At 57.4% G+C, this 70,325-nt stretch overlaps 1 protein-coding gene across 12 annotated transcripts; it reads right to left on the bottom strand.

Annotated features, from left to right (window-relative positions):
• Positions 1–11,921: 11,921 nt before the first annotated feature.
• On the bottom strand, positions 11,922–68,403 carry ELFN2 (extracellular leucine rich repeat and fibronectin type III domain containing 2). 12 transcript variants are annotated; one of them, XM_043882011.1, is made up of 3 exons: positions 68,041–68,403; positions 59,204–59,351; positions 11,922–19,929 (listed from the first exon to the last, which is right to left on the bottom strand). In XM_043882011.1, exon 3 carries the CDS (start codon positions 19,467–19,469, stop codon positions 16,995–16,997), a length of 2,475 nt encoding a protein of 824 aa, XP_043737946.1. In that variant the 5' UTR covers positions 19,470–19,929; positions 59,204–59,351; positions 68,041–68,403; the 3' UTR covers positions 11,922–16,994. The 12 variants fall into 12 exon arrangements, 11 of the variants coding, with proteins under 11 accessions (XP_043737946.1, XP_043737948.1, XP_043737949.1 ...); XM_043882013.1 differs by lacking the exon at positions 68,041–68,403 and adding an exon at positions 67,614–67,746; XM_043882014.1 differs by lacking the exon at positions 68,041–68,403 and adding an exon at positions 61,180–61,390.
• Between the last annotated feature and the right edge of the window lie 1,922 nt (positions 68,404–70,325).

Raw genomic sequence — 70,325 nt, 5'->3', positions numbered from 1 at the left:
ACATGCCTCCCGCCCTGGGGTCTGTTTCTTTTGGACAAAGCATGTGCTTGCGCTGCTGTGTTGGCCACTCTGTCACACACTCTTCCATTCAGCTAACATTCTTGGCAGCCTCCCTGGGCCAGGCCCTGGTAAGAGTGCTCCTCAGCTATCAGGTCTTCAACACCTCCCTACAGCTTGGGAGGTGGATGCAGCTATAGCTTTATTTCACAGAGGTGGAAACTGAGGTTCTGCAGCTGGGGAAGCACTCTAAGGTTCACCATCCAGCCACCATACTCCTCTTATCAGAGTCACCCCTGGCAGTCAGTCCAGCGATTGGCTCTAGACTGGCCTGGGACATATCATCTATTGATGGCTGTTGAGAGGCAGCCAGGTCTGGGGCAGGGGCATGATCTGGGGGAATCTGGTCTTGCCTGTGTTAATCAACATCTGCTGAGCCTCACTCCCCTGGCCTGTACACTGGGGCTAAGAAGCACATTTAATCTCATGGACATACTGCAAAGATTTAACAACCTAATGCCTACCTGATGGTGCTATTGTGAGGTTTAAGTAGCTGAGCACAATGCCGATACAGTGAGGTCCTCCAGGGCAGGAGCCATGGCCCACTCTCCTTCCCACCCCTGAAAGCAGCTCGTGGCAGGCCTGGCCCAGTGACAGCTCAGGGACTGACTATCAGGAATGGATTGCATTGGTAGTGAGGTTTCTACCCTCAGGTCCTAAAGCCAGAACAGTCCTTAGGCTAGAAGTGGCTGGGCAAGGGGGACGCATGGCCCGAACCTGGGGTTGCTGGGATCAGAGTCGACAGCAGCAACACCAGAGAAGTGGAAGGATGGGGGGCTGTAACAAGCTTCTGGGCAGGAGACAAATGAGCAGAATAAAGAAGGAGCTTCTGAGTAGAATTGCCATGAATCCTAAATGCAATCTAGAGGTACTTCAAGAGAGCAAAGAGTAACATTCCTCTTTTATTGTTGTTTGATGGGGAGGCTAGGCTGTTTGGAATAGTGTTCACTTCAGAGACTGAGCCACAGACGCCCCCCTTGTCTACTAGGGTTACAGCCCAGTCATGCCTCACCTGAAGAACTTTACAAGTAGTTAAGGGATGGTAACATCCAGCGACTCCCATGCCTGGCCCTTGCCCCGACTCTCACCCCCATGCCTCCACCCCCCACCCCCGGAGGCCCTTGTTCTGCCTCAGCATCTCTCGGCTCCCAGGAGTCAGAGGCTGTGTCTCCTTGAGCTTTCTCCACTGCATATACCAGCCAGGGCCAGGGCTCCACATAGTACATAGGCTCATGGGTTGACCCTCAGAGTAAGAAACTAGGAAAACCATCTGGGCTGGGGATTCCGCTGAGCAGCAGGAGAGGGAAGAAAAAATTGGCGATTTACTCAGCAAGGCAAAGGAAGGACATACCCCAAATGCAAACGGCCTTTCTGACTTCATCTCTGATCCCTGCCACCTCTCTTCCCGCAGAAACTGGTTCCTTCGTCCTCTCACTCCTCCAGGAGACAAGAGTCCAGCCCCCCCAGCCAAGCCATCTCCACTCCTACTTCCTCCCCTCTTTTCAGTGTCACGCCCTCTCCTGCAACTGGCTCCCAAGCCCATTCTGCTCCTGCCCAGACGTAAAAAGGCAAAACCAACACCATTTATTGAGCCACTTTCTCCAAATGGTGGGCCCCTCCTCCCATCCTTCACTGAGGGCACCCTAAGCTCCCCCCAACTGAACCCCTCGAACCCCTCCAAGTGCTAGTAAGGCCTGGGCAAGAATACAAAGGGAAGCTCAAATACTGTAGGTCTAAATATTTAAGTTATAAATCAAGCTTAGAAATCATTAGCACATCCTCCTGCTTTGACAAATATACCTTCATAATGACCTAGGAAGATGTGAATTTCAAATCCTTGGATGCCTTGAGCGTGGCGGCTCTGGGAAGCCGAGCCCCCATTTTCTGCCCCCCCCCCCACAACCCTTCTCTGCTCTTCCCAGTACTTTGTCACAACTTAAGGGGTCTCACATGCAAATAGCAGCCCCCCCAACCCACACATCTAAGCTGTGTCCGCACTTCCCACTCACAGCTACCCCTTGGTCATCTCCTGTGCCCACGTGGGGTGGCCCAGCTCACCCTGAGCAGACAGACCGTGGAAGCAGGCCTAAGACCAACTGGACAGATGATCCCAGGATCCCAGGTTATTTCAAGCAGGATCTAGAAGGGGGAGACCCTGGGCATGCACATGTTGGCCCTGTAGACTCACTGCCCAGCAGGAAGGAACAAGATGCTGGAGGTAGGTCAAAGCAGGCCCTCTGATGTGTGCGGCCCAAGGCAGGTCCCTTCTTTATGCTAGTCACATCTGCCTCCCCTTCCCTTGTCTGGGGCCTAGTTGAAATAGTGCAAGACCTGACCTCCATCCTCCCAGGTCATACCATGCTCCCTATGACTGGGAAGGCTTTCTCCCCCAACCCCTATTTTCTGGACTTCATTCATTTCATCTTGAAATGAGGAATTTGTATAGATATATCAGAAGTAACCAGAATTCTAATAGCAAGAATCAGAATGCAGGGTCTGACAGTGCTTAGGACATCTTACCTCAGTCCAAGGCTCAGGATGGCCACAGGTCCTGGGCCTGAAGCTGGCCTTCCTCCGCTCTCTGTTGGCCTACAGGTTGCGATGTATCCTAACTGGGCCTCGGGCCTTTGGGCGCTGTCCTGAGGGGATGTCTGGATGAAGCTATCTAAAGGAATGAGCAAAACTTGGGAGTCAAGTGGGGTGGAGTTCCCTCCCAGGCTGCCCCTGATAAGCCATGCCAGCTCAGGGGAATCCCTGTTTCTGACCCTGTTCCATTTCCCAAATGTAAAGCAGAGCCAAAACATCTACTTCACAGAGTTCCTATGGGAATTCGATTTAACTTGGTCTGTACAGTGGACAGGTGGGATTGGCCCATTGCCCTACAGTGTACCTCCTGGCACTAGGGGGGCCAGAAAGCTAAAAAATGGCCCAAGTAAGACCTTCTTGAAGCTGAGGGTCAGGCGGATTCGGTTCTGCAGATCAGGGGCTCTTTGGAGAGAGGTGGAAGGAGGCAATGAGCCAGAGGGTATACTTCGGTGACCATCCCCTGCCTTAGCAGAGGAACCTTCAGCCCACCATCAGCTTCCATGGGCATCCACTGGGCCGCTGTTGTCCTGGCACCAGCAGCCTGGATCCTGCTAATGGACCAAGGGGCAGCTGCCTCCTAGGTGACCCAGGTCTGCACTGTTACTTAGAAAGTCGATCCAGAAAGCAAAAGCTCGAGTCTGGGTCTTCAGCTAGCCTGATAATTCTGTGCAACTCTTGGTCCCCCTCTCTTTAACCCTTCTCTGTTTCAACTGGTTACAGAAAATTCTGTTGTCTTCAACAGAGTCCAAACCAAATTCATAGCTCTTGTGTCTCGCTAATAGGGACAGGGACCAGAAATGGTTTTTGTATTGACTAGAAGAAGGAATGGATGAGTGGGTTTTACCTCCCGGGCCATTATAGATTCTGATGCAGAGGGGTGGCTGCTGGAGGAGGAGGTCAGGAAAAAGGCAGGCAAGAATATTGAGGACAAGGACTTTCAGAGGCTACAACCTCCAGGTCTTCACCTCTGTCACTGTGACTCCCTCATGTGTGATCTTGCTTAGTTTGGCAAGAACCACGACGACCCAAGACAGGCTGTCAGGGATGTCATGGAGGGAAGTATTTCAGTCCAAGAAAGGAGATTTGGGGTGGGGCTTCCAATTCCCATGGGAGCTGGGCAGGAATGGATGTGACAGACTTAGCACTGAGGAGAGAGGACAGATTGGCTGGCAACCCAGGCCTACGGGAGAAAAATGGGGATCTAGGCCAGGCAGAGAGGCAGCCTTGGGCCTCATGTGGAAGGTGGACTGTGGAGCCCCGTCACATACCCCTTCGGGCACCAGTGAGAGAGCGGGGAAGGAGTAAGCCCGGAGTTAACTGCTGATGAGGGTGGCAGCATCAGAGACCCTGCCACCCTGACTCACACATCAGGATGTCTTAGGGCCAAAGACAAGTGTGAAGGGGGAAGACACTCTGAGAGCTAAGGGCCCATGGAAGGAGACAGTACCTGAGTTCCCAAGATGGCAAAGATGAGAGCAGGGCTAGGAACAGAGAGTGGGTGATCCACAGGAGGGGGAAGGACCGACAATGAGTGTGCCCAGAACTGTCACATCTGACCTGTATCTTTCTTGCAGGTAAAGAGCCCTGCGAAGGTGACTCCTGGGGGCTGAGTCCTCACCCTGAGTGAGACTACAAACGCAGAGGCTGAGAAGTGACAAATTGGGACCTGAAATCAGGCAAGCCTTTCATACAGTTCATGGGGTTCTCAAGGCAGGAATGGTGAAGTGGTTTGCCATTCCCTTCTCGGTGGACCATATTTTGTCAGAACTCTCCCCCATGACCCGTCCGTCTTGGGTGGCCCTGCATAGCATGGCTCATAGTTTCATTGAGTCAGACAAGGCTGTGATCCATGTGATCAGTTTGGCTAGTTTTCTGTGACTGTGGTTTTCATTCTGTGGTCCTCTGAGGGATAAGGATAAGAGGCTTGTGGAAGCTTCCTGATGGGAGGGACTGGCTGTTCAGGTGTCTGGGTCCTGCTCTGATGGGCGGGGCTCAGTTAATCTTTAATCCAATTTTCTGTTGTTGGGTGGGGTTGTGTTCCCTCCCATAGGGGTAATGGTGATAATGGCCACTTCCTTCAAAAGGATTTATGCTAGCATGCCAGGGCTCCCAGGACTGTTGTATTCAGTGTCCCTGACCCCGTGGCAGGCCACTGTCGACCCACACCTCCACTGGAGTCTCCTGGATACTCACAGGCAAGTCTGACTCAGTCTCTTGTGGGGTCACTACAAGATAAGGAAATGAGTCCTGAATATTCATTGGAAGGACTATACCGAAGCTGAAGCTCCAATACTTTGGCCACCTGATGCAAAGACTTGACTCATGGGAAAAGACTCTGATGCTGGGAAAGATTGAAGGCAGGAGGAGAATGGGATGACAGAGGATGAGATGGTTGGATGGCATCACCAACTCAATGGATATGAGTTTGAGCAAGTTCCAGGAGTTGGTGATGGACAGGGAAGCCTGGCATGCACCAGTCCATGGGGTCTCAAAGAGTAAGACACGATTGAGTGACTGAACTGAACTGAATCAGGGAAGTGGGATGAGCTGGGGCCAAGAGAGAGTCCAGACCCAGAACTGGATTCTCCAACCTCACAGTCTAGAAAGCAATGAGGAAAATACCTCAGCTGCTGTGAGACCATCTTAAATAGCCTACTGTTGGGGAGCAGAATTTGAGGGCTTTCTTGGAAGAAGGGGTTAGCAGACCCCCATCCTCACAGCTATGGCATAGGGAGACCTCATGAATGGCAAGGGGAAGGCAACTGGAACAGGTGGCCCTGAGCCAGAGCTGGGCTGAGGGACCCTAGGCCAGTCCTGAAATGACAGAGCCTGTGAGATTCCAGCACCTGTTCTCTGAACCCTCCCCCACACACCTGCTCCCTCCCCCTCCACCCAGGGGGCAAGTTACCAGGGAAGCAGGACACAGTTGCTTGAGAAGAGCTGAGGAGCAGAGGGAGACCATGGCCTGGGCTGTGACCACTTAACGACAGCGGCACAGAGGGTGTTTGAGGGCAGCTTGGAGGGGACAGGATACAAGCTGGGGCTCCAGCCTGGGCCTTTCCGGGGAGCCCTCCCCCCAATCCATACCAACTCCCAGGGAAGCAAAAGGCTTCAGGAAAGGCCCACGGGCCAGGAGCCAGGGGGCCCACAGGGAACACGGATCCTAGGTGGGACTGCCGAATGCCTGAGTGTGGCCTCACTCATGGGGAAGAGCTCAGAGTCAGGGAGGCCAAGCTCCCTTAGAGCAACCCAGGCTGAATCCAGGGGCTGCCCAGAGGCGGTGGGGGGGGTTGCAGCAGTTGGAGAGCAGAGGTCTGGGAAGAGAGGGGGAGGGGCTCTGAAACCATTTACCACAGATTGAGACTCAAACCCAGTCAAAACCCTGCCTGGGACTTGAACCCACACGGCTGGGACATGAACCCAGCCAAAACCCTGCCTGGGACTTGAACCCACGTGGCTGGGATGCAAACCCAGCCAAAACCCTGCCTGGGACTTGAACCCACGCAGCTGGGACACAAACCCAGACAGAACCCACAATACCTGAGGACCTAATGAAGCTCGGGTTCTTGATGTCTCATCACAGAGAATTCAGTGAGAGACAAAGTGATAGGTAAGAAGTGGATTTATTCAGATTCAGAGAGAAGCACTCTCCACCTACAGAGTGTGGGCCATCGCAGAGGGTGAATGCAGAGGCTGTGAACTGTGGCATGGTTAGTTTTTATAGGCTAGGTGTTTTCATATGCTAATGAGTTTGGAGGACTGTTCCAACTATTCTGGGGAAGGGGCAGAGATTTCCTGGATTTGGGCCACCTCCCATCCTTGATCTTTTAATAGTGCCTTGCAACTGTCATGGCACCTCTGGGTGTGTCATTTCACTTGCTGACTCAGGATCAAGGTCTAATCTTGTCTGCCATCTTGGTCCCATTTGATTCTAATCAGTTTATGTTGTGTCCTTGGGCTATGTCATTCTTTCAAAAGTTGTGCCCTGCCCCTTTCCCTCCTGTTACAGCTCTGCCTACAGGGGAGACAGAGAGACTGGGGCTTGGAGCTGGGCTTCAGGCTCCTCCACTTCCCCTTCCCAATCCAAGCTTGGCAACTCAGCCTGAGGTCACAGGATGAAGCCTGAGCTCCATGCCTGTCCAGAGAGACAAGTTGCATCTCTTGATTCCTGAGAAAGAGCGGGGATGGTTTCAGAACCATGGAGAAAGGGCCCACAGACTGGTGTGGTCAGGCAACAGGAGACAGTGCAAGTAAGAGGGTTCATGTGCAAGCAGAGGTCCAGTGAAGCCTGGAGGCTGACCTTGCCTTGGCCTGAAGGAAGCAGCCTGTGGGTGCCCCAGATACTCCAAGCACTCAAGGCAGAGATAGAAGGAGACGCCTGGAACCTGTCACAGGACATTGGTGCCTCACCCCTGGGAATAAGCTGAAAGCCGGCTATACCCTCCAATGTCACTATTACTGCTGATGGGCAAATTCTAGGCACCTTCCTGCAAGAAGGCATTTCTAATCCCAACAGGATGGCAAGGGTCTGGAAGAAGGGCTGATGGCCTAGCAGCAAACAATAGTGCAAAGGAGCCTGAGGTCACTGGATGAGGACCTTCAGGGTCCCCTGGGATGAGAAGGATATTTTCTATGCAGTCCCCTCCTCCTTCCTCAACAGTGGGTGCCTTGGGCCCACTGCCAGGCCCTCCCTACTGCAGTTTGGGGCGACCTGGCTTTGGGACATGCACTTGGCTCAAGTCACCTAGGAGCAGACTGTGTAGGTCCCTGCAGCTCCCTGAGGCACTCAGCTGGGAGGAAGAGGCTGTGAGGAGTAGAGGGACCAGTTGGGGGGTGCAGGCCCAAGGAGACCAGCAAGGCATAGGCATGGGCTGCAGTTTAGGCCTGGGAGGCAGCCCACCTCCCCACGCCCTGCCCACCCCCCACCTTCCCTCAAAATGAAGACTTCATGTGACCCAGAAAGGTAACTTCCAGGTTGAAAGAAAGTCCTGGAAGGGTTGGGGCCTAAGAGAAGCACAGACCCAGGTCCTAGCTGCTGGCCTTACAGTGTGTACATGACCCTTCTAAGAGCCTCTTTTCCTGAGGACTTCATTCCAGGTCCTTCCTGGAGGATAGGTTTGTAGACACCTACACCCCCTCCCCCATTCCTCACAATGACAGCAGGGGAGGGCAAGGGAGAACGCAGCTGGGCAGGGCACCCTGAAACTGACCCAGGCTGGGGGACCTCGGAACAACCCCAGCTGCAGGCCTGAGAAGACAGAGCTTGTGAGATTCTAACACCTGCTCCTCTGACCACCCCCAGCCCCATAAGCCTGCCCCTTCTCCTCCTCCTCCCATGGTGCAAGTTCATAGTGAACCTTCCCTTAGGAAACAAGACATTGGCTATATTAACCTAAAGTAATAAAACAGCCAGTTATTCTACCAGCTAAGAATTGCAACTTGGGGACATGTAACTACGGTGAAATAGTTGTAAATCCCAAGAAAGTGAAGGAGAGGAAACTCTCTTATAGAGGAGAAGGGGACATGGGAGGGGCTGTTATAAACAAGAAGTCCATTGGAAAAAAGTGCTTTACACTGGCGGGAGCTGTGACAGTCTCTCACGGGCTCAGCTGTTGCCAAGCCAGGAGAAAATCTTCCTCCTGCTGGCAGTGCTAAGGTAGTGTCACTTCCTGCCAGAAAAGCAGGGTCTATCTCTTTCTGTTGGGATCAGTATTGATAGCTAATGGTACATGCCTGAGCACTCTCCCTTCTGGTCTCCCACGTCCATTTTAGTGAGGTTTCCCTTTATCACTATTCACAGCTGCTTGGGAAGTCAGTAAACAGCGTGACTGGGACCAGGCTGCGGCCACCTTGGGATAGCAGACAGAGGGTGCTTGAGGGCAGCTTGGAGGGGACAGGATACAAGCTGGGACTCCAGCCTGGGTCTTTCTGGGGAGTCCCTCCTAACGCCGCCTCCCCAATCCACACCAACTCCCAGGGAGGCAAAAGTCCACAATAAAGGTCCATGGGCCAGGAGCCAGGAGGGACGCAGGGCCCACTGACGCTTGGTGGGGCTGCTGAATATCCCTGTGCGTGGCCTCACTCATGGGGAAGAGCTCAGAGTCAAGGAGGCCAAGCTCCCTTAGAGCAACCCAGGCTGAATCCAGGGGCTGCCCAGAGGCAGGGGATTGCAGCAGTTGGAGAGCAGAGGTCTGGAAAGAGAGTGGGAGGGGCTCCGTCTACTGGGGACACAGGGAGGCTGGGGCTTGGAGCTGGGCTTCAGGCTCCCCAACTCGCCCTTCCCAATCCAAGCTTTGGCAGCTCAGCCTGACATCACTGGATGAAGCCTGAGCTCCATGCCTGTCCAGAGAGACAAGGTGCATCTTTTGACCCCTGAGAAGGAGCAGAGTTGGTTCAGAGCTGTGGAGAAAAGGGGCCGCAGACCATTGGCAGCGAGTAGGGAGACAAGGTAAGCTAGGGGGCCTAGGTCAGGGGTCCTGCCAGGCCTAGAGGTGGTGGCCCTTGGGTCCTACAGAAACCTCAACCCCCCAAGGCAGAGGCAGGAGGTGGCAACCTGGGAGAAGCAAGGGTCTGGGAGTCACAAACCCTGGGCTGCCTCTGAGAACCAGTGAAGCCCCAGTGGGCTCAATTTGAGGGTATTTTGGGAGAAAGAGCTTTTTGTTTTTGTGAAGGCAAAGTGGGAGCCCAGGGGAGGGGAACTGAACTAAGTGACTAAACAGAAGTTCCTTGGCCAGCAGCTGTGAGGGGTCACAGAAAAACCTAGGAACTGTGAACACCTTCAAACCAAGCCCCGGCGGAACTCGGGTAGTGGGGGCTCTTGTATATAGGGGGTGTGTTTGTGAATGTGGAGGAGGAGGAAGCAGTCCTGAGCTAGACAGGGTCAAGGTTGAGAGGACATGAGGGGGCTGGCAGACTTTCTGGAGAAGACAGAAGAGCCATGGGCACTGGTTTAGAAGAACCCCAATTTGGAAGGCATGACACAGAACGTGTAAAAGTGGGTGCCTCCTGGCATTGGGCTCTTTCTATAGCACCCCAATCCCACCCGAAGCCTCAGGTCCTTGGGAGCCCTAGCCCAGCAAAGTTTTACCCAAAATTGCTCACAAGGCATTTGTTTCCTTACTGAATGAATACCGCCTCATCCTAGAAAGAATTAGAAGTTGGTACCAAATAGGTATGTCACATTTACCTAATTAATAAACATTTGTGTTCAGTGATCTCAGATATTTAGTGTTCCGGGTATTTATGATGTTTGTCTGCTCTGTTAAATGTTAAAGCACCAGTGTCCTTGACATTCAAATCGATGATTTGAAAATAAGGAATTAGTTCAGAATTGTGATTTTCCTGGAAATACCACTAGTGTGATAAGAAGCTTGGGACATGACAAGAACCCAGAGTCATGCTAGGAGTAAGCAGAAACTTAGCAGGATACAAGATTCCTCACATAAATGAAGTATTGAAAAAGGAAATCAGATATATTAAACTTCCTGATATAGTTTTGGGAGAGTTAAGGACACTTAATTACATGTGTACACAGAACTTAAATTAACCCAAAGTCCCCTTAAGAATGAAAGTTCAAATTGACTAGATTTATTCATAGAGTAACTTTTACGTTGAAAGGGCATGGGTCTTTGAATCTAACTTTGTAAATAAAAGTTCATTTTGGAATCCAAGTAACAAAGGAACGAGCCTTTCTGTACCCCAAAGCAAAACTGTCTTTGAGGACACTTTCCAAATGCCCAGTAACTGTAAACTCCCTAAGCCCAGTGGTGTGGTGGCACTCAGCGGGGTGGGGGAGCTGGGGCAGCCAGAAGGGGGACGATCTGACCTGACCCGGACACTGCTCCCCCTACTCACATGTCCACACTTGGTCACATCTTTGTTTCTTCAGGAATAATAAGAATTTTCCAAGAGAAAAGGCCCATGCTGATGAAGAGAAACCAAGACAGAGTGTCAAAAGAAGGTAGCTGGGCTGGGCTGGGGGACCCTAGGCCAGTCCTGAAATGACAGAGCCTGTGAGATTCCAGCACCTGTTCTCTGAACCCTCCCCCACACACCTGCTCCCTCCCCCTCCACCCAGGGGGCAAGTTACCAGGGAAGCAGGACACAGTTGCTTGAGAAGAGCTAAGGAGCAGAGGGAGACCATGGCCTGGGCTGTGACCACTTATGACAGCGGCACAGAGGGTGTTTGAGGGCAGCTTGGAGGGGACAGGATACAAGCTGGGGCTCCAGCCTGGGCCTTTCCGGGGAGCTCTCCCCCCAGTCCATACCAACTCCCAGGGAAGCAAAAGGCTTCAGGAAAGGCCCACGGGTCAGGAGCCAGGGGGCCCACAGGGAACACGGATCCTAGGTGGGACTGCCGAATGCCTGAGTGTGGCCTCACTCATGGGGAAGAGCTCAGAGTCAGGGAGGCCAAGCTCCCTTAGAGCAACCCAGGCTGAATCCAGGGGCTGCCCAGAGGCCTGGGGTTGCAGCAGTTGGAGAGCAGAGGTCTGGAAAGAGAGCGGGAGGGGCTCTGTCTACTGGGGACACAGGGAGGCTGGGCTTGGAGCTGGGCTCCAGGCTCCCCGACTCGCCCTTCCCAAACCAAGCTTTGGCAGCTCAGCCTGACTCACTGGATGAAGCCTAAGCTTCATGCCTGTCCAGAGAGACAAGGTGCATCTCTTGATCCCTGAGAAGCAGCAGGGGTGGTTCAGAGCTGTGGAGAAAAGGGTAGCAGACAGCTGGAAGAGGCAGGCAGTCTGGAAGTTGGCCTTGGCAACTTTGGCCAGGAGAAAGGGTATTCCCACCATCCCAAACTTCTAAGGACAGACAGCTGTTAGAGGCAGGCCTATGAGAAAGTGGGGTCCTTGACCACTCACTATAGTGTGTAACCCCCAGAAATCAGCTGAGACTGAAGTGATGCCCAATGCTCCTCCCACCTCTACAGTCTAGATCCAGTGATAATGGAGGCCAGGACACCAGGAGGGGAAGTGGGGGCACGTGGCAGTTGGGCTCCCACGTTCCTAGTGGGATGACACCACAAAGCCCCCAGCCGGCTAGGCTTGGGGCAGGGAAAGTGACCCTGAGTTCCCAGCTGGCCCATGTGCTGTCTGGGGGACATACTTCTTTTTTCCTTGACCATGGGCGAGGACTTGCCCATTTGATAGGCCCCCTTCCTTAACCCTGTGTGTGAGGCTCTGGTGAGAAAGGGAAATGGGAACTGGCTACCAGAAACTGGAGGTGCTGGGATCCCAACTTGCAGAGGGAGGGGTCGACATTCAACAAAGACCTTGGTCCTATTGTTTTAAATAAGAAATTTATTGCAAATATAGAAATTGATTCTCTCCATACAGGAATCTCCGAGTTGAGGAAAACAATTTCGTGCCATTCAGTTTAAAACAGGAAATAGGGAGGAGGGAGAGGCAGATATAGGGAAGAGAAAATAAATGAAGTTACCCCTCCCCCCACCCCAAAAAGAAGAAAAGGAGAGTTCAGGCCCCGCCACGGGAAGAAAGGTCCACACACAGCTGGGGTTCACAGGTTCGTAGCCCGGGGCCAGGAGCCCAGCTCTGCAGGACCCAAACCAGGTGCCAAGCTGTGGGGTGGGATGGAGGGGCTGGTGGCCCCAGGGCCGGGGTTGGGGGGGGCAGAGGAAGCCAGGGGACAAGAGCGGACCCCCTCGGCCCTGCCCAGCCCTGTGCTTGTTTGGTGAGGGGCAGGTGAGGGAAGGGGAGGCTGACCAGACCCTCTCAAGCCCACCCCATTCCACCCGCTTTCCTCTCCCTACTTCTCGGCAGCAGTGATGCCCTTAATGGGGGACTCGGTGGCAGGCACGAGAACAAGGAGTCGAATACCGGTCCTGTCTTAAAGGTGGGAGGATAGACCAGGAGCACGGCAGCTCCTAGGACTGAGGAGGCTGTGTAGCAGAGGTCTCGGCAGAGAGGAGACCAGCCCTGACGTCAGGCAAGCCCGAACCTTCACTCTGGCCTGGCGGGCAAGCTTCAGGGGGGCTCCTTAAGCCCTGTGGGGCTCTGACACCCCCAGGCCTCCTCATGCCTGGACCACCCATCCACCACCTCAGAAAGAAGGCCCCCCACTCCCTCCTCAGGAATGTGGTGGGATGCTGCTGGCCTTGCAGGGCAGGGCCAGAGTAGTGGAGGTCACCGGAGGAGGTACGCGGGGGCGTCCAGCCCCTGCTAACAACCTTACTTCTCCCTCATCCCATGTCATCCTCCCCTGGCCAGCAGGCCAGTCCTCTGGCTCTGTCGTTCAGAGCTTGGCTCCCCTGCCCCGAGGACTCCCCCGGCCCGCCTCACTCTATTCTCCCAGTTTTTGATTCTCTGTGCAACGTCCATTCACTGGGGAGCACTTTGTGGCTGTCCCTTCACTGCATGTAAGCCCCTTATAAGCCGGGACCTGTCACTCTTGTCCCCCATGTCTGGCGCCTCTCCTGGCCTTAGTATGTTTTGAGACCCTAGAAGATTTCTTTCCTTTTCCTCCCTGTACTTCTGCTTCCCCATCTGTTAACATGTCCAGGACAGGAGGGGTGCAGGTGGGCAACTCCTTGCTAGGAACCTCAGAGCCCTTCGGCCAGGCTCAGACTCTCCTCCCTGTGCCTCTCTGGGATTCTGCAGACCTCCTCTTCCCCAGGTGGGTCTTTCTACTCCAACCACCCCCCACCCCCGACCCCCACAGACAGTTCCTTCCCAGCCTGGACACAGGCCACCACCATCCTCCTGCTCTGTCCCCTAGGAGGGGTCGGGGCGAGGAGCCTCTGGGGAGCCAACACAGGCCCCTCCTGTGGAGAGGAGACAAGCCTGGGACCCCCGAGGAGGTGGCCACCCCAGACTAAGCTTTCTTCCTGCCAGACCCCCACTTTTCCCTTCTGGAAGGCCATTAGCTCCAGCAGAGGGGTCACTGTCCCTAGTGCATTCTCCAGGAGACCATGGGTGCCCCTTCCCAGGGACAGGTGCCAAGGAAGCTCCTGTGAAGGTTTATTCAGAGCCCAGCCAGCCTCCAGAAGGTCCAGGGTACAGCAACCCCACTCCACCAGGCCCCCCTGTCACCTGCTCCCTGGGACACCCCCCACCCTTTCCCTTCTCTCTTGGTTGCCTGCCCTCCTGACCGGCCCAGGCCATGAACCCGGGGCCCGCCGTGTTCATTGCCATTACAAACACAGGACCCCGGCCAGCCAGATTCCTGGACGTAAATGTTCACCGGTCTTTTGTGAATATTTTCCCCTGAACAGGACACAGGACATAGATGCAGGAAAGCCTCTGGGGTGAGCGACAGTGTGTGCCCCACTCCCCGGAGCTTTGGCCTGGCCTGGGCACCTAGGAGGTCATCTTATTCTGCTTCATAGACCTGTATGCCCTGGGCTGTGAACGTGGATTCACCTCCTGAAGTGGAAGACCCCGGCACCTAGGAGGTCATCTTAATCTGCATCATAGACCTGTATGCCCTGGGCTGTGAATATGGGTTCACCTCTTGGAGTGGAAGACCCTTGCAGTTAAGATGGGGACCTATCCTCTGAAGCCCCGCAAAGCCAGCCTATCTGAGGTTTTTATAGGTCATCTTCAACCAGGAATGACGGAGGATTTGAGGGGAGCTCTTGCTCCTGCTGCAGGATTCCTCCCTGTGGGCAGCACTGTCCCCAGGCCAACCTCAAGGGAGGGGAACCTCTTATGGGTTCTTCCCTCAGGGCCCCAAGCCCCCCACTTGTAGAGCCATCCATGAAGCCCCAAGCTCTTGGCCTCCTGTACTCAGCAATGTGACTGACTCTCCCAGCAAATCACCAGACCCCTCCCTTTTGGGGAGCTCCCACTTCTTCATCTGCAAAATGGGAGCAAGTGCAACAGAGGAGCAGTCCCCCCAGGCGGCCTTCCCTGGGGCTGCCCTTCCCTGGCCAGGAAAAGGCTGATGGGAGGAGGGGAGGCGGCACTTGTGGGCTGGCCTCGACGTCCAGAAAGACAGAAGGTGAGTCGGGGGTGGGGGGTGTTTTTGGTGGCACCTGTTTTGGGTCTTTTGCAGAGCGGGCCCCTCCCTGGGTTTCAAGAGCTGCTTGTCAGATCACAACAGAGGGAATGTGGGAATGGGAGCGCGGCGGGGAGGAAAGGCCAGGGAGTCTGGACAAACTGGCACATACACGACAGATGTTTGCTCAGAAAAATACAGTAAAATCGTCATGCAAATATAACAGGGAATCTGCTTTCTCTCGTCACTGCTTCTCTGCTTGCTTTTCTGTTTCATCAATCCGGTGTGAGGAGGGGTTGGGGCAGGTTTTGGGGAGTTGGGGGAGGTCTGCTCTGCATATCCATGCTGGCCCCCTCCCCTCCACTCCCCCAGGAGAACAGTCCTTTCTTTGCAAATGTCACCCCCAAAGTGAGCCCCAGGCTTGGTCCGTCTCCCAAGTGGGGCTCAGTTGAGCCCTAAGGCCTCTTTCCCCTCCACTGTCCTCCCCCAGGAAGGTCACTGGTGTCCACCACCCAGGGAATGGCACTAGCTTTCCTGGTCAGAATCCCCTCCACAGTATAGGTCTTGGTCCCATCCAGCACCCACCCTCACCCCACAGTCACACCCCCAAAACTCAAGAACCCAACTGAGTGACAGGCCGAAAGCAGGAGTGTGAGGAGAGCCCAGTGGGCTCCTTCTGCTCCTGAGGTGGGTGGGGCGCCAAGGGGCACATGGGCAGGTGGGCAAAGCTAGAGTCGTCTCACTCCCCACTGGCCCACCTCCCATCCACAGGTGCAGGGGAGCTGACTCTGGCCCCTCAGCACCCTGACAGTGTTCAAGACAGTCTCCAAGACGGTCTCAGGACCCCAGATCCGTCCCTTAGAGCTGACCCCAGGAAGCCCCTAGCTCGTGAGAAAGGCAGCCACCCCATCTGGCCCTGCCCTCCCTCACCGCCCTCTGCCACCCACAATGACAGAGAGAGAGCCCCCAGAAGCCCAACGGTCCCAACTGCCAGGCTCTGGGTTGCCATGGCGACAGAGGCAGGCCAGGGAGGGGGAGGGGCCCCAGGAACCCAGCCTGCTCCTTCCCAGGAGGGGTGCGGGGGGTGCTCACCATTTGTGCTTTGTTTGATGTTGGGTAGGGGTCAGCATGGGAGGAGCGGCCATTTCCATGGAAACATGGGGGCCTCTCAGGCCAGTGGGTAAGGTGGGGATAGGCAGCCAAGAGGGTGTAAGTGGAAAAGCCCCAGAAGGCCCTCCTTCCTCTGGGCAGGCTGAGATGCTGCCCGGAGAGCCAACAGCAGGGGTCTGGCAGGTGGGAGGCCAGGACGTAGGGGCAGAAGCAGGAAGGCCCCCAGTGGACTCCACCTCCCGGCTGCTCTCAGGTATCACAGCTCACCCCTGCCCTTCTGGGATGAGCAGGGGTCTTGGAGGCCCAGAGAGGCTGGGGGGCTGGGGTGTGGAGGCCTGCACCTGAGACGGCGAGGCCGCTGGCCCAGGCACTCTCCTCAGACCCCATCCACAGCTCCCAGGCTACTTGGAAGACACTTGAAGTGGGCTGGTGGGCCGTCCCATGCCTGCACCTCCCCTATGACCAGGACCTCCCACTTCTCCTGGGTGCTGGCATCAGGGGGCAGAGACCCCCCCACCAATAGCCACCCATGATGAATCACAGTTCCACGCCCTGGGGGCATGGCCATAAGCCTTTCTAGAAAGGAAAAGCACCTGCCTGACCCCTCAGCTCCAGGAGACCACAGCTCTGGAACCGGGTAGTGGATGAGCAGAGGGTGAGGGCCCCAGAGGAGCCACCGGGGGAGTGGGGGACAGCACTGGGCTTGGAAACTGGGAGACTGCCTCTAACCTGCCACATGACCCTGGGGCTATCACTCCCTTCCTTTGGGCCTCGGTCTCCCCATCCATAAAGGGAGAAGACGATGCCCAATGTCCATCTGCTACTAAGTCTCCCAGTAACCTGTCCCCCATCTGGGGGGACCCCCTCCCTGCCCCAGGGGAGCTTGGGTCCATCTCCACCCCAGGCTCCTTTACCCCAAAACCTGTCCCTAGTCCCAGAGCCCCAGACCCCACACCCTCTTCTGGCTTCCTCGTCTGCCCCTCCCCCCGCCCCCAACCCGGCCCGCACACCCCGGCAGAGTCCCTGGGCAGCACAGTAAAGACGACTGGTTTCGGTATCAGTGTGTAAACTTTAAGGAGAACATGTCTTTGTTTTCCTGTCCGTTATTGTCGGGTGGTGGTTGTTCACAGTCAGGTGGTGGTCAGGTGTGTGCGTGGGTGCGTGCGTGCGGGTGTGCGTGTGCGTCCACTCCTCGGCCCCCAGCGCGCCCGGCCCGCCGCCCTGGCCCTTCCCCGCGTGCCCCTGGCCCTCCCCCTCCAACCTCACCGGGGTCGGGGGTGGGGAGAGGGTCACAGCTTCTGCTGGGCCGAGACCCCCTTCCAGTAATCGAGGATGTCATGCAGGTCCTCGTCCTTGGCGAACTGGACCTTCTTGCGCAGGGCGTGGCCGGCGGCCATGTACACCTCCTCCCGGTGGTGCTTCTTGTAGGGCCGGAAGCGTTCCCAGATCTTGTGCGTGCTCTCGGACGAGTACTCAGGGCTGGAAGAGTAACCTGAGTAGTAGTGTCTGGGGGAGAGCTGCGAGTAGGTGGAGTCCCGCTTGGTGCGGGTCAGCGGCTTGAGGAAGGACACGCGCTGGCTCAGGCTGTCGGTGCCCTCCTCGTAGTACAGGGCCGGGAAGCTGTGCCGGTGCTCGCTGCAGTGGTAGGCGGGCTTCACCTCCAGGTGGTGGACGCCGCCGCCACCGCCGCCGCTACTCCCGCTGCTGCTGGCCGGCACCAGCGGGAGCCGGTCCAGCGGGCTGTTGAGGGGGCTGCCCTTCTCGATGTACTTGGAGTCGCCCGTGGCCAGCCCCGGAGTGGCCGGATGATCCGGCACGTCCAGGCTGAAGACCTTGGCGCTCTTGATGGAGCCGCTGGAGGAGACGCTGCAGGTCTTACGAGCCACGGCGGCATCGGCGCTCAGCTGGCGCTGCAGCGGGTGATGGGAGCCCTCCTTATAGGGGGGCGAGAGGAAGCTGGGGCGCTCCAGCACCCCAGGAACAGGGGTGGCGGTGGAGGAGGTGGTGGAGGCTGCAGGGAGGGACTGGCACTCGAAGGCCATCTCGGGGTCCCCACCACCACTGCCACTCCCCAGGAAAGAGGCCGAATCCAGCTTGAGGGCATCGATGCAATTGTTAATGATCTGGTTGACCTTGTCCACCTCTTTGGCGATGGTGGAGATCTCAGCAGCGGAGCCCTGGCCGTTCTCCAGCTCAGGGAGGTCATCCTCTGGCCGCGCCAGGCCCTCGCTGCCCGTGCCCGTGCGCACCTCGATATAGTTGCCCTTGGTGGCCACCTTGGGCGTGTCCAACCCAGCCTCCAGCCCCTTGGAGGTGGTGGGCAGCTTCTCCCCGATCATGGAGGGGATGGAGGACATTCGGGACACGGGCAGCACGGGGGGCTCACCCAGCTTCTGGGTGGCGTGGACCACGGAGCCGGCGTCCACGTCAGCCCCGTAGCGCATCTCCAGGATGGTTTTCTTGACCTTGACCGACTTCTGCTTCTCCTCCTGCATGCGCCGCTTGCGCAGGCAGTAGTAGACGGCTCCCAGCACAATGACCATGCCGAAGAGGCAGCCCAGGATGGTCATGATGTAGTGGGTGGTGGTGGAGGTGCTGGGTGCCAGGTCGCCGGGCACTGGGTCCCTGGTGGTGAAGGTCAGGCAGGTGTGATTGAAGCGGCGGCTGTTTCGCAGCGAGGTCACGCAGAACGTGTACTCAGTGTGTGCCCGCAGCTTGTCCAGCGTCACGATCTCCTTCTTGTTCTTGAGTGTCATGACGTCGGAGAAGTAGCTGTTGTTGTATTGGACCAGCACGTACATCTTGCTATAGGGGTGCGGGATGATGACCACCAGCGTGGCTGAGGTGAAGGTGACCTGGTGCAGCTTGATGGCCGGCCCCGCCGACGCGTCCGTGGTGGATGAGGCCGGCGGCTCCACCGACAGGATCTCGTCGGGGCTGAAGCCTGAGTTCTCGTCAGGCTCCCTCTGGGTGTCGGTGGAATAGGGCGTGGGGTGGCTTGCAGGCCGGGCGGGCAGCGAGCCGTTTCGGCACTTGGCCTGGAGCACGGTGATGGCGTTGAGGCTGTGGTAGGGCCGGGGCACCAGCAGCGGGTAGCCAGCGAACTCACGCGGCGACTCACACTGCAGGCGGTCATAGTTCTTGGTGACATTGTTGAAGACCACGAGCCAGGCCAGGAAGCCGAAGAGGTCGCACTCGCAGTTGAAGGGGTTGCCGGCCAGCTCGCACACCATGAGGCTGGCCAGGCTGGCGAAGGTGGCGCCGTCGAGACGGCTGAGGCGGTTGGAGGACAGGTCAATGCTGATGAGGCTCGGGCACTCGGAGAAGGCGGCGGGCGTCACCACCTCGATGAGGTTGTGCTGCACGAAGAGGAACTGCAGGCGGCCCATGCCCCGCAGCATGCCCTCGGTCAGGTTGCTGAGCTTGTTGTAGCCCAGCTGCAGCACCTGCAGGCTCGACTGGCCCAGGAAGGCGCCGTCCTCTATGTAGGAGATCTCGTTCTTGGTGAGGTTGAGGTCGGTGAGGTTCCCGAAGCGGTTGAGCGAGGAGTAGAGCACGGCCTTGAGCTTGTTCTCGTTGAGCCGCAGGTCGTGCACCGTGCTGTTGATGTGCTGCGGGATGGTCTCGTAGGGTGGCTGGTTCTGGCTGCAGATGGCCAGCCACACGTACCCCTTGTCGCCCTCGATGAGCCAGCAGTCGGCGCGCACGGTTCCCGGCCGGCACACGCACAGCAGCGCGGCCGCGCACAGCCCCAGGCGCAGCATGGCTCCGGCCACGGCCCCCTCTCAGGCCTGGCTCAGGGTGGGGGGCCGGGGCGCCGGGGGGCCTAGTGGCCAGAGGTTGGGGCCAGCAGCACAGTCCTCCCTGGGGCTGCCACCATCTTTGGTGGGACCCCCAGCTCGGGGGCCCCAGGTGACGCGGGCACGGCCAGTGCCAACCGTCAGGGGGCCTTCTGGGGTGCTACCCACAGTCACCAGGCACCAGAGCCAGACCAAGGCCAGGGGGGGCTGCGGGCCCCACAGCCTGCTTCCCCGAGGTGCTCCTTTCCTGCCAGGAAGATGCCCAGGTTCTCGGGGCTTGACTTGCTCCGCTTCTTCCTCTTCCTCCTGGGACTCCGGGCTCAGAGTTTCAGACGATTCCCACAGGAGGCTGGAGACTGGGACTCTGAGGGGGGAGCACGAAAGACGGGGACAGGAAGGAAGGGACCCGTCTGTCACCTGGTTCCTGAAAGGCAGCACCGAGAGGGGGTGACGGATCAGTGTGAAGGCTCAGGGCAGCTCTCTAAGCTTCAGCACAGGCCCCCAGCCCCACTCCCACCCCCTCCCGGGGCGTCCTGTGCCAGCAGCACTCTGGGTCCCTGTTACGTAAAAGAAGGGAGGTGGCAGGGGGGCAAGAGGGGGAGGAGGGGGCCAGAGGACCTGGGAGGAGGGAGATCAAAGAAACAAGAGGGAGGGGGGAGGGGAGTGTCTGAAGCCAGGAGACAAAGAAGGGAGACTGGAGACTTAACAAGGCAGGTGCAGATACACACACACGCGTCAGCATCCTTGTGTCCACACTCGTCCACCTGCCTGCGCAATGACCCACATGCCCCCAGGTGAATCAGAACTGCATGGCAAGCTCACATATAGACAGGTGCACGCAACCACACACACACACTCACAAGCACACCTACAGTCTTGTGTACGACGACAGGCCCGTACACACATGGCCACGTACCCGAGCAGCCACCCTCCAATCCAGAAACAAATTAAGGAGCCCAGCAAAATGCCTCCTCTCCTCCATGCCCAAAGATAAATAATTCATTTGTTGTGTAACTGCTCTTGTTCCAAAAATAATTCCCTTGTCTCGGCTTCCATGGGGGAGGGGAAGCAGAGCAACATGGCTGTGAGCCCCCCAGGCAGGGGGGTGCACAGCGGCTGGGGTCTCCCGCAGTGGGAGGGCATGAGATGAGCTCTTCTTACAGCAAAAGCAGAGCCGAGGGAAAGAGAGGGCGAGTCTGGGAACCCAGACACACTCCCAATAGCCCCTCCTCAAAGTGCTTTCCAGTAGGGGGCACCCCCAACCCTGATCCTGCAGGGGGTGCCTCAGGCAGAAGTCAGAGGCATCTGGAATGAGAGGCCCAGAGAGGGGCAGTGACCTGCCCAGAGTCACATACTGCAGCCTGGGTCACGGCCAGGATCAAGGTTCCTGAGCCAGCAGCAATCAGGCCTGGAGCCCCATCCACCCTGCCCAATTAGTCAGATGGACTGCACCACCTCTTAAGTCTTGTCTCCACATCTGTAAATTGGGGACCAGGCCCCTGCCGGGCCTCTGATGGGGGGAGAAGTAAAGTGAGCCATGTTGCCCATGCTCGACTTGCAGGGGGTCAGGGGAGGCTGTGCAGGGCTCCTGGCCTGCAGACCCTCAATTTCGTGAATTTCAATCTAGGGGGGACCTGCCTGGTCTCCCAGCAAGCCAGACACGGCCCCCGCACCCAGATCAGTCTCACACACCCAGTGCTCTCCTGACTGCGGGAAGAACTCTGCCCTCCCTCCGTCCAACCTGGGCACTGGCCAGGGATGTGAAGATTAAGCCAGAGAAACCCATGTTTGGATCAAGGAAGCCTCCCGCTCCTCCTCCCGGGAAACTCCAGGAAAGAGAGCGCTTTAAGAAGAAATGTGAAACCTTTGCTGTTAAAAGCAAAACCAATTTACAGCCCTGAGCCCCAGAGGGCTGGAACTGAGGAAAGGGAAGTGGAGAGGGAGAGAAGTCCCCAGAGCAGCACAGGCAGGCAGTTTTCATTGAGGTGGCAAGTGAACAGGATGTCCAGATGTCCCCTCGGATGGAAGGCGGATGCAGCATCAGAGGCTGTGATGATCACGGTCGCCACAGGGGGTCAGCCTCACACCTCCTCGACCCCCCCCCCGCCCCCCCCACCAGCCCCCACCACCAGTCCCTGGGCCAGCTCAGGCTGAGAGGCTGGATGGGGGCAGGGGAGGAGGTAACCATGAGGCTGCGGGTCAAGATGGGGGTCCCCAGGCAGCAGAGAGCATTTTTGTCCTTGGCTCTGCCAAGCACATTCTCAGGGCTGGAGTCAGGAGACCTGGGCTCCCTTCTGACGTGGCAGCTGGCTCCCAGGGGGCCTCAGGCCAGTCCTACCCCTTTGGGGCCCCAGTGCCCCTCCCCGCCAGGCAGGGAGGCTGACCGGGAGGAGGTTGACTTGCCAGGTCTGGCCTGTCAGAGGACCCTTCCTCTGCGCCTCCGCCGGCTGAGAACGTCTAGGGACCGCATTTGTATGCAGGTGATGTGCAGGTGTGCGCTGGCTCAGAGCACCGGCTGTGCTGGCGTGTATGAGTAGACGGGTGTGCAGGCCGGCGTGTGCACACGCATGCCCGTGTGCACAGGTCATGTGCCCGCCTGGCCAGCTACAGGAGTGAACAGCGGAGTAAGAAGGGGCGATCTGCGAGTGGAGGGGTGGGAAGGGATGCCTGTGGGGCATCTCATGGAAACGCAGGCTTCCGCCTGCCTTTATGTTGACATGTTAATAAGCATGTGTGTCCCACATGAGTGTGTGTGTATGTATGCACACGCGCGACTTTAGCCGCGTCAGCAGCCCCCCCCACCCCGCCCCCCGCCACCCTCAGATCTGAGTTGCTCAAAGCGGAACCCACTCAGGCAGACCTAGCAGCTAGCAGGCAGGCAAAGCTGGCCAGACTCTTGGAAATCCCAGGCCAAGCTGAGGGTGTGGGAAGAGGCAAAGGGGAGGGGAGGGGAGGGGAGTAGGCGAAGGGGCCCAGGCTTGAGAGAGGGCCTGGGCGGGGCGGGGGGCGCACTAGTCCCTTCCTGCCTCCTCCCTTCCCAAACAGTCCAAGTGGTATGGTGGCACCCGTGCCCCTCCCCTAGCCCCTCTGAGCTCTGCCCACCTCGGCCCTCAAGGTGACCCTGCCCTCTCTCCTGCTCCTCCCGGTGTCCAGCTCCCCCCACCCTCCCCCATGACTCAGAGTGGGAAGGAGGCTCCCCATCACCCCGTCCCATCTTCCCGTGTGCGTCAACCGCCTGTCCCCGTCCCCGGGCTGCCTGCCCACCACCCGTCGAGGCCTGACGCAGCCAGGGAGGGGGGACGGCAAGGCCGCTAAGGCGCTGACAGCAGCACTTGGCCCCCCGCCCGGCTGCACACCCACTCGAGGTGTGGGGAGGGGTGCGGTGCTGCCAGGCCTAGGGCTGAGCGTCCTGGGGGCCGGGCCTCCCTCTGCTCCCGCAGGAGTGATGCCCCAGCCCAGACACTACTGGGAGGAACCAGGACCCTATCCGCCCCCCCACCCCGCCCCGCCCCACACGCCAGGGGCTGGTGAGAGAGAGGAAGTGAGGAGCTGCAGACCAGAGGCGAGAGCTGAGGAGGAGGGAGAAGCCAAAATCTGGAGCCAGCTGAGCAGGGAGAGGCAGAGGAATAGAGATAAATGGAGAGGGAGCATGGGAGACGGAGGAATCGATCGGCAGAGAAGCTCGGCGAGATGACAAATGTGGGGGCTTCGAGGGAGGGCACATAGTCCAGCTGCCCACTCCGCCCACCCACCCAGGGGCCAGGGAGACAGATGAGCTCTGAAGCCACCAAGATGCTGTCTGTGACCAGCCCGAGGCATGAAGCGGCTGTTGGAAGCAGAGGTCTTTACTGCCCAGGAGGCAACTGGTGCAAAACCTGGGAGGGTGTGGCCACCCTGGGAAGCCAACGGTGGGCCAGTGGCCAGGCGCCAGGGCTTGTGCGGCAAGGAGTAGTGCTCCCAGCTGACCTGGACCCCTCCCCTAATGTCCCACCCTCGCCCCACTCCCATAGGTGTGGGGTATTGAGTGACCTCTGGCCAGAGAGGGGGGCAGACCAGCATCTCTTTGAGGGTCTCTGTCTCCTGCCACCACAGAGATGGAATGCGGCAAAGTTGGGGGGCAGCGTGCCATCGAGGGGTCCTGGGGACCCCAGTCTAGCAGGCTACACACTGCATGATGTCCGCTCTCATGTTGACACCCCTGCACAGAAGGAAGAGTCGGCGAGACCATGAGGGTCTGAGAGGAATTGATGAGGGGCCAGGGGTCTCTGTTTGGAGCTGGGCATGGCCTCAGAACATCCAATCACCCTGGGCAGAGCCCTCCCCTCTCTCCAGGGTTCAGCACCCACCCTCAAGTCACTGGTTGACCCTATTGGATTCTGCGCCCTCCTCCAGTGGCCAGGATTGAAGACCCCTCCATGGACTCAGAATCCTAGAGCCTCTGAGCAACCGGGACGAGGCGTCCTGGCTCTTCCCAACCCCAGTCACTGTCATAGGGGAAGCTGAGGCCAGGACTGGGAAGGGCACATCCAGCTGGTGGCAAGTCTGCGCAGGACCCAGGGTTGCAGCGACAGACCCTGATACTCCAAGCTCGAATCCTCTCTGGGAGCTTACTCCCCCGACAGGGGCCCTGCCCCCCACCTGCCCCAGGACACTGGGCACGGGTGAGTTTCTCTGCCTGGGAAGTGGGTTTGAATGATCCCTCCCTGCAGGGCTGCAGGGCAAGCACGCTGCCTGGGGCAGAGCAGGTGGCCTCAGAGAATGTTAGCTACCATCCTTCATGAGGCTCTTCTCATGATTTCCTCAGAAGCCCATCAGGGTTCCCCTGGACTCAGGCTCCCTGAAGCCCTCGGTCACATCCCCCCAGACCCTTTCACTTCAGGCCGACCACCAAGCTCCCCAGTCAGAGGAGAGCCTTGACCTCTCCACCCCAGGCTGTGGGGCTGGGAGGGTTAGGGGGTCATTGGGCCACTCCTGCCTGGGCCGGGCAAGAGGATGGACAGGGTAAAGGCCTGTGTGTCCACAGGCTCAGGGCGGCTGGGGTGGGGAATGGGGGTGGGCGGAGGTCAGAAGGCAAGAGGTGGGGCCGCTGACTCTGAGACCCTGGGTCCTTGCCAGACCTCAGTTTTTCCACCTGTGTGGCAAGGTGAGTGTCTCCCATCTTGCAGGGCTCCCACAAAACCTGAGGACACAGTGGAGACAAACACTCTCTACGGGGCAGTAGGTCTGGTGAATGCACAGCTCCCGCCCATAACGTCACACCCTCATGGGTGTTGGTGGGGTCCCGGGAGCGGATGGGGGAGATGCCGTGCGTGTTGGACCTCCCAGGAGCAGGGCGTGAGGCTTAGCCAAGGAAATCTCATTTGCAGCAGCTGATCAGCCCTGGCACGGGCTTCTCCCTGAGCCGGCTGGCCAAGGCTCCCTGAGGTGCCACTGACACTGTCTGTGTCAATGCCATTACCCAGGATTAGGAGAACCGAGGACCCCTGGGGTCCAGCCAGAACTCAAGGGGCGGGCGGCCACCTCACCTCTGCTGGAAGCACAGCACCAAGCTAGGGGTCCCAGAGGTCGGCTGCCACCGCTCTGCCCTCAGGGACAAAGCCTGCCACCCCCTGGGAACTGGATACTGGGTCTTGTCACTGCCTCCACATCACCAGGGCTCCTGGGGCAGGCTGCTCTGGGCCTTGCTTCCTCACCTGTGAAATGGGATAATTATACCTTCGGCCCTGAACTACTGTCTGGTAAATGAACCATCAGGATTTCAGGTACAAAGGGCCCCAGCTGCAGGACAGAGAGGAAAAAAGAAAGCATGGATGTGGGAGGCAAAGGGTCCTGAGAGTGAATGCTGTGCTGTGTGACACAGGGCACTTTAATTAACCTCTTGGGGCTTCAGTCCCTTTCCCATAAGAGCTAAACAGACTCATCTGCATCTGATATTTCACATTCCCTGAATCTCGTATTAGCCCTGCATGGTTGGTGCTGTTGACTTCATCTAACAGATGAAACACCAAGGCCCCCTCCATCCCCAACTTCCTCCAAAGAGCTGGGTCCATCACAGGGACTGGACCTGTGGGCCATCTTTTGGGTTTCCTGCCCCTTGAGTAGACACCTTCCTCCCGACCAGGAAAGCATGTGAGAGTGGACCAGCCATAAACCGAGAGAGAATTCAACATATCCATTCATCAGGAAGTACTTAGTCCAGGCCAGGTATGCTCCTCCAGTATCCCCAGGCACATGCCCATCTCAGGACCTTTGCACATGCTACTCTCTCTGCTTGGCGTGCCCTTCCCCCAATATCCACACAACCCACTACCTCACTTCATTCAGGTCTCTGCTCAACTGCTCTCCTCAACCTCGCCCTCCCTGATACCAAATCTGAGATGATTCACTTGCTTTGGTTCCTTCAGAGGCCTCGACAATACCAGACACCATTTAGCTCCTTATCATCCCCTCCCCGCCACCATCATAAAATCAAAGGAGGCTTTACCTTGTTCGAAACTGTAACCTCCATGCCTGGAACAGGGTCAGACATTTAGCAGGTGCCAGAACATGATGTGTGGAGTGACAGATCGGGGACAGGGACGAGGGACAGAAGGAGATCCTGGAGTTCCCCGACTCCACTGAGTCAGGACTTGAGCCATCAGCGGGAGGGGTTCCACTACTGATGAGGTGCTCGTGGTGTGCAAGAAACGTGCTGAGCCTTCTCTTTAGCCTCATGGCTCTGCTGATGCGTCCTATTTCTCAGATGAGGAAACAGGCTCAGAGAGGTGCCATCATCTGCCCTAGACCACATAGCCAGGAACTTGAACTGGCCTGAGCTCTTAGAACTACCAGACTTCCCAGGATCCCTGCAGATATGACTTCCCCTGATTTGCATACCTCCAGGGACAGGGATCTCAGCACCCATCTGAGGCTACTGACTCCCTTCTTGAACAGCTCTGACTGTTAGAGATTTCTTTATATTACAAAGCCAGACCTAGCTGCTATACCTCTGTCGACTCACTGGTCCCAGCCTGCCACTGGCCAGACACAGCCTATCTGGAGCCACTGCGGCCAAGAGTCCTCCTCAGAGGTCCTTCTGGTATTTGTTCAACTGTTATCTCATACTTCTGCCATCCGCATATCCAGCCTAAATGGCCTCAAGTCCTCTACTGCTCTCCCTACTCCATGGTGTCAAGTCCCACACCCTTGGGTCCAGCCGTGCTGGGTCATGCTTGCTGTCAGGGTCCCTCCTAAAAGGCGTCACCTAGAGCTAAGCCTCAGCACCAACATGGTTGGAGTGGTGACAAGCACCAGGGACCCTCTGCCTCACTCGCTTCGGCTCCATGCTTGTTAAAGCAGCGTGAACATGCACAGCAGTGTGTCCTCACCTTGTCCGAGATGTCAACCAAACCCCCAGGCCCCCTCGCACATCCTGCCAGGCTGCCCCGATGCCCTCAGAATGTCGTCAGGCAGCTCCGGGAAGTATCTGTTTTGGTTTCACCCGAGGTGCCGGGTTTCCGTCCACTCCCATTCAATCACGTCTTGTTAGTCTCAGGCCTCCGTGCCAGCTGCTCCACATCTCGGGGGAGCTGGCTCCTGCCCCCTGACGCCGTGGCACCCGCTCCCGGCTCTGTGCCCTGGTGCACCAGGGGAGCAGGATGTGCCGGCTGCATCCATATCACAGGGAATCAGGGAGCAGGCCCGCAGCTCAGCGCTGGGGCAGGGAGGGCACGCCGTCCAACCAGCCACACACTCGCCCACGCTCTTACACACCCACACAGCTTCACTGCACACCCTCTGTGTGCCTGTGATGTGTGTTATTGCAGACAGACTTGCTCTATCTTCACCGGGTTTCCAACTTACCCAGAAGAGCTTAGTAAGAACACAGCCATATCAACAGCATCAGTTACAGGGGTTAATTGGGTTGGCAAGGCCTCGATGCACTGTGCACCCATCTCCTAGAGGAGTAACCTCGGCCAGAGAAGGGGGCTGGGCCAGCTTGCTGTGCCGCGCAGTTACGACACTCGGAGGGCAGGCTCTCTGTGTCACCTTGGGTAGGTCAGCGCCTTGCCCCCTCTGGGCCTCAGTTTCCTCATCTGTTTATAGGGGGGACAGCTGAGTGCTTGTCTCTCTGGCTTTCTGGGGCCACCCCCAGCCTTCTGCAACTGATTACTGGGTCATCTCCCAAGAACCCCACTGGGGCCTGGGCTTCCCCTGCTCCCAGGGGTGTGGGATCTGTTGACACCAGTGCTGGGTCCAGACCTCCATGGAAGGAGGTAGGCAGGAGGATGGAAGGGCTTTTGGGAAACCACCCAGCCTCCTGGTAGGAGAGGCCCTGACTCTGGTTCTATGGGCAAGTCTCCACATGGCCCACTCCCTGGTACCCACCCCCCGAACCTAAGCAACACACCATCCACCCCAGCCACCCCCAGGACTACTGTGTAGAGCACGTGACCCTCCCGCTCACAGCCAAGAATGACCTGTATTAAAAGTCTGTCTCCCAGTCCCACTGCAGGAGTCATCTCTGACTTTCCCAGAATCCTCCAGGCCATTCAAGGGACTGCCTCCTCCATCTGACCTGTGATTTCCCAACTGACACCTGCTTTCCCCCACCTGACCCTTGCCTCCCCACCTTGCCCCTCACCCCCACCTGGCCCCTGCCCTCCCCCCCCCCCGGCCCTGCCTTCCCACCTGGTCTCTGCCGCTCACCTGGCCCCTGCCTCCCCCCACACCTGACTTCTGCCACCCCCACCTGCTCCCTGCTGGCCCCTTGGCCTTGGCTCTGGCACACCCCAGGCCCCGCTCAGCTGCAGCCCCGGGCACTACTCACCAGTCTCCACTGGACCCGCTCTTTCACCAGTGCCTGCGCACGCACGGCTGCCTCTGCCTGCATGGCCTCCATTCATTCATTCAATAAACATTTATGGAGCACCTACTATGTACCAGGCGCTGGCTAGGCCCACCCTCCCGGCTCTGCTCCCTCTCCAGGGCCCCAGGGGGTGAATATTTCCCTGCTTTCCAACACCCTCAGGGCTGTCCTAGGGCAGACTGGCACGGCTGGAGCCCACGGGGAGAAGTGGAGGCTCCGGGTGGCAGAGAGCGCAGCCCCGGGGGCAAAATGAAAGCAGAGTCCTGGGCTGACACGGGTAGGCCTAAACACTTCTCATGTGAACTCACTCAATCCTCTGCACAACCTCATGAGTCGTGCTGTTATTATTCCCACTTTACAGAGGAGGAAACTGAGGTTTCACAACTGCTACAGAGTGACTTTGACCCTCCATGGCACCAGGCTCTAGGTGGTCAAGGCATACTATGAGTTCCTGTTTCATCTGGACAATGGCTTAAAAAAAATTTTTTTTTTAATTACTTGCCAATGTTGATAACTTGGGAGATTTTATTTTTAAAATCCCCACTTCTAGAATGACTGGCAAACCTGGAAGAACTGGCTGCCTACCTTCTACATCCCTGTGGAGATAGGGCAGATGGCACAAGCCTCCCTAGTTCTGTGGCTCTGGGACACTCTGAAGGCATAGATCTTTTTGTGGGGATGGCAGGTCTCTGATTACGAATCTGGGGCTCAAGAGTTCTGTAGTTCCTTGATCCTAAAAGTCTACTTGGCCTCTGTGTCACTGATGGTACAGGACTGCCCTGGCCCATCCACAACCCTTTCTCACCTCCAAGCAGGCCCACCGGAGTGGGGACCCCAAACCAGGAGGGCACCCCCACACAGCCCCCTGACCTGCCTGTCGCCCTGCGGGGTCCCTGGCTCTTCAACAATGCTGCTCGGTTTGCTGGGTCAAGTTGGGGGCTCCTGCTGGGGTTTGGGAGTAACGGGCTCCCAAATACAATTCCTACTCCATAAAATGTTGCCAGCCAAGACGGGCTGAGGCTCCCGCCAAGGCTGCTGTGGACACCAGGAGGTCTAAAGCCTTGGCTGCTCAATTCACAGCCCAGAGCGGGTGCTGCGGCAAAGGGCTCCGGGGCTTCTAGAATGGCCCCTTGCTCCTGCCCCTCAACCAGAGCTCAGGTTCCCCTTGCTCTGCTCACCTGGGACTCCTGCCCACCCTCCCCACGGCCTCTCCCATGCCACCACCTGGGCACATAGCCAGCCAGGGCCAGGCCCGTCCCAGGGTGACAGCCCATCACAATCCCAAACCAGGTGGTTGCATGGGGTCCCTCTCCTGGCCCTGAGATTGGCTTCTCTGCAGGGGTGGGGTGGGGGGGGCGCTGGGTACGGCTTGCAGGGGCCTGCAGCTGTGGCATCAGAGAACAAGGAAGCTCTGTTTGGGCAGGAGGAGCCCTGGAAGTGCCCAGGGGAGGGCCACCCCATGGACTGCCGGCTGCACAGAAACCACAGCCCAGGACACGTGTCCACCAAGTCTGTGTGGCCAACCCATGGAGACCGGCCCTCCTTAGTGTTCTCCTGGAAGGACAGGCCACCTTCAACTCAAATCCCAGCCCTGCCACTGAACGAAGAGTGTGGCCCAGGCAAGCTATTTCTTTCCTCTGAGTCTCAGTCTCCTCTTCTGTAAAATGGGACGAGAAGGGCACGACCTCAGAGGGTGGGAGAACGAAAGCTTCAGAGCAGGTCTGGCACATAGTAAGTGCTCGCAGCTACCTCTAGAATGGTTAGGATGGCCTGGCTCACAGATGTGGCACAGTGCCTGGCACAAACAGGGTCCCTGTCACCCATCGCTCAGCAGTGGCAGCGAGGAAGGGATGAGGCCTGGCCCTGGACAGTGTCTGCCTTCCTGCCTGTTCCTGCCCCCTCAGAGACCTGCTCCCACCCCTGCCTTTAGCCTGCTCCCCAGCCTCGGTTTCTCTCCCGTTGCCAAAGCACAATGGCTGTTATAATTAACGGATTATCTCAGTGCGACAGCTGTGGTCCTTTGAAAATTGGGTTGAATAACAAGATCCCGGCGTATGGTAATTTCTTTTCATCCCCTGCTCCCTCTTTCTCTCTCCCTCGCTTCAGCCTTGTTATGCATGCAAATGTTTCTTCCCCTTTCCCTCCTTCCCAAACACCTCCTCCTCCTCGGTGGTCCCCTCCTCTTCGGGATGGCAGTGGGGGACAGACTACGGTTCTGCTTTCTGGTGACAGTCAGGTGGGAACTGACCCTCCAGGGCCCCTCCCATGCTCCTGGCACTGGGCAGATTGCCTGACACATGTGACTCCTGTCATCTCCTGGCCAGACCTAAGTCCCTACACCCCGGGATTCCTCCTACCTGCCAGGCAACTCCCGCTTTGGGCTACTTTGCAGGGACCTTCCCTGAAGTCCTGGTCCCTACCCTCTGATCTTCCCAAATCCACTTTCCCACTCCTACTGCCCAGCATCTCCACCCCTCCCAAAGCTTCTGTTAGCAGCTTGGTACCAACCACCATCTCCCTCCCACTGCCTTCTGGACCCCTCCCTGGCATGTGAAACTCAACCTGTCCTCACCCATGACTGGACTCACCTCCCACTGCCCGCCCACTCCCCGACCCCTGCTTCTCTCCCCTGTCCCTGAGCCAGCCAGGAGCATCCCCACTTGCCCACACCTGGATGGTCTTGGTGTATGTCCTCCCACTGCTCCTGTCCTGCTTCAGTCTCCTTCCTTGCCCCAAGTGAATTTCTCAATCTGCATGCTCAAGGGTCTCCCTGCCTCCACTCTTAGCGCCCCCTCCACCCAGCAGAGGAGGAGCATTCTAAAACATACATCAGAGCATGGTGCTCCCCTGCTCAAAAGCCTTCACCGGCTCCCTTACTGATCTGAGAAATTTCCAACAAGAATCATCTGAAGCCCAGCCTCTGGGGTCTTGCGGAGCTGGTTTCCTGCTTTCCTCTCCTGCCCTCCTGCTTCCCTCCACCAATCAAAATGGTCTGGCTGGGGTCCCTCCTGTGGGTTCCCACAGCACCCTGGGCTTCTTCCATCACAACCAGAATGAAAACTGCTGCTCTGACTCCTGAGCTGAGTTCTCCGAGTAAAGGTCTGATTCTCCACTAAAGCCCAACACTGGACACCCAGCAGGTTCTGAATAAACATGTATTGATGACTGAATGAAAGAGGCCTGCTGTCTCCCTTTATAGATAAGAAAACCGAGGCTCAGAGTAATAACTTGCCCAAGATCACACTGTTTGTGCAAGACAAAACCAGGATTTGAACCCAGGTCTGTGATTCTAATGCCAGTCTTTCCCACTCCCTGGGGGTGGGGGGAGGGCTGTGGGGGTCAGCTTCTGCACAGATCTCAGGGGATTTGAACCTCCCTCCAGCCTCAGCTGGGTGATAAGATGGGGCTCCCTGCCCATGCTGTCACTGCATTGACCTTGGACTCCTAGGGCCTCAGTCTGCTCATCTGTAAAGTGGGAAGGAGCCCTGCCTCACCCCCATCTCAGAGGATGTCTGTGGGGACAGAAGCTCAGGTCTTGGAGAAAGCCAGCCCTGCTAACATCTGAGGGTTCGCCCACCCCCAACCTCCAGACCCAACTGCACTGCTCTTGGCAGGCACTTCTATGAGCTTGGGGGTTCCTAGGATGGCTGGTGTCACACAGGACAAAAATGCCCCCCCCCAAAAAAGTGAGAGCTAGTGGAAGAAGCACGGGAAAACTGAGGGTCAGATCATGACTTTGGGCAAAAACTTCCCTCTCTCAGCCTCAGTGTCTTCGTCTGTGAACGGGCCCAGTAATGCCCACTTTATGGGGTTGCCATGGGAACTGATGTGTAACGTGTCCAGCACACGCAGGCACCACCATGGTCACAGGTTCTACAGGAACGTGACGGTCAAGTGTACGCGGGAGAGGGGGCAGGCGAAGGGGGCAGCACAAGGCAGGCCACTCTCACTGACTCTCGGTCCTCAACAGCCCCCAGAACAGAGCTCACACCCCACCATGAAGCCGTGGGTCCCCCCTCCCTCTCTAGCTTCACACCCCACCACATTCCTTCTCAACCTACAGAGTTACAGGGATTCCCATCTGCGTGTCCCCTGGGCCTTAGCTCAAGCTCTTCCTGACCCTGGGGTACCATTTCCACCTTCCCTACCCCCTTGCAGCCCAGGCTTCATGCCTCCTCTTCCAGGAAGCCTTCAGAGGTTTCTTCTCCACAGGAAGGGTGTGGGCCTCCCTACCGTGTCTTCCCCCGTGCCCTGATTCCACCCTCCTGGACCCCTGGAAGGATCCTAGAGATTGTCTCACCCCACCCCACCCCACCCCTTGTTTTACAGATGGGGAAACTGAGGCACAGGCGAGGGACAGCAGCTCTCCAGGGATGTACTTGAACCCAAGTATCTGCTGCTACCGAACCTACAGGCAGCTTCTCTCCTGGAGCTGAGCTGTCCTTGCTCAGCCCTTGCTTGTCTTCTCCTCACCCCCCAGCCCAGAGCTACCTGAGGACGGGCCTCCATCTTCCTCTCTGCGCCCCCACCCCAGTGCCTAGCCTAAGGCCTGGCGCATAGTAGGCACTCAGTAAATGTCTGTTGAATTGAATTGCGCTCAGGGCGGCCAGTCGTCTCTGCTCTGTAAGAGAAGCATAGAGTTAGTGGAGCCGTTCCCATGGCGACGGGGATGGGAACCAAGCTGGTGGGGTAAGGGGGCAGCCTGCCCCAAGGACCCCGAGGGCCCTGGAAAGGAGAGGGTCTGGGAAGCTGGAACATTCAGACTTAGAGGAGTCCGAAATTCTGCTCCAACAGGCAGCACGGCCCTGACAAGTCGTACCGCCCCTGGGGCCTCAGTGGCCTCCTCTGGCCGTTGGATAGGACACTCCAGTCCCTAGGGGCTCTGAGGACGGCTTGTGATGAGGACCAGAAGAGATGTGAGGAGGGTACACAGTGACTCCCGCTCACACTGAGCCCTCAGTGCCTGGAACACCAAGTCAGGTGGGAATGATGGCCCATTCTACAGACGAGGAGACTGAGGCTCAGGGAGGCGGGGAGCCTTCTCCCCTGAGGCCACACAGCCCGCGTGCTTGATCCCATGCTGTACACACAGTCTCCCTGCAGAGAAGGGAGGAAAGCAAGGCATAATAAAAAAAAACCCCAAAGACGCTGAACCCACCAAAAGGTGGCTGGAGCCCAGGCCTGGGCTGAAGAAAGAACTCCAGGCACAGGGCCCAGCATGAGCCCCATGGCTGTGAAGGTTCAAAGCCTTTCAGATCCAGAGGCTGCAAAGGCCTGGGCAGGCCCTGATGTTAATATAGATCAGCAGAGACTATAAATACTTGGCCAGGCCAGGTATTGCAGGGCCAAGCCCGCGGAGCAGCCCAGCAGGGGCTCAAACCCTGGCCCCCTCCTCCTTGGGCCTCCGTTTCCCCATCTGGCAAGAGCAGGCTACAACACAACCATGACGGCTCAGGTTCTTTATCCAACAACCTAGAGTTCCCTGACCCAGCCAGGCTGGCAGGGGGGCCTCGGGGCCCAGGCTAGAGTCCCAGGAGGAATGAAAAAGGATGCAAGAGAGGCTGCCCTGGTCTACCTGGGACAACCAAGGGAGGGCTTGGCTGGGCCTCTGCTCCCTGGCCTGGAGCCCGGGAGAGCCAGGGCAAGGGGCCTAGGATGCCAGCCATTCACTCCTTCACTTTCTCATTCATTCCAACAGCCATTCTCTGAGGATCTCCTGCTGGGGGAGCCGAGAATTCATTGCCAAAAGGCACAGCCTCAGGTAGATGCTCCAGTGAGGAAGACAGCAAGACTAACAAGCCCAGCAGGGTAGAGGCCGACCTCAGGCTCCGCGCCCCATCCCAGCCCGCGTCACCTGACACTAGATTCACACCTGCGTCTGCCTGGACCAATACCTCATCAAGGCCAAGGACAAGGAGGGCGGTCTCGCTCTTCTTGTAAATCCAGCGCCCAACCTGGCACCAGGAAGCACTCCATAAATATTCACAAAAGGACCGAAGAATGAATAAAATGTCATGGAGCTTAAAAGAAAGGGCGCCAATACATGAGGCCATGACATGGTGGGGGCGGGGGTTGGGGAGCAGGAAGGAGCCCACAAAATTAATACACAATTTGCCCACTTGGAGGATGGAGAAATGGAGACTGAAAGAGGCTAGGGGATGTGCCTAAGGACCTCAAAGCTACAAGCATGGCCCAGGACCCGCAGCTCCCCATATATAAGATAGGCTGGTGCATATAAACTCCAGGTACAGCTACGTCAAGCATAAGAGGGGTAAACATTTGCAGGGTCTGAGACTCCCCGAAACGCTGAGCACAGGTGAGGGTGCAGTATCCCATCTTTTCTCCAAAGCTTCAAAACAGCTCTGGGTGGCAGACAGACCCTCATGCCACAGACAGAAAAACTGGGGCTCTGGGAGAGGGTGCAGGATTCCCCAACCCCAGGCCCTTCTTGGTCAATACCTCAGTGGGACTCTCCTGCTGACTGGCAGTTCCACCTCCGTCGCCTCCGAAATTCACCAGCTAGGGGTGCAGACCTGGGCCCGGGCCTGAATCTGCCTCTGCCGACTGGGTGACTCAGGCAGGGACCAGCCCTCTTTGAGCCTCAGCTTTCCCAAGAGCCATCTCCTCTGCCCCATGCAGCTGCTTCAAGGAGCAGAGGAAAGAGCATGCGTGCACGATCAGTCACTTCAGTCGTCTCTGACTCTTTGCGACCCTGTGGACTGTACCCTCCAGGCTCTTCTGTCCATGGGATTCTCCAGGCAAGAATACTGGAGTGGGTTGCCATGCCCTCCTCCAGGGGATCTTCCCAACCCAGGGATCGAACCCTCATCTCTTATATCTCCTGCATTAGAAAGCAGGTTCTTTACCACTAGCGCCACCTGGGAAGCCACAGAGGAAAGATCAACCCCCTTACAAACTGTAAAGTGCTAGTGATATTGAAGGGAATTTAATCATTACTGTTATACTTTCCTTCCTCAACCACTCCTCTACCCTCCTTTCTAACAAGGCAATGACAGTTTTTATCAGATGCCCGCACTACGCCTGCCTCTGGTACTAAGGGGTTGTCATGAATTTCATCCCCAGGATCTTAGGAATCAGCTACTATTTTTATGCCCATTCTGCAGATGAGGACATGGAGGTTCAGAGAAGTGATGTGACTTTCTCAAGATCACACAGCAAGAAATGAGAGCACTTAGCCATGACCCTGAATATCTGCTTTCAAGTATCTGTATATTCAGCCCTTTGGAGCCACTAAAGTCCTCCAGTTCATTAATGCCCACCTGTTCCCTGGTTTATCCAACTTCCCAGATGTATGCAATATTCATATTTCCATCAGCAGCAGCTCACGCACCCCTCTCTGAGGCCTTCGGGAGCCCCATTAATCATTCAGACACACCTGCATATTCATTAACTTACGAATTAATACAGGGCCCCTTATTACTTCGGGCCTGCTGCCTGCATTAAAGATACTTCGACTTCATTCATTATTAAACTCCTCTGATAAATGATCACATCCTTCCTTCACAGAGTGGGGCAGCGCCCCGGCCCCCAAGCTAGTAGGTCTGCACCAGCTGCTGTGTGACCTTGAGTCAGGCCCTCACCTTCTCTGGGCCTGCCGCATGTTTACCTGGTAAAATGAGGCAAAGGACAGTCTCCAAACACTGCCCGGGCTTGTCAAGATTGGCCCTGTCCCACCTTCTGCAGGCTCCTTCAACCCTTCCCTGCACTTACAAGTCTTTCTTGGGCTCACACGACCCTTTGTTCTCCACAAAACAGGAGCCAGTTGTCCCTGTTGTTTTCCTGATCCTCTCCCACCAGTGGCCCCCATTCACATCTGGGCCTGAGCCTGGGCTTTGCAGCCAGCATCATGTATCCTGAGCTAAGCTGGCTTGGCAGACCAGAACATTTCCCAGATCACAGAGGCCAACTGACTCCCGTGGCCAGTAAGGGTGGACTGCGGCTGCCACACAAGACTGGTTCCTCTGTACACCGACCCTACTTAATGGGGGGGTGCAGGCAACACAGAATGGGCCCCCACTCCCTGGCATATGCCCTAATCGATCCCCTTATGCCTGGCACAGAGCAGAGCCCGTGAACAGAGCGTGAGGACACTGCCCTGCTGGCTGCACTGCCCTCCTGCTCCGCGCCTCGGGCGCCTCTGTGTGGGGCTGCTGGGCTGCCAACAGCAGAAGGGCCAGGCTGCCGCCTCATGCCGGTGCTGGGCCTGAGGACTTCATTCTCTGGCTGTGTGACTATGGGCCCATTACCAAACCTCTCTGTGCCTCGGCCGCATTATCTAAACCACACCTGACTCCACCCCCTGCCTCATCCCTCATCTCCAATTCATCCTGACACCTGCCCAGGCCACATACTTGAGTGTTCAAGTCACTGATGGCCCTTTCTAGAAGGCAGCACTGGCTCCCAGCAGCTCCAGGTGTCCCCTGGGTGCCTCCCCAGACCCTTAGCTCAGATGCCGGAGAGCCTCTCAAAATAGCCTGTTTATTGTGGACCCGCTGAGGACCCCTCTCTTAAAGCCCTTCCAGAATCTTCTGTGGCTCCAGGCTGAAGCTGGAAGTCCTTCTGAAGGTCAAGGCCCTATGAGGCCTGGCCCAACCTCCCACTCCAGCCCCCTCTCCTGCGTCTCCCCTCAAGGCAGCTCTCCCCTCTCCCATGGAGACTCTCCTGGCTCTTGTCTGACCCCCTTGATGGCATCTGTCCCTCCACGTCGCCCAGCCATCGAGCACAGGGTGTTCTCCACTGCAGCTCCAGCCCCCGGCACAGTCAGCCTGGCAGCTCTGTGGCCTGAACCGATGCCTCTGTCAAGTCCAGAGAGCAAGCCCATAGGGCTGCATCATGCCAACGAGGAACCCAGCAGACCGGGTGAAGGCCTTGCCACTCTTCATCTGCATGCAGACACAGCCCCCGCTTACACAGCCCCCTGTGACCTTGTCAACAGGGAGACAAGGTGAAGGTCATCAGACCTATTTCTCAAGTGAGAGGTTCAGAAAGAGAAAGTGGGCTCCCAGGTCACCCCTAGTCAGTGGCGGGGCTGGGGCCAAGCCTTACTGCCTGGGCTCCATGCACCGAGCACTAACTACATGCCAGACCTCAGTGAGGTTTTACACTAACTCATTCAAGCCTCTCCATAGCCCTGGGAGATGGGCACAATTATTATACCCATTTGAGAGATAAAGAAACTGAGGCCCAGAGCAGTGAAGCCACTCATCCAAGGGCACACAGCGAGGAAGTGAAATAGCCTGGGACACCCCGAGTTGTAGCTGTGGAGCTAGTCTGTCCCCCCAGCTCTGCTCAAATCCCCCCAGGCCTCTGATGCCAGGGATACCCTGGGTAAGAAGCATCTCCACCGTGGCTCCCTCACCAGCCCCGGCTCCATGGCAACAAGGACTTGAGACACGCCCTTCCCTTTCAAGCCCCAGATTCATCATCTGGAAGAGGGTGACAGACAGACCAGGGGCCCTTCACCAGCAGCGTATGATTCTCACGCCTAAGAGCCTACAACACACCAGGCCCCGGGCTGGCAAAACAGGTCTCTGGTCCACAGGGGATCACCAGGGGGTGAGGGACCCTGGGTGGGAGGGGGCAGGGGTCTCATTCACAGTTTGGGAGCAACAGGGTTCAGGTGCCTGCCTGTTGTCATCAAGAGTAACAGGAGGCCAGAAGAGAAGATGATGGTTAACTGAGGGGCTTGGCACCTCTGAAGACCTGCTGCCCCAGAAGGGACTGCACCCTGCCACCTAGACAGTCCATAGCTAATGAGCCCCTGCTGCGGGGCTGGACTAGGACTCCCGACACAAGGCAGAGGAAACAAAGATGGGCAAGGAAGTCTCTGGCCAGGAGGGAATTCGGGCAAGAGGAGACCCAGCACACACGCCCTGGGATCTTGGCTGTTTAAGAAAACCCTCCTGCAGATTATTGGGTTGGCCAAAATGTTCATTCACCAAGGGTTAACCCTGAATGAACGTTTTGGCCAATCCATATTTTGTACAATAGAGAAAGTGTTAGTTGCTCAGTCATGTCCAACTCTGTGACCCCACGGACTGTAGCCCACCAGGCTCCTCTGTCTATGTAATTCTCCAGGCAAGAATACTGGAGTGGGTTTGCCATTCCTCTCTCCAAGGGATGGTCCCAACCCAGGGATCAAACCCTGGTCTTCTGCATTATAGTCAGATGCTTTACCATCTGAGCCACCAGGAGGCGAACCAGCCTCTAATTTCTCTTAAGAGAGAATCTGAATTTTCATAGATTGGGGTTGCTAAAAGTGAGGTAACACCAGTGGATTTCTGGGTACTTCCTCACTACACTCCCAGTGTGAGTGCTGAGAGTGGGGACCATGGACAGGTCCCCTCTCTGCCCCAGGCCCCAACCTGGGGGTTCGGCACAAAAAAGGTGCTCAGTAATTCTGGCCAAACTGTTAATGCATCATTTCCAGGGCCCTGTATCAAAACTACTGTGTGTGGGGAACCCCCCCAGGTCACCTCCCTCATCCACTTTCAGGCCCTCTGGGGTATTGAGAGAAGGTCAGAGCTGGCAGCCCCCTCAGCACATCTGGGCTCCTGACATGTAACAGGTAAGGAAACTGAGTCCAGAGTGGGTGAGAGTCTTGCCCAAGACTGGCAGCCACATCCTTTCTCCTTCAGGCCCCTGCTTCCTGCCTCAGCTCCCCAGAGGTTGCTCTCCCTCCAGGCTCTGTCTTCACCCACCTATGTGTGCACCCCCCTCCAGGGTGACCTCGGGCATGCCTTTGGTCCCCCAGATCCTGAACTTTAGCTTGTCGGATGTCTCCCCAGGTGCCCTGAAAGGCCCCAGGCTCAGCCCCAGGTCATCCTCTCACCCAAGCCACTTCTGTGCACGTCTTCTCTTGGTCAAGGTCACCACCACCCGGCCTGCCTACCCAGACCACAGATCCCACCATCACAAACTCCTCATGCCCCTGCCAGAAAAGAATATTGAGACCAGCCACCAACTTCATTCTCGAAATGTCTCCCCGATGTGTCCTCCGCTCCACACCTCACCAGGGCCTGCCGCCATCATCACTCGCCCCCTTGCCCATCATGGCCCCGTTTTTCTCCAGCCCTTCCCTCATGGCGGCCAGGGGGAGTCTTACACAGGGCAGCCCTGACACTGTCTCTCTTCCTCAGAATCCTTCTGGGAGTTCCCTGCAGCCCCGAGGACAGGGGCCAAGTTCCTTCCTGGCATGTGAAGCTTCCACGAGGGGACTCCATACCTTCCCCACCTCCTGCCCCGGCCTCTGCTCACTTTCCTGGCCCAGCCCCTTGACTGACAAAGGCCCTTTCCTCTCCCTGCCACTTGCCACCAGCACTGTGAACCCCTACCAGCTTTAGCTCAGGCACCACCTCCTCCAGGAAGCCTGCGCTGAACTCTAACCCTGGCCTCACCATTCCACAGCATCCCCGGGCTCACAAGCTCCAGGTGGTGTCCCCCCGGACAGTCACCATTTCCCTTCCTGAGAGCCAAGGCAATACAGCGTGTCCCTTCAGTGCCATCAAGAGGCCTGGCATGGGGGAAGTACCTGGGGCATGAGGACTGAAAAAGCACAAGAATCACACGGCCCCAGGCATGTCCTTCCCAGCTGGCCTCTGTCCCTGTTCACCTGCTCCCCTCCCCACTCGCTGAGTGGACCTGTTTTTACTACTGATGACAACATGGCCTCCCAGCTCCTTATCATTATTATTATGACCACTCAGGCCTCAACCAGTGCTGTGGCTCCCGTGTTCACCATGGTCCCAGCCTGCTTGGGGCAGCATGGTCAGGCAGGGGCAGAGGAGCGGAGGAATGGAGAGAAGGTGGACAGAGCCCCTCCTGGGAGCCTCACTTGAGGCAGGGGGCTGACATAGCTGACCTTGAAGAAGACCCAGCAGCTCTTATCTGGGCACGCAGGGCCTCTGTTTACAGATGAGGAGACTGAGGCTCTGACCAAGGGCAAGCAGCTAATCTGGAGCCTCATGGCCGGTGAGGGTCAAGCCAGGGACTCGAACCTGCCCACCAGACTCCTGTCCACTCTCCTTGCACCAGATCTGGTAGCTCTCAAAGTCAAAGGAGGGGACTTGTTCACCCCGAGTCCAGGCATTCCAGGAGGCCACAGGCACTGAGGAGAGAGTGCTAAGACTGGGGTCCTGCACACCCTCAGTTCAGACACTTGCTCTGTACCTCTGTCAGCTGTGTGGCCTCAGAGAGCCTGAACAGCTTCTCTGAGCCGATTTCTCATCTGTCCCTGAGGATGGGAGGATGCCCTGCAGGCCTGCCATGAGTGCTAAAGGAGACAGAAATGACCACAGACAGAACTACAGAGAATCTCCTAGGCTGGGCTACAGGTAGATTAACTCCCCTAAGTGGCCCCACAAGAGGCAAATTCTTACAATATCCCCATTTTACAGACAACCAAATGAAGGCACAAGGATCTTCCCAAAGCCTTGCAGCTATAAGTGTGGAGCTGGGCATGCAGCGCTGGGCAGAGAATGATCAGCATGGGATGGGTCCTCACTAATGATATTCCTTTCCAGCTCAGACCTTCCCTTTAATCCTTCAAAGCCATCCTGAATAGACTGGCCTCTCCCATCTCCACTGAAACCACCTGCTGGGTCCTCCTTCCACATTCACAGAGTGAACCCTCTCGCCCTCAGTGGCCCGGATCAAATACCACCTCTCCCCTGAGCCCTTCCTGAGCTCCACCACCCTCCGTCCTCTCCACTGCCAACTGCTAAAGTTCCCCGGACGGGTCCCGCGGCCTGGCAAACAGACACCTAGAAGACCTGCCTCTGCCCAGCCCCTGCACAGCTGCCTGAAGAAACTTCTTGAAGCATAGGCAGGTTCATGGAGCGCCTCTCTGCTCGGAAGCCTCTGGTGCCTCCCAGGCCCTTATCCCCACAGTCAAGATCGGGCTTGGTCCCATCTCTGCAACTCTGCCCACCAACACCCCTCCTGCAATGAGGCTACTGTCCGGAGACACAGCACCCCACTCTGCACACAAATGCCTCCACACACACATGCCTGTGCACACACACGCCTACGCACACGTGCCTCCCACACACATGCCTGCACACACACATGCCCGCGCACACACATGCCTACACATGCGTGCCTCCTACACACATGCCTGCACACACACATGCCTGCACACACACATGCCCCCCCACATGCCTACACATGTGTGCCTCCTACACACATGCCTGCACACACACACATGCACACACACATGCCTGTGCACACGTGCCTCCCACACACATACTTGCACATATGCATGCCTGCATATACATGCCTCCGCCACAACCTGCCTGACTCCTCCTACTTGGGACTCTCCCTCGAGCCCCCTTCTACTACACCAGCCTCTCACTCCTCAGCCTGACCCCAGAAGAGCACCTTGGAGAACTCCCCTCCCCAACTCCTCAGCTCTTCCCACTCCTTCCGTCCTGATCCGCATCATCCGCAATACCATTTCTGAAAGCTGGTGGCAGGCTCTCTCTTGCTGGAAGGCTACACAGTTTGGACTCCTCTGGCCTGCCTGGAGCTCACAGGCCCTGCACAGACTCCTGCACGCTCCTTGCCCACTGCAAAGTCCTCACAGAGGAGATTCTTACCCTTCTCACCCAACACCTCTTGGCCTTTCCCCTTGAAATGGCCACAGCCTGTCATGTCCCGCTCCTACCTCCTGCCTGCTACTCCTCAGACTCAAAGCCACCTCCCACAGGAAGCCCTCCAGCCCACCCAGGCAGCAGTCAGCCTCATCTGCCTTCCGCTTGGCTCTGAGATTCCTAATGGCAGGGACTGTTCTCATTCACCCCCCCAATTCCCCAGAATCCTGCACGATGCTCAGCCCACACCAGACGCTGGAGAACTGTCTGCCGAATAAACACGCTGCTTCCCTCTTGAGCTCCTGGAGGCAAAGGGAACAAGTTCCATTAGCCAACCGTGACCAATGTGAATCCACCCGCTTCTCCCCACCTCCGCCAGCCTCCAGCGGCTCACATGAACTACTGCTGTGGCCCTCACCTTCTTCCCCGCCGCCACCCCCACCTACCTGCGGACTCCCATCAGGCCTGAAGAACCTCCACAGCCCTCCCTGACTTCCTGGCTTCACCTTTCTCCTCACTCATGTGCTCCAGCCCCAGGGAAGGCCACCTTACTCCTCTGGGTGAATGAAAGAATGAGAGTTTGCAGCTTCCTAACCCTCGACCCTCATTGTGCCTGTTTTTTGAGTGCAGCCTCTAAGACTCTGAAGGGCAGGACATGGCTCACTCTTCCCAAGATCCCCAATACCCAGCACAGAGCAGGAGTTCAAAAGTTTCCATGAACAAATAAATGAGGGACTTCCCTGGTGGTCCAGTGGTTAAGAATCCGCCTTATGATGCAGGGGCCTGGGTTTCAATCCCTGGTCAGGGAACTAAGATCCCACATGCCCAGAAGCAACGAAATCCATGCACAGCAACTACTAAAGCCTGAAGCCCATGCACCCTGGAGCCCACGCGCCACAACTAGAGAGTCTGTGCATTGCAACGAAGATCCCACGTGATGCAACTAAGATCTGACACAGCCAAATGAACAAACTCTGGTTGTTTAATCACTCAGTCGCGTCTGACTCTCTGAGACCCCAAGGACTACAGCACTCCAGGCTTCCCTGTCCATCACCAACTCCCGGAGCTTGCTCAAACTTATGTCCATCGTGTCGGTGATGCCATCAACCATCTGATCTTCTGTCACCCCCTTCTCCTCCTGCCCTCAATCTTTCCCAGCAACCAAAACAAATGAATGAGTGCTGGATTCAAATCCTGACGCTCCTGCCTGGGCCTGTTTCCTCATTGCAGTCCTTGACTTCCCTTCTCCAAGGCTGGGGGTGAGGGGAGCACAGGGGATGTGGGGATCAAAAGGTGGAGATCAAATGACAGCCGTGTCTGAAAGTGCTGTAAAACCACACATCACTACACGTCTGGAAGGGGCTTTTCATTCCAGAGCAGTGAAAACGAGGCTGAGGTTAAATATTTCACGGACTCATTCATTTAGTACCATTTCTCAAGCCCTGGGGCAGGAGCAGGGCCTCCCAGGGCTCTGGACCCAGTGGTTCTGCCCTGAGGACATTCACAGCTCAAAGGCAGGAGCGCAGGAGACCAGGCATCTCAGGGAGGTCAGGGAGCCATGGGGCTTCAAGACAAAGTGGCTGAGGCCCAGGAGGGGTTCCAGGAAGGCCTCCTAGAAAGGGCGTCTGCCAGTTCACAGATCATCCAGCTCCACCGGAAACAAAGGGACCCAAAGAGCCAGGTTAACTAGGAATACGGGCAGACCAGCCCCACAAGCCAACGTTATCTCAGATGAACATGTGCTGCTGCTACTGTCCCCATTTCACAGCTGAGAAAAATTGAGGCCCAGGGAGATGAAACCACATGTCTCAGGTCCCCCAGCTCTTGGGCAGCCAAGCTGGTGGTCTCTAGGCCTCCTGCACCTTCTGAGGTCCCTGGAGAGACCACAAACCATGTTTAGAACATTCAACCTCTGAACCAAGGGCCATGCCACTCTGATGGCATCCAGATCAGCTGCTTCTAGACACAGCAAGGACAGCCACAGCTGTTGGTGCCAGGCACACAGTGGGCCATCAGGAACCGGATCTGAAGAAACCCCAGAAAACAGCTACTTCCTGTGAGCTGAGGGGCAGCTGCCCTGGGGGGCTTGTGAGCATCCAGGTACCACACTGGGCCCAGGGAGCCCTTCCTTGAATGCATGCAAATGAATGGCATAAATTTCTACTTACTTAACTTCACAAATGCTAACAAGCTCATAAAAAATAAGTTATTCTTCCTCAGCTCCACAACACCCTGTGTTTGTTTAATTTTGTTTTTCCTCCTTCTCCCAGCCTCCTCTCCAACAGAAACGAAAAGCCACATCTTTGGGGGTTTCCCTGCCAAGTGGGTCTGCCCTTCCCCGTACCCCATTCTGCCCTCCAGATAGGAAACCAAAGTCCTGGGAATGGGCCCTGCTCCCTACCCCCACAGCTGTGTGATCTTGGGCTCTGACTTAACCTCTCTGATTTCACTGGCTCAGTTACCTAGTAGGAAGCACGCTTGCACTCAGCTGGCCTCTGGGTCAGCGTGAGGATCAAACATGGTAATCCTAGTGAAGTGCTGAGTCTGCTCCAGGCACAGAGCAAGCCCTCAATAAATGTCAGACCGTGTTATTATGTAAAAAAAAAAGTTAAATAGCTCCCTTCCAGTTAATCCATCTGTAGGGTTTGCCTTCTGGGGCCAGCTGGCTGCCCATGGATTGGTTTTGTTGGTGGGCTCAGAGCTGATGCAAATCTGGGTTTGATGCTACAAGGCAGAGCCTTTACCACAGGCCCCATCACACCCTACTGCCTTCCTCGGCCCGGATGCTCACTTTTTGTGATGAAGCCCCCATGGGTATCTGAGTTAGCTACCCCTAGTTTATGCTTCTCAAAAGCTTTTCCAGTGGGTCATTGATCTCATCATTAGGCCCAACTCACAGATGAGGAAACAGGCTCCCGGATGGGTAGCGACTTAGCCACAGTCCCTGAGGGGGGGGCGCTGCGGAACGGAGGAGAGTTCTCTCCCCAGTCCTGGCCTGTTTTCTCTCCAGAGCCCCTGCCTCACCATGCCAGCTTAAGAGCCACCTCCCTGGTGGCTTCCCTGGAAGAGCAAATGGCCTATTAGCCAGACGATGGCAAGCCTAGCAGAGCCCAGCACTGGGGCCTCCAAAAGATGGGGCCTGGGCGTCAGAGCTGCCCTTTCCTCTCAGGTTCCCTCTACAACATCTACCTTGAGTGCACTTCCAGGAACGGCCCTGGCCAGACAGTGCACCTCGTTTGCCCACACTGGCCCCCTTCTGCTGGCACAGAGTCTAAACAGCCATGGCCCTGGCCAGCTCCAATCAGTTATCACCAGCTCCAGCCCCATGAGCTCCCATTTTGCAGAAGAGAAAACTGAGGCCCAGGCAGGAGAAGAACATTCCCTATGGTTACAATGAGGGAGACTCAAGCCCTGGCTTTTGAAGACCTGGCTTGTCCCACCCTCCAGCCAGCATCAACTAGCAAGATCCAGAAAGCAGGGCCAACACTGGAAGGGCCAGCCCCTGAGACGCCAGCTACAACTGCCACCACTGTCCCCTACCCCTGCTGGCCTTGATTTTTCCATCTGCAGTGCGACGGGACACAGTTAGCCCGTCCCAGAGAGCAGAGAGGTAAGGCTGGGAGTCTCAACAACTCAACAGTGTGGCCGTGATCACCATCCTCAATTTCCCCAAGAAGAAGGTGGGACTGTCCCGTGTTCCTCACAACCCCTCTCACAGGGCACCCCCCGGCCTGCAGCCAGCAGAGGCACAGAAGCAACGAGTGGTTAGCACAGACTAAATATTAACACCACGCTGGGGGCTTTTCATACTCACTAGGTGGATGCTGTTATGCCCATTTTCCAGACAAGTGGAAGCACAGAGAAGCTAAGTAACTTGCTCAGGGTCACCCAGGAAGAGACAGTGCAGAGTGGACTGGTGGGCAGACCAACAGACAAAAGATGGAGAACACAACCCTGGCTGTTGGTGTCCAGTCAGCAAGATGCAGGCTTAGAGGATGCCAGGAAGGTCGGGATGGAGGAGGCAGAGCTGAGTCAGAACCTGCGGCCAGGGTAGGGGGCCCCATAGCTGCTGCCAGCTGTAGCTCTGACAGCTCCCGACCCTGGACACCTGCTGCTGCAGTCCACACGCCCACTGCTAGTCTCAATGGTATCACCAGTTCAGGCCACTTTCATTCTTCCTTTCTTACCAGTCTCTCAAATCCACGCCAGGGTACCCCTCCCCAGGTAGGTCGAGTCATAGCGTGGTTCCCAGTGGTTCAGGACCTTGCCCAAGCTCCCACCAAGCCAAGAGTGTCCTAGGGGGGACGCGAACCCAGCTCTTCGATACACCTATCCTCTCCCTCCTCGATTCTCCAAGGGCACAAGGGCACCACCAGCTGCTGCTGGGGAAGAGGTGGGGCCAGGGCCTTGAGGGGTGGGGCCGAGAGAGGCAGAGGCGGGGCCTAGGAGGTAGGGGCAGGCCGGAGAGGGAAGACTGGATCCCAGTTGCCTTGGCAACAGAACTAATTAATTCCAACTCTGGTTCCATCTGTGCCTTGGCTGGATGGGTGGTTTGGGCTCGCGGGTGTTTATTTTGAAGGAAGGGGAGAGAAGTGGGAGGAGCTGGGAGGCTGTGGTCTCGGGGGCTAGAGAGGGGCTGACACCCCCACAACGCTCACATATAGCATCTCCACCCCTAACAGGAAGAGACAGGTTCGGGCCTCCAGAGACAATCTCAGACCTCCCAGGGAGGCAGCGCTCATCCTAGCCCAAACACTGCCTGGCTCAAAGGGCAGACAGCAGTGCCTGCTGAATGCGCACACGTGCAGACACACATGGACACAGATGGGGGAGAACACAGGCTCCACAGCAAGAGACTTGGGTTCAGATGCCAGCTTAGCTTTCCAAGTCTCAGCTTCCCCATCTGCAAAATGGGCAACACTGCTCCCTGCAAAGGGCTCTTAGAATTAGAAGGATGTCCCCAGTGCAGGGGAGGGAATGTTCTACTGAGGGTGATCCTGGAGATCAAACTGCCTGCACAGAACCCAGAAGGTAGCACTTCTGAGAAACGGCAATGAAGCCAGGAGACAAGATCACGGCATAGGAGAAGGAGAGGGAGCCCAGAGGCAAGAGCCCTGTGGCTGGGCCAAGTTCAACAGGTCTCAGAAGCTAGGCTAAGGAACTTAGACTTAAGCCCCAGGACAATAGGGAACCAGTGACATGCTAGGGAGCCCAGGCCAACAGAAGAGTGAAGGATGAATTGGGCAAAATGAGAGCTGGCCTTTGAGGAGGCTGCTGCGATAATCTAGACTCATGATGGTGACTCGACGCAGATAAGGGGAGCAGGGAAGACAGGCAGTGGGATAATCAGAGTGCAGGACTTGGTGACCTGCAGGTTGGGAGGCCCGGGGTGAAGTTCAGAGATGACTTCCAGGTCCAGGTGGCTAGCTGAAGTGACTGGCTGAATGATGGCAATGCCCACACTGGAACAGGGAACTTCAGAGAAGGAGCTAATGGGCCAGAAGGCAGGAGGAGAAAGGAAGAGCCTGCATCAGACAAGCTGAGTTTTGGGGGCCAGAGGGACACCCCAAAAGACATGTCCAGTCAGCAGGTAGCCACACCCATTGCCGAACAGCCAGAGAAGGATGAGACCTGGGCATCCCCTGTACACGGCTGCTAAGAGGAACCAGGGAAGCAGAGGGATCGCCCAGAGACCAGGCAGGCAGGATCAGCCCTCAGGGATGGACACAGCTGGGAGCCGACACTCACGCTCGGGAGTCTACCGCACGGCTGCACCAAGACCCAGACCAACCAGGTTCAAATCCCGGACCCTTCACCTCACCAGCTGTGAGAGCCTGGGCAAGTCATTTCACCTCTCTGAGCCTCAACTTCCCCATCTGTAAAATGGAAATAAAAGTAATACCTACCCCATAGAATATTATGAGGAGGGCCATCCCCCTGGACCCTTAGGCTGTGCCCCAGAGACACAGGCTCTCCAGGAACCAGCCCTTTCAGGGAGGGTAGAGGCCAGGACCTTTGCTGAGCATCTGCCAGGCCCAGGGCACCTCACAGGGGTTTTAGACCACACACAAGGGCCGCAATCAAGGAGGAAGGGTCTGGAGTCAGACGGCACCTGGCTAAATCCTGGGCCCCTACTTACTAACTGGGACCAGGAGAGGCCCCTCACCTCCCTGGACTTTGGCTTTTGAGACTGTGAAATGGGGTGATTAGGCTGTCTGCCACGGCTCCTGGGATCACTGTGAGCATGGAACGTGAAAACACGTAAAGCATTTGTCACCAGCCTGGCACCCAGAAAGCACTACATAAATCATCACTTAGTTGTCACCAATACAGCTGTTGTTACCGCTTTCCCCCACAACCCAAGAAGGTAGATGGCCTGGCCCCCATCTAACTGAGGAGAAGGACACAGGCCTCACCCACCATAGTGTCCAGGACCTGGACTGGCCACCATTTGGTCAGAGGATCCTCTCTCCCCCAGCCCAGGGCAGGGCCACATGAGACCTCCTGGGTGTGAACACTGCCCTGGCTGCTCCGAGCTGTGTGACCTTAGATTAGTCACCTCACCTCTCTGAGCCTTAGATTCTGAGCCTGAAGAAATGAGGGTCCCTTACCTGCACCATCATCTGAGGATTGAGCAAGGAAATACACAAAAGGCATCTAGCCGAGGGGATGTACACAGTAGGTGCTCAATAAAAGCAGCAGTTATGACTAATTTTTGGATGTGAAGACCTGAAGGAAGGAATGAATACAGAGGAGCTCTGACAGAGGGGTCCCAGGTGTGATGCCCTCCCAGGGGGTTGCAGCCTGGGCACCTACCCACAGGCACACCTGCCCTGGCATTCCTCCACCAGGCCACCCCAGTCGACCGTGCCCCCTATCCACACCCACCCCCACCCCTGCCACCCCTGCAGTGAGCACATAGCCACGCGTGCTCCCATCCAGCCCCGTGACCAACCCCGCAGTCCCTCCCCCTCCCCCGCTCTGCATCTGCTCAATTAGGGAAACTGGGGAGTGAAGAAAACAAAGACTTAATTTCTGAGCTAATCAGCCTGCCTCATACTAATTACCATCCTCCCGGGCATTAGGGCAGACTTCCCCGGGGGAGGCAGGGGTAGTCTGGTCCCCAGGAATGATACCCCTTCCCCCAAACCTAAGACAGCTTCAGTGTTGGGGTGCGGGGACCAGAAGACTTGGGCAGGTGGGCCTTCAAGGTGGGGCTGGAAGAAGGGGACACAGAGAACTCACTGGGTTCACAGCAGGGAATGTACCTTGTCGGGGGGGGGGTGTCACTTGGACAGATCACACCTTCCCAGGGCCCCCTTCCAGGACCCCTGCCCCTTCCTGGGACAGCCTCAGGCTCTGGGAGAGGCCCCAGAGCAGGTGCCTCAGTAGGTGTCCAGCCCATGGCCTTGGCAGAGAGATGGACAGATGGACACTTTAAAGCTAAAAAGCTAGAAAATTGAGCAATGATCAGCGTGAAGCTTTTGAATCATGGCATAGAGTATGTGTGCATTTTGGTGTGTGTGTGTGTGTGTGTGTGTGTGTGTTGCATCTGTTTACGAATGCACAGAGGGCTCAGGATGGGAGCCAGGAGGCCTGGCTGCAGTTTCCAGCTTGGCCCTGGGCAACTCTCCACCCCCCGCTGAAATTCAGACTCTCCCAGGAGACAGTGCTGGAGGGATCACTCCTAAGGTCACTTCTTTCTCACCCATTGTTTACTGAGCATCTACTGTGTATGCACCAGGCTCTGTGCTCGGGATACAGGCTCAGCTGTGACAAGGTCCTGTGCTCAGGGCTCCTGCTGTGGTGGACAAGCCGGGGAGTCAGATGTAAGCAGATCCACAGAGCGCAGGCTGGAGAAAAATCCCCTGCAGGGCATAGACCCTGCAGAATGAGAACCAGTGTGGCCAGGACAGGGCTACTGTGGGAAGGGATGCTGCTGCATTCCTTAGAAAAGGCCCTGCTCAGCAATGACTTCAGATAATCTGAACTGTCTGTGGGCCCCAGTACAAATCCCTTCTCTGTTCTGGGCCTCAGTTTCCCATTTGCAACAACGAGGGAGCAGGACCAGAGGGTCTCCAGGGTTCACCCCAGCCCTCACAGGAGAGGACGCGCCATTGTTTCTCCACAGTGGGTGTGTCTGTGTGTGTCCCAGCCCCGGGCGGGCCGGCTGCACCAGGTGGGAGGTGGCCCCAGTGATGAGAGGGACGGGCAGTACATCCCTTCAGACCCATCCTCTCCTAATCACAGGCTCCCAAGGGCACACACTCCCCTCTCCTGGCACAGGGCACCCCTTAAGCTGCCTCCCTCTCACCCTGTCATGGGGCCATCACAGCTGCTACCACATGCTGAGTACCCCCCACAGCACATTGTATCAAATCCTCATAACAGCCCTGCCAAGTAGATACTGTTACCCTGTTTTACATATGGGGCAACTGAGGCTCGGCTAGGGCAAGTGCCTTACTCAGTAAATGATACACTAGACACTCAAATCTGGCCTGATCCCAAGTTGCCACAACTACGGGATGCCAAGACCACCTTCCTGGACCACTGCCAATGCTCAGACCAGGGGACCAGGCTGGCCTAGGAGTCAGTTCAAGCACTACCCTCTACAGACTACCATGGCATGCAACACAGCAAAGCAGTTGGGACAGCCCCAGAAGCCAGATGGCCCAGGCTCAAATCCCAGTCGCACCATTGACTCCCTGTGTGACCATGGGCAGAAGCCTTAACCTCTTGGGGCCTTGATTTCCCCATCTGTAAAATGGGGATAATGGTATTTTGCTGGATTGTTGTGAGTTTTTAACTTCTATAAAGTTCTTCAAACAGTGCCCGCACAAGGTAAATGTGTGTGCGCAGTCACTCAGTCCTGTCCGACTCTGCGGTCCCATGGACTGTAGCCCACCAAGTTCCTCTGTCCATGAGATTTCCCAGGCAAGAATACTGGGGTGGGTTGCCATTTCCTCCTCCAAGGGATCTCCCCAACCCAGGGATCAAACCCGCATCTCTTCTGTCTCCTGCATGAGAACCTGCAAACGGGTTCTTTACCACTAGTGCTACCTGGGAAGCTCCAAATGTTATATGGATGTTGTTAAATAAAAGGAATAAATGACTCGCTTTGATTCCATGGGCAGCCTGAGGATTGGGTCCCACTGAGGGTTGGGGTAGAGCCGACACTCAAACCCTGGGCCCAGCTCTCTCCTGACAGCACTGAGGTGTCTCCAGCTCAGGCAAGAGAACAAAGAAGTTCTGGGACTGACCAGACTCAGGCCCCTGGGGATGAGAGTGCAGCTTGGGGGCCAAGCTTCTGGACCCTGTCCCCACCTCCCGAATCTCCTCCTTCTGGGGGCTGGAATTCACCCACCTGCCCCTGCCCCAGCTCCCACAGGCTTCAGGCACTCTTGTGGCTACGCAGGGGACCTGCCCAGCCAGGTCATAAAGCAGCTGCTCTTGGTCCTGGGACCCAGCAGGTGGGGATGGCAAGGGATGGCTTGGCCCCCAGCACTGCTACAGCCATCTTGATCCGGGCATCCTGCTCTGGGGACAGCCGGGGACTTCCTGGCTTGGGACCCCCACACCCCACTGCTCCCCAGGCTCCGGTGGGCCCCACAGGAAGGAAACCCATTCAGAATGGGGGTCCTGCCTAAAACCCTCAGTCCACAGTGGAGCACAGCCGGCCATACTCAGCCCTGGCAGCAGATCCCCACAAACGAGGGCACAGGGAAGCCGGCTGTCACAGGGCAGCTAGCTGGGTGAGAGAGGTGAGGATCTGAAGTCATGCACTATTAGTGAAAGTGGAAAAACTGTAATTGACCCAGTCACCCATAACATGGACAGCCATGTGAGGGGACCCCAGGCCAAGGTGGATCGGGATGGGTCCCGCTGTGCCTGAGGGGAGATGCCTGGAGCACGCAGTCACGGCCTCCTGAGTAGAGATGGCAAGTTGAACCCCACAGGCAAAAGGCTGGTGTTCAAGTGTCTGTAGGTGCCCGGAAACATGGCAAGGCCCCCAGTGATGCGGGGGCAGCAGCTGTCCCAGAGCATGTGCCAGGCCCCTAGTCAGAAAGAGGGTGCACACACTCACATGCCCTTTTGCATGCACACACTCCAACACACTGCAAACACATGAAACCACTCCGGGCGTGTGTGCTCACACCCACACACACCCGGCTCTAGTCCATCCATCTCCCTCAGGTGGCTGAGGGAAGGATACAAAGGCTGCCCCAAACAGACAGGGAGGGTCAGGCTGTTGGGGGTTGGTACAGGGCAGAGGGTGGGCAGATGCTGAAGAGCAGAGAGAGGCCGAGCTAAGAAAGTTCAGCCCAGGCCCTGGGTGACCCTGTTCCACCTGCAGTCATTTCAGCCTGGCCCAGAGGTGCCATGGAAAATGAAAGTGCCCAAGCTAGAAGTTGCCAGACCACGTTCTACCTTCAAGCCCGGCCACTCAGGGCAGGGTGACCCTGGGCCAGTACCTCTGTGGTCATCAGCCAGCCCGTGGGTGCAGGTGTTCATACAGAAGCTCTCGATGGAAACCTCCAGAGTTCCAGGGTCCTGATTTCCCATCAAATCCCACCTCCCAACGTTCCCAGGGTCCTCAGCATCTGCAGCTGCCTTGGAGACTCAGATTGTCTCCAAGGACAGCTCCCACCTCAAGCTCCTTCCCGAGTCCAGGACAGAATTTCTGGGTCAGCTGCCATCTCAACTAAGATGGGAATTCCATTTCCAAAGCCCCTCACCTGCCAGCAACCTCAGCACCAAATCAGTAAGCGGAAGAGGAGGAGGAGGATGGGAGGCAGTAGGTATCAACAGCGTTGGCATAGGACTGGATGGGTACTGCCTTTTAATCCTCATAAAAGCCTTTGATCCCATTTTACAGATGAAGACACTAAGGTTCAGAAAATGATCCGCCCAGAGCCAGGCAGCCAGCAAGCGGATGAATGAGCTGCGATGGAACCCACGCTGCCTACTCCAAAACTCATTATCTCTTTCCACAGCATCTTGCTCGGCAGGCACTGGGGAGAGTGGGAGGAGCCCCAGTGGCAGACACCCCCACATTTCCTGCCCTGGCATCCCAGGCTTTGGGATTCCACAAGCCACCGCCTGTCCTCAACAGCCTGAAAGGTGGTGGCTGGAATGGCTGTGAAGCCCTTGCCTGCCTGTTCCCAGGAAACCCAAGAAGCAGAGTTAGCATTTATTGAGTATCACTGTATGCCAGGCACAGGGCTAAGCACTTTATAGCATCAGCCTTATGAGGTGGTTACTATATTTATTTCCATTCTATAGGTGAGAATACTGAGGCACTTATGGGTAGAATCGGGGGGAGACCCAAAACCTGAACCCACATGCTTGACCACTGTGTCACCCCCTTTTACAGCACCAGAAGTTTCTCTGTTCTGACCTGCTGTCCCTAAGCCAGAACCCCAGAGTGTCTGGCAAATGCAAGAAAGGCCTTGCTCCCCCAGGCTCTGCTGAGCTCCAGGGCCCCTGAGCCACCATGGCCTGGGGTACCTGCTCAGCTCTGCCAACCCCTTTCTGTGATCTGTCTCCTACTAGGATGCTCAGGGTCCTTGGCTGGCCCCAACTCTACCCTCGAGGTCCAGAAAGAGTGAGGGACCAGGCAGAGTCACACAGTAAGTCAGAGGCAGGAAGGAGCCCTGTCTCCACCTAAGTGCTCAGCCTAGACTCTGCCCTCCCTCTTATGCCTGTAAAGATTGAAGCCGGGTTAGCGGAGCTGTGACCATGGGTGGAGGCAGAGGGTGGGGGAATGGGCTTTTGGCAGCTTCTGGAACTCTTTGCGCAACTCCCAACAGCCCTGTGGGCCTACTCTGTGCTCCTCCCTCCAGCCCCATTTCATTCCATCCCCTCCAGGAGTCCAGCAGTGTCCCCATTTCACAGACAAGCAAACTGAGACTCAGGCACACATGACCACTCAGAATCAGGACCTAACCCACCAGGCCTTGCTTCCAACCACAAAACAGGCCCTCTTGTAGGCCCCGCCTTGAATCCAACCCCTTCTCAGTCCTCAGGGACCACCTCTTCCAGGAAGTCTTCCCAGAATTCAGGGAGACTCTACTCAGTTGGACCATCCTCTCTTCCTGCACTCAGAAAGCAGATGGTTCCAGAAACACCCACAGTGCTTCCACCCTCAGACTGGGTCTCCTGGGAGTCAGGCTGTGTCTCCCTCAGACAAGGATCCTGGTGGCTTGGCCTCTCCCCGCCTCCCCTAAGACCTGAGGCTCCCAGAGGACAGGGCCACCACACTCTCCTTCCCTTAGACCAGGAGTCATGAGAGTGGGACTCCCACCCCCTCCTCCTGCACCTCCATTCACAGAGCCCCCGGCCCAAGGCTCTGCCCCAAGCAGGACCTCAGACCACGCCCACGCCCCCTCCTCTCACTCCCTCCTGGCACTCGTTCAGGCCTGGCCCGTACCAGGCAGGCTACCCCCTCCCCTGTCTTGTCCATGAATCCCACCTCTGTTGGGTACCACAGACCCCCCTTTCTCCTCCCCAAACAAATGGGGTCTTGAGTGAGACACTGGGATAACCACACACAAGGCTAGATCTATTCTCGGGGTAAATGAGGCTGCCAGCACTCGGTGGGGGGGAGTTGGGTTGGTGGGAGCGGTCTGCCCATCCACAACCCCTTGAGGTCCAGACTCTGAAATCAGAGCCACTCTAAGCTCCCATCCTGGAGGGCTGAGACCAACAGCCCTCCCCAGGGAACCCCAGAGCAGACCCACCCCAGACACTTTCATCACTCTCTCCCCTCCTCCAACACAGAGGGAGGTTCCCCTCCTCCGAACCTAGGTTCAAATCCCTGCTCTTGTCCTGTGGACGACTTCCCCAAGCCTGAGTCTGGGCATTTGGAAAATGGGTATAACAAACCTGCTCGGCAGGTGCTGCTGCGACTGTGAAAGGGGATACATACAGGAATGGCCCTGGCGCATAGTAGGTGCTCAATTAAAACCTTCTCTCTCCTCTCTGATCTTCTCTCTCTTTTTCTAAGGGCAGTAGGGGTGGAGTGGGACTAGAGAGACCAGCCTGCTAGGGCAGAAAATGGCCTGTCCCAGGCACAGAAAAAGTCCCCTGTTCAGAACTCAAAACCTCAAACCCCTCAAGGGCTGACAGTGGGGCCTCCGGGGACTGGGGTGATTCAGCAGATGCTGTTTTCCCACCCTGAGGAGGGGACCATGGAGGCAAGTCTGCAAACCAAAGCTCAAAGCCCACTGCCTCCCAGAAGCCAGCTGAGATCAGCCAAGATAGTATCCCCATTTTATGGACAAGTAAACTGAGATACAAAGTGATTAATTTGCCTAAGGCCATACAGCTAGCGGGCAGCTGACCTGATCTCTTTTGACAATTCTGACTACCAAAATCTTTTCCTTCCAGCAGGAGTCTTCCCTACTTAAAGGCCTTTCTGTGATTCTGCCTCTGTGTTCGGAGTAAAGTCTAAACTCTATAGCCTAAAATGCAAAGCTCCCCACAGCAAGGAGGTGTGGTATGGCAGGAAAAGGACTTGATCCAGAATCAGCCCAATCTGGGGTCAAGTGCCAGGTCTGCTACCTACTTCCAGTTGTGTGTCCATGGGCAACTACCAACCTTCCCTAGAGCCACTTTCCTGTGTAAAATGGGGCTGATGAGATGACCCTCCAGGTAGCCGGCAGGCTACCCATCCATGCTGCCATCATGTATTTATTGAACGTCTACTATGTGCCAGGCCCCATTCAAGGCCCTAAGGACAGAGCAGGGAACAAGACAGAAAAAGCTCCTACCTTCATGGAGCTGATACTCTAAGACAGTAGGAGGGCAGATAATAAGTGCTCAGTAGCTCAGTCACATCAGACTCTACGACCCTTTGGACTGCCAGGCTTCTCTATCCATGGGATTTTTCAAGCCAGAATACTGCCTTCCTTCAGGGGTTCTTCCAGACCCAGGGATTGAACTCACATCTCCTGCGTCTCCTGCACTGCAGGAGGATTCTTTTACTGCTGAGCCATTGGAGAAGCCCCATGGATAATAAACAAATAAACAAAATAGCATAGGCTGCATTAGGGGTTATAAGGAAACAGAGAGAAAGAACCAGAACAATGAACAGAGTGGTAGGGGTTAGGGAGAGCTTCCTGAGGAGTCGACAATGAGCCAGAACAGGACACGGCCATACCACAAGCCTGAGGAGCAGCAGTGGGCATAGAAGGAACAGTCACTCCTGTAGAAGGAACAGCAAGTGCAAAGGCCAGGGAATTCAATGAGACCCGGAGCATGTGGGAAAATGCCTGGCACGAAGCAGAACATTGGTAGACAGCAGGTTTCAGTATTACTGCTATGAACCCCTTAAGCTTCTTGAACCTTGCTTTCTTTCTGCTTCTGGAAAATGAGATGCCGTGTGGATTCAAGGGACTCCTAGATCTCTTCCACATATCTGAACTCATTTAACAGAACCCTTGTTCCATTATTATTCCTCCCATCTTGCAGGTGGGGAAACTGAGGCTCTCAAGATCCCACAGCCCATAAAGGGCAACATTAGGACATGAACCTGGGTCTTGTAATCCTCAGCTCTTGCCCCTGCCAGTCTTCTGTGGTCTCACTGCACTTAGAGCGCTCGGTTCCTCCTCCACCCCATCCGAAGACAGCTCTGACTGTTACAAAGTCTCTTGTGACTAACAAAGGTCTGTACCTGGTTGGGCCCACTTCTGTCATTTGGAGCCACCCAGGACCACTCCCTCCCCTCTTACCCAACTCAGTCTGAAAGGTGAAGAAGGCTGACAGGTTCTAGAAAGAGCAGCTGCCACTTCAGGAAACACCTCCCTGTAGGTTTTAACTTCATTCCCCTGCCTCACATCGTCAAGGTGATCTAGCAATTCTAACTATGCCCATTACACAGATGAAGAAACTGAGGCCCAGAAAGGCAGAGAAAAGTTGCCAGGCCCACCTAGACAGTGGCAGAGGCAGGATCTGAACTCAGATCTCTGGCACTGGAAAGACATCCCACTGGTCACTTCCCAGACCCCTCAGATGTCCTTCTTTGTATATCCTTTTCGGTCCCTTGCCTGGCTTGTCCTCTGGTGGTGCCAAGAGGTTAACAGGACAGCCTTCCCCTGATACTTCCAGGGTACCACCAGCCAGGGGTGGCTGAGCTGGCTCAGAACCCTGGGCCCTGGGGAGGAAGCCAAGGGGCTGCGGTACCCCAGCACAGCTAGGGGTACAATGCCCACAAGACTAAAGTGTACGCCCAGGCCCCTGGAGCGAGCAGGCAGGGAGCACCTCACAGGGAGCACCAGACAGGGAGTCAGCTTCCATCCTGACTTGACAACCAGGCCCCGCCTCCTGCTTCCTTGATGTCAGGTCAGCACCTCCGTTGCTCAACAAGCACAGAGAAGGACAGAATGAGGCAGATCTCTGGTGAGAAGTCACCCTGTCCACCCCAGGCAAGTAAGAAAACCATTTTAAAGTCATTCTTTTTAAAGGAATTACGATAATGGTGGTAGCTACTACTTTCTGAGAGTCTGCTGCATGCCAGGAACCAGGACATCCCAGAAGTTATCTCAGGTGACAGCAACCCTGAGAGGCAGAAGCATCATCTCCATCTTACAGAAGGGGAAACTGAGGCACAGACTCAAACAGCCGTAAGCAACAGAGTCAGGATTTAAACTCTGTGCTCTTCCATGTTGCCTCCTAGTGACATTAAAATGGAATGTGTGCTTCTGGAGAATATCTGGGGACTGAGGGAAGAGAGACAACTCTGAATGGGGTGGGGAGGCTCTGGATGAAGGAGTTAGGCCTGAAAAGTTGGACCTTTGGGGAGGCAGGCAGCCAGGATCAAACCCCAGTTTCAGGGCATCTGTGCTGTGTGACCTTGGGCGAGTCTCTTCCCCTCTCTGATACCTCAAAGGCAAGCATCAGTGCTGGGCTTCCCAGAGCTCAGCAAACATGAAGGGTAGGGACAAAGTCATCTGGGGACAAGGAGGGAGGACGTGTCCAGATGAAGGATGAGTGAGGCCCTGAAGAGGGAGAGGGCTCAAGGAGCAGAGGCAGGAGCACTTGGCCATGAAGTGCGCAGGAGGCCTGGGCAAGAGGAGGCCATGGGAGAAGGGATGCCAGGGGTGCACTGGGGCCCCAGGCTGGTCTGGACAGGGCAGGGTGAACAACGGGAGCGGAGAGCACAGCTCAGACTCACCCAGTGTGCCTCACTGCCCCCACCAAAGAGCCCTCCTTCAGCCTGTGCCAGCAACACCAAGACCAAAGCAGCAGCCCCTCCCCCATCGTCCCCTCCTCTGGTCCTCCATGGAGCACCCACCACCCCTACTCCCTCCCTCCACAAGCCCCCTCCAGAGCACCCAACACCAGCCCTCCCCTGGGGAACCCCAACACCTTGCCCAGCCACAGCCCCTCCACATGGGGACCACCGCATCTTAGAGACAACATCTCCCTCTCCTTAGCAACCACCAACACCAGGCCCAGACAGCCAGCCTCCTCCCTCTGTCTCCTCTCTCCATGGAGACCACAATGCCACAGAGGCAGCTCCCTTGCCACGGCAACCACCGTCACTCAGCGCCCCGCCTGGACAACAACTCCCTCCACGTGGCCACCACCAGCAGAGCCACGGTGACAGTGACAGCCTTGGCCTCTCCTCTCCGGGCCGCCACCAGCCCCAGCTGGGGCAGCTCCTGCCGGCTGCCCTGCCTGTGGCCTCCTAGTGTCAGACTGCTCTCCTGCCTCCTTCCAAGTTCAATGACACTGGATGCGGCCTAGTTCTGATGCTGCCAGTGCTTCTCTGCTCCCAGCTCACTCCCAGCCCCTCAATCCACCCCACATGGAAAGGCCCCCACCTGAGGCAGAAGAGGCCATGCTCTCCCAGGCCATCCCCTGGAAACCAGTCCTTCCACCCCCAGCTGGGCCACAGATGCCCCCGGGGCTCTGGGGCTCAGGCAGGCCCAGCTCAGGCTCTCAGCTGGGTTACAGGGCAGGAGTGGGGTCTCTGAGCCAGCAGGGGCTTCCTCCCCGCCCCTCCCCAGTGGGCTGCCCCAGCCCCTCCAAGGCCTGCGTTCTGCCAGCTGCCTCGCAGGCCCTGTGGAAGGGAAGCTGGGGAGGAGCAGAGTTGGGGGTGCCTGCAGCTGGGGGCAGGGGCAAGGGAATAGGAGGCAGAGGCCAGGCTACATCACGGGTTTTCAAGGCCAGGTCATGTGAGCCGTGATCACACACAGCCACACACTCACACACCGTGAGAAGGACCCTGTCCTTACCAGATCTCTGCAGGCGGAAGGAGCCCCTCTGACCAGCGAAGCTCTGTCCCTGGCCTGGTCTCAGGCAGGTCCCCACGGTAACAGCAGCGGCAGAGGCAGCAGTGGGGTCTCAGGTGCGGCGGCAGCTCCTCACCCAAGTCCTCTCCTTCTGTGAGGAGGAGGAGGAGGAGGCAAGGGGAGAAAGGGGAGGGAGGGAGAGGAGAGGAGGGGGGGACAGCAGGAGGGAGGGAGGAGGGAAAAATGCTGAAGTCTTGAAGGGTACACTCACTTCTTTCTTAGGTTTCCCATGGCAACCGAATATACCACAAATGAATATCAGTGTGAGAAGAGGGAGGGAAGGAGTGGAAGGAGATGGAGGCAGAGATGGAGAGAGATGGAGGCAGAGAGATGGGGCGATGAGAGCAGAGAGATGGAGACAGAAAGATGACGGGGCAGAGACAGGGAGGGGAAGGGGCTCGAGACCCAGACGGAGGGATGGGGACTCCCCACCCTACCCCACAAGGTGCAGGGGTGAGAGGAGGGGAGGGGCGGGGGCCACAAGGCTTCTTCCAATCTCTCCATGGCCCCTGGGCAGGAGGTGCAAACAACAGATGGGAGAGATTTTCTGGGAGCTGAAGGGCCCCCATTCTCACCCACCTCATCCCTTCCCATGTCCTTCACTCCTGGCTGGGCCCACAGCCTGGAGGGTCCTTCCAAATCATGGTCCCAGCCCCGCACCTCACTCCCCATCACAGACACACACCCAAGTGGGGATGGCCACACGCACCCCGCACTGACCTGATGGCCGGTACCCACGCACACCCCTCCAACCACACCACCCTCTTCTTAGTCACCCCAACACTGACTGGGCCCGCCCCCTTCTACAGCTGGGCCTCTTCCTCTCTACTGCAGGGAAGAAGCACCGCTCCCCTACCCCCAGCACATCTCTTGTTCGGAACTTTGCGAGGACCGGCACCCACCGGTGGCCCCCACCTGTGCTCTGCCGGCTGTGGTGTCTCTGCCCCACTGCTCACACACCCTTAGAGCAACGTACCTGCCTGACCTCCACCTGCAGAGACTCACAAACCCCCTGGCAGACATGCCGAATCTGCCCTCCATCTGCGCGCACACGTGCACATGCATACAACTCACCCCGTCCCGCGGAGGCCCCTCTCTGCCTGGCCTCACACCTCATCAGCCCAGATGGTACTCCCGGCCCTCCCCCGCAGGCAGGGGCTCACACCTCGGCCCCCTCGACACGGCCATTCACAAACATATTGTAGACCCACCGCGTGCTGACAGCCAGCGGCAGCAATGAAACAGAAACACACACTCGGCCAACTGCCCCCCCCCCCCCCCCCCCCCCCCCCCCGCCGCCCCGTCCCCGCGATGCCTCAAATCCACCAGCCCCAGCCGGAGCGGATAAGGAAGCAGCCAGCTAGCTCCAGCTCCAGGTCCGGAGGGACACTCTCCCCCTAGCCACCGGGCTCACACTTGCCCCTGCACCCAGTGGCCAACAGGGATGGGACGCACCCTGTAGGGATGGGCTACACACTACAACCTCACACACACACCAGCACCCATGGGTTACACCCAGACAGCAACCAACCCCCCAGAATTTCACTCTCCCGCAGACACACGTGTACACACAGACCCTGAGGTACTGGACCCAGCTGCCCACAGAATCCAGACACGGGGGCGTCTGCCCTAACTTGGTGACTGGCACATGTGCCAACACACCTGAGTCCCTGCACAGACACAGGTCAACACACCCACAGAAACACACCAGCCCCTGCTCACTGCGGACCATACCCCATACACACCCAAACGAACAAGCCTACAGGGGCCCCCGTAGGCACACACAGGCCAACACATACGTGCATCCCCAAGTTGCTCACACTGGGGGGCCACTCTGCACACGCATGAACACGCCTGCATCCCCGCCCATCTCTCCCAGGGCAGTTCACGGAGGCGCACCGCAGCCGGCCCACACCCACCTGACCCACACACCCCATCGAAAACACGGGGCCTCGGCGGGTCCTCCTCGGCCCCCTTTCCGTGGGCGCGGGCCGGTTTACGATCGCGCGCACCGCGCCGAGCCCAGAGGCCGTGAAATTGGCTTCGAGCGCCGGGAGATGCGGCTGCAAATTCTAAGCACAGGAAAGTAAGGCGGAAACCCGGCCAACCCGGCCGGGCCGGCGGCGCGGGGCTGGGGCTCCGCAAAGCGGCGGGCGGCCGGGATGGGACCCCGCGGGGTCCCGGCTGCCGCACTGGCGGCGGAGGGGGGGCGCAGGCCGTGGGGGCTTTCCTCTCCCCGCCGTCCTCCTCCCCCGCTCCGTCCTCCTCCCCCGCCCCTCCAGCTGCTCCGGCTCCGGCCCAGCCGCCGCTCAAGTGCCCAGTAGGGGGTCTGGGTACACCGCGTGGGCCAGCCTGGGGACTCGCCCCCTGGGCGGAGACACCCCGCCTCCCGCCAGACCCAGGACCTGCCTCGGCCAGAGTGCCCACCGGATGAACCGCCTCGGGCCGCCGCTACGCGACTCTGCGTCGCCGCCTCCTCCGGGACGCCTTCCTGGCTCTCCGCCCTCCTCCTCCCGGCAGCTCCGCTCCGCACTCCACCCCCGCCTCTGGCCCCTGCTCACAGGCACAGCCGCAGGCTCAGCTCCACCCGCGTCCTCGCACCAAAGGCGGGGAGACGGGAGGGCATCGCTCCTTCCAAGATGCTGGGGCAGGCCCGCTCCAGCCTCACTTCCTCCCCACCCCACCGCACTTCAGGCCTTTACCAGCAGTGAGGCCGTGAACCGTGACCCACACTCTGCCTCCATCTCTCTGTGCAACAGCGGGGATGCAGAGGGTCGTTCTGAGGGTTTGACGAAGGACTCCTTGAGCAGGCTTACAACAGCAGTCGGTGAGCACGAAGGTTATTAGTCAGTGTTAGTCAGTATGGGCCTGGATCTTAATGTTGTGTCACCCAAGGGAGGGCGCCTAGCTCCTCTGTGTTCAGGCCCACTTTGTAAATCGGATATGGCTTTGATGCCTACCAGATTGCGTTGGAGAGTCCGGAAGATCCCCTGGAATAGGCAGCAGCCTCCTCAGCTGCCATCCACTCTGCAAACAGGGTGAGTTCATCTTCTGGAAATGCACTAAAAATGCAGGTTCCTGGGCTCCCCATTGACCCTACTCTCTGCCAGCAGGGCCTGAGGATCTGCATCTAAGTAAGTACCCACAGACTCTGATCCTTTCTGACAGAAAGGATAATGCTGGATTTCTTAGCTCTGATTTTAGGGTTATTTAGGTTGTTGTGTGGTTGATCCCCAAACTTCATGTCCAGACTCATTGTCCCAAATTCCACTCCGGGCTTTCCTACCTCCAGACCTCAGCTCACATGGTCTCCACCTGGCATGCCCCCACCCTAGAGGCCAGCTGGACCTCTTCCACAATCCTCCAGCCAAAATTAAACAAGATAATAGACAGTGTTTTGCCCTGAGCCTGGCTCGTAGCGGGCGTGCAATCCTGGGGACTCTGCAGTGCCCAAAGCGGAAGCCATCCCCTCTCTGGCTCTGCTTCCAAGGCCTGCTCAGCACCAGTCCCTGGTCTGCCAGGTCACAGACTAACAGGGACCGCCCATCAAGCAAGCCCTACTGTGTGCAGGCCCCATGCCAGGCGCCTGACAGACAATCCAGGTGTCTTGTGTCTCCTCAGGACAGGAACTCATCTCTGGGGGTTCCTGTCTGAGTCCCAGACACAGCAGTTATACCTGAGGGAGACATCCTTGTAATAGTGTGTATGTGTGTGCATGTGAACTGAATACAAAATACATCAGCCCATTCTCAGTTGCTGGTAGATGAAAGAAAGCTGTTCAACAAGTACCTTTTGAGGGCATGCTAGTCTCTGCCTGTTTGGAGCTGACACTGTGAGAGAGGCAGACAGGAGACCTCCCCCCCACCCGCCCCAGGTAATGACAAGGGCAGGGAAGGGAGGATGGCAGGCAGGCTGACCCCACAGCCTGTGTCTTCCCCCAGATCCAAGGAGAACTGTAGGGGAAGAGAGGCAATAGAGACAGGCCAAGGAGGGAAACTGAGTCAGCCTTGAGGCTGGGCCCTTGGGAATGGCTCCCTGCTTGCCCAAGAGAGGTGGTGACCAGTGTACATACACACACACAGACACATGCACAAAAACATGCCCTGCTCCCCTCCCAGCCCCTCTATACACTCCAGCTGGGAGGTATGCTGCTCCCAGGTTCTTCTCATGCTTCCTCGGGCTCCCCTAGCCTGGCTCTAGAAAACAATTTCTGTGCATTTCAGGGAATGAAACTACAAGCTGAAAAGAGAGAAGGCTGGACACACACACACACACACACACACACACACCCCAAGCCCCATTCCAGGGAACCAGGAATGAATAAAGGAGACAGATGGGAAGGGGGAGGGAAATCATCTAATTGACACCTACTATGTGCCAGACACAATGCTACATGCTTGTCATTCCCTTATGTAACCAACCCGAGTTAGGAATTCAGTACCACTACCCGCCCTGTACATTGAGAGACAGAACCTTCTGGAAGTGAATTCTCTTTCCCGGGATACACATCAAGGAGACAAAGAGGCAGAAAGGGGACCCTGAGCTCCTGCTCTTCCACAAGTCAGACAGAGGGAGGAGGAGTGGTCCAGGGGGCCCCGCTGAGGCTTCGACAGCCTCAGGCCTGAGGAAGATGGTGATCCTAGAGCAGCATCCCCTCCATTACCCAGGGGAGCCCCTAGGGAGCACCCACTGTGCGCCAAGCACTGTGCTAGGCACTGTGGGAGAATCTGGGAGCAAGGATCTGCCTTCCAGAATGTCACAGGTCAATACAGAGGGAGGGGGCGCAGGGGCTGAGACCCAGGAGCCTCACTGCGCTTCTGTCCCTGCAGCCACACCCACTGATTCCCTACAGCAGGGTCACTGCCCCAATTTCCAGACAAGCAAAGTGAGTCCCTGAGGGGTCCCTCAGAGAGAGGGGAACCCCGAGATGCCCCGGGTCCCCTAGCAAAAGGCTTTATCAGTTAATGGTTAACAATGCAAAGAGTACACTCATGGGTCTTCCAGTCCTGGTTCTGCTGCTGTGTGGCCCAGGGCTGGTCAGTAACCTGTCTGTTTCTTGTCTGGGAAATGAGGAATAATAACAGCTGTGCTGCAGAAGGCTTAGTGGGATTAAACAACGAGTATGCCTATAAAGAGCTTCCCACCAGGGCTGGCTCTCAGTACAGGCTCGATGAATATCAGCTAATATCATTATTATTATCACTATAATTATTGCTGTCAGCAGTACCATGCAGCCAGCGCCCTTCCCCTGGCACCCCAGGTGTAAGCTTGCTCAGGTGGCTCCCCAGTCCTCAGGGGCTCTTTAGGGCCTCCCTGGGGGCTATCTGCAGAGCTAGGGGTGGTGGGAAGGAGGGGATTCTATTACTCCAACCCTCCCAGACACCATCCCCAGTACTAGTGACAGTGCCTCTGCCCCAGGCGCTCACTGAGCCAGGAGAAGGTAAATTTAATAGAGGATTGGGCTGGGACAGCGGGAGGCAGAGGACTGAGTTAACCTGGACTATTAAAGCTTTCCCCAAAGAGGCCTGACTTGTTAAGGAGACTTGGGGTTCAAGGCAATCTGCTTCCTGGCTGTCGGGTCTGCACAGCGCGCTGTCACAGCAGTTTTGAAGCGGGGGACATGGGCGGGGGGTGGCAGGATGGAGGGCCCAGCTTGGGGGCACTGGAGCTGAAGTGGTGAGAGAAGCTATGATGGGTACCATCCCGACTGCCCGAGGAGGTGCCACTCTCTCCCGCTCAGCAGTAAGCCTGGGAGGCAAGCAGCCACCACCTCGGAGACAGACGGGGAGGCTGATCCCTGCGTCACACACGGCCAGGACACAGCAGAGCTGTCCCTGGAACGAGGACTGCGTCCACAGCAGGCATCCCGCCAGACCTCAGGGGACAGGGAACCAGCCTGGGGAGCAGGCTCAGAGCCCCCGATGAGCACCCCAGGCCGACCCCACTACAGGAGGCTTGGCGCTGGATGCAGCAGCTCCTATCAGTCGGGCCACCTCAGAATCTCCTGGGGCGCCAGAACAAGCAGGCGCTGGACTGGAGTCAGGAGGCCTCTACCTCCGCCACTGAGCTCCCGGCCTTGGGCTCCTCACCCTGACACTTCCCACTCCTCGCCCCACTGCAGAGAGCTCCCTGTCCCTCTGTTAAATGCAGGTGCACTGCCCATCAAATGGGGGTCTCCCCACACCCACCAGCAGGGGAGTTCTCACTGAGGAATGAAACAACAATAGCTTACTTTACTCTCTGGACCTCAGTTTGCTCATCTGTCAAATGGCCACACAATAGCCAGCCTGCCAGCCTCACAGGACTGCCATGAGGATTCAAGGAGAGAAAAGAAAGCTCTTGACAAAGTTCGACTTAAAGCAAAACAGGGGAACAGCTGCTCTAGGTGGGGCGGGGGGAGACAGAGGGCCAAGGGATGGGGCTCACTTCTACCATGTGCTGGACATCTGGCCCCCCGGAAGCTCACTGTCTCCTGTAATTCCCCCCTCAAGTCCCTGACCATCTCCCAGCTGACAGATGAGAACTGGAGGCCCAGAGAGATGACGGGAATGTCTATATCACAAAACACAGACCCGCAACATGGAGTGAGAACCAAAGGTCTCTGGCTCCCTCGCTGTGACTGTTTTCTGTTGTCACCTGCACTTACATGCGCGCACACACACACACACACGTTCACCCACCAGAACACACTCACCTAAAGGTCTGTGCGGCCTGACTGGGATGGGGTGGAGAGCAGGGACTGGTGGGGTGCCAGGCAGAGGGGAGAGAGGGGAAATGGGTAGGGAGAGGCAGCAGAGATGTGCCATTGATGGGGCAGGCCTTGTGGAAATGGGTCCTACATCCACTCAGGAAATGGGGCTTCTTGGGAAGGGCTGCTCACTCCAAAGCTCCACCCCTCTCCCCTTCTCACCTCTCAAAACACAGGGATGTGACCCCGCGGAACCACACACCCTCACGGTGACACCTCCCTCACCTGCCCACTGACATCATCCTGGTCCTTGGGGGTGACCTCTCACACCACTGTCCCAGTGACGTCACTGGCAACCTGGAGCTGACGTCACACCCAGAGATCCTCACTGACGTCACACAAACACACCCCCCTGAGACCCCCTTCAGTTACTCTGCTTCCTTCCTGCCCCGGGTTCGATGGCCCAGAGTTCCCACTGGTGTACACAGCTCACTCAGGACGGGCATTTACAGACAGCATCTGTGTGTGTGTGTGTGTGTGTGTGTGTGCGCGCGTGCGTGCAGGCACAGACCTTACTCTCCCCAGACACATGTTTACACATATATGTGGACCCACATGCCCTGCTGATGGCCTAGACATGACACGTCCCACAGGTGCCCACAGGCTCTGAGAACAGGTGTGTAAGCCAAGCACACACACATAGACACATGCAAATACTCTCCCCCCAGGCCGCTCCCCAGATGAAAATGTCCCTCCGTAACTAAATCTGGTAGCCTGGGGCAGGCAGCTTCCACCACATCCCTCCAGGTGCTGCCAGCACCCCCTCCTCCCCCCTTCTCTCCTCCGACAGCCTGGCCTGCTGACAGCAACAGCCGCAGCCCAGACACACACACACACACTCTCCTGTCCAACACCTGTGTCTCAGCAAGGGGATCCAAGTGTCCTCCAAAGGCAGGCACTGGGGTGGGAGGGGTCCAGGTGGAAGGGACATAGCAGGGAGCCCAGAGCTGCAGAAAGTGCCTTCAAGTACCACGTACCACGTTTCTCCGGAGCTGAACCCAGCAAGGGTCAGCACCACCATCCCAGTCATCTCCCTCCTTGGGCACGCCTGACACACCACAATCTGGCCGCCTCCATCCTGGACACAAGCTCCCCCAGCGCACACGTAGACAAACACACAGCCTCTCCCCTCCAAATATTCTGCTGGACCACAGAGAGAGAGAGAGAGTGTGTGTGTGTGTGTGTGTGTACAGACAGAGCGGAGTCCACCTCTGCACACAGCCTTGTGTGCGCACACAGAACACACATCCTTCCCCACGTGTACACATCATCTTACCAACCAACACACCCACCCCCTGCCCCCCTCTTCTGCCAGTTGCTGGAACACACACACACACACACACACACACACACCAGCATTGGCCCTGGCCCTGCCAGAGCTGCAGTCTGCCGATTTCTGCTGCCTTGCTGCTTGCCCCACACCAGCACCACCAGAGGAAGGGGCAAAGCCTTTGCAAAGGTCCCCACCCCCTGAGAGCCCCCACTCCCCAAAGCTGGTCCTCTTACCAAACCATCGCCCTCCTGCGGGGAAGGGGAGTAAAGCCCCACCCTAGCTCCCACCCCCCCACCTCAGCTGTCATCCAGCACCAATCAACTCCCCCTTACCAGCTAGAAGATGAATTCCTTGACCCCCGCACCACTCCCTGAAAGAGGGGTGCGAGGGCCCCCGAATCGCAAAGATGGGGGCAAAGAGGCGCGCCTTGGTGCTGGCTGGCACGACCGTCCACCATCAAACCTCTGCACCAGCCCCGAAACTGCTCACCTCCCCGACCGTCCTCCTCGTCCTCCCACCCCGCCTCCGTCCACCACCCCCAGTCCCGCACAGGGTGGTCCTCCCCCGAGGCGGGGAGCGTCTCACGGGGATCCCCGGACCCAGAAGGCGCCGGGGGTGGCTTTCCCCGTCTCATCCTCCCCCGGCTGGGTCCTCCTCCAAGCCCCACCCCCATGCCGGAGCGGGTGTCCTCCGGCCCCAGCGCCCACTCCCACCGTCTGGGCCGGCCGCGGGCGCTCGGATCCGAAGGAATTCACTCACCTCCGGCCCCTGCCGGGCTCCGGGCCGAGCACCGCCTCCGATCGCGCCGGCTGCGGGGCCTGCGCAGGAGTGTGAGGGCGAGTGCGAGTGCGGGCGCGGGGCGATGCGCTCGGCGCCCGGCGGGCTCGGTGTGTGGCGTGTGTCTGTGGCGCGGCCGGTGTGTCTGTGAGCTGCCGCCGGGTGCGCGCAGCCCCCGCCGCCCGCCTCGCGCCTCTGCCTCGCCGGGGCCCGCTCCCGGGAGGGGGCTGGAGCGCAGCGTGCGTCAGGGGCCGCGGCCGCGGGCTGTCCGCCGCCCTCGCCGCCCGCGCCCGCGCCCTCCGCAGGCCTCGCCGCAGCGAGACCCCTCCCGCCCCCTCTCCAGGCTCGATGCCGCCGCGGACACACGCACGCTCACAGACACACGCCCGCCGGGCGGGGGCCGCGCCGGGCTCCGCAGCTGCCAGCCGCGGCCCAGCAGACGGCTAAGTCCTGAGCACGCCCTGGCCCCCGGCCCCGCTGACCCTGCGGGGACCCGGTCCCACCACCGCCCCCGGCGCATTCAACAGCTGGAGGCAAACTTACGGCGGGGCGAGCCTCCCTAGGTGCGCGGCGCCCCCCAGCGCCCGCCCGAAGACGCCTGCAGCCCCTGGACTCCCCCCTCCCCAGCAGTGGAGCCCCCTCACACCCATTCCCGATCGTCGGTCCTGTGCTCAATCCCTGGCAATTGGAGGAGTGTGGCTGCTGCGTCCCCATTTTACAGGCAAGACAACTGAGGCTTGAGGAGCGCAGGGAATCCCCCAAGGTCAGCAGCCAGCTTGGTAGCAGGGACAGTGCTACGAGACTCCAGGTCTCCCTGTCCTTGGGCCAGGACTCTGCGCGGCGCTCACTACCTTTCCCCAGCCCTCGCGAAGTATGGCCAGGGGCGCACTGGGCTCTGCTGCAGCCCAGAGATGCTTCCTAAGGCCTTCGAGCCCTAACCTCTCCCTAGCCACCGTCCCCCGCATAAACACGGAGAGAGGAGATGCAGAAAGAAGCTCTGGCATGCGGGGCCTATAACCCCCACCCTATACACACACACACACACAACTTGGGCACACAAGCACCCAGTGAGAAAACTTGGCTTATGTCCCTCCCGTGCAGAAAGAAACAGGCCCATTCTCAGCCCCTGGGGCCCGCAAACCTACTGGCTGAAGCCCTGCTCGGGACAGGCCTTATGCGTCTCAATCACTTTTATGGGGCCGTATGTGCCAATGCCAGTCCTCAAGTCGTGCACAGCAAAACGGGCTGCAGAAACTCCCAGAAGAAGCATCTCATCCAGGCCAGGAATGGAAGAGACTCTCTGGAAAAAGCCATTGCCTGAGCTGAATCAACGGATGAGTAGGAGTTGGTCAACTGAAGAAGGTGGGGGAGGATGTCCCAGACTGTGGGAACATCATATGCAAAGGCACAGGGGCATGAGATCACCTGTTGTGTGCCAGGAACTCCTCGGAGTTTAGGTGTTACTAGAGCATAAAGAATCTGTTCAGAAATTCCTCCATTGTGTCAACTGAGAACCGAAAAGCAGGTCCAGGATGAGGCAAGGAAGGCAGACAAGCTCTGAGAATTAGGCCACCGAGGTCACGGTTTCTCCAAGTAGGAGCAAACTGTTGGGCATCCCACTTCTGCCCTCCACAACTGCACTCCAAGCTGGCTGGCACACTCCTACCCACCCTTCAAGGCCCCTTGCTGCAGACCCAAAGAAGCCATTACGTTGTCTCTACCCTCTAAACTGAGCTCTCCTAGAGGTCAGGGACCACATGGGCCATATGGCCCTGCACAGGGCCGGCGAGAAGCAGGGTCCCAGCCCAGAGTCCTTGCTAGAAGGAAGGACTCGCGCGCCGCACCGCCCACCTCGGGTGGACGCACAACAGCTTCTGCGCCCTCTGGTGGATCTAGGGAGCAACAGCAGAAAGCTCCCCCAATCTACCCCATGGCTGAGGCTCTGCGGTGCAGAGGCCTGCCAGAGGCGGGCGCTGGAGGAGGTCCACCAATTCTGCTGCGGCCCAAGAACCTCAGCAATAATTCCAAGGAATACGAGGCAGCAAAACAGCCTGTTCTGGTTCAGTTTGCGTGACTTTCCTAGTCCTCTGCCAAAGGACAAGGCACACCCCTCTCTGAGCCTCGTGCCCCCGTGTGTGCCAAGTGGCTTTGGTCGTTGTCTGACTGTGAGAGCCTATGGACTGTAGCCCACCAGGCCCCTCTGTCCATGGGATTCTCCAGGCAAGAATACTGAAACGGGTTGCCATGTCTTCCTCCAGAGGATCTTC

Source organism: Cervus elaphus, chromosome 22 (assembly GCF_910594005.1).
Source record: "Cervus elaphus chromosome 22, mCerEla1.1, whole genome shotgun sequence".
NCBI classification, from domain to species: domain Eukaryota; kingdom Metazoa; phylum Chordata; class Mammalia; order Artiodactyla; family Cervidae; genus Cervus; species Cervus elaphus.
Note: the sequence above shows the minus strand (reverse complement) of the source record. Positions and strands in the feature narration are given on the sequence as shown.

Excerpts from the sequence above, each read along its gene's own strand:
- ELFN2 (XM_043882011.1), bottom strand. The coding sequence starts at position 19,469 with ATGCTGCGCCTGGGGCTGTGCGCGGCCGCGCTGCTGTGCGTGTGCCGG.